The sequence below is a fragment of the Anopheles coluzzii genome, chromosome 2, assembly GCF_943734685.1.
Source record: "Anopheles coluzzii chromosome 2, AcolN3, whole genome shotgun sequence".
Taxonomy (NCBI): Eukaryota; Metazoa; Arthropoda; class Insecta; order Diptera; family Culicidae; genus Anopheles; species Anopheles coluzzii.
In genome coordinates this window covers 61,088,430-61,160,518 of record NC_064670.1, presented here as the reverse complement: position 1 = coordinate 61,160,518, position 72,089 = coordinate 61,088,430, and the positions used below count along the sequence as shown (strand labels likewise).

At 42.2% G+C, this 72,089-nt stretch overlaps 2 protein-coding genes and 1 long non-coding RNA gene across 3 annotated transcripts; all 3 read left to right on the top strand.

Moving 5' to 3' along the window:
• The first annotated feature begins 24,176 nt into the window (after nucleotides 1–24,176).
• LOC120956141 (uncharacterized) lies at nucleotides 24,177–33,010 on the top strand. Its single transcript, XM_049611009.1, has 2 exons — nucleotides 24,177–25,181; nucleotides 32,897–33,010. The coding sequence occupies exons 1-2, from the start codon at nucleotides 24,177–24,179 to the stop codon at nucleotides 33,008–33,010; spliced, it is 1,119 nt and encodes a 372-aa protein (XP_049466966.1).
• Nucleotides 33,011–45,766: 12,756 nt separating this feature from the next.
• LOC120956091 (uncharacterized) lies at nucleotides 45,767–46,774 on the top strand. Its single transcript, XM_040377471.2, has one exon. It carries the CDS (start codon nucleotides 45,767–45,769, stop codon nucleotides 46,772–46,774), a length of 1,008 nt encoding a protein of 335 aa, XP_040233405.2.
• A 12,898-nt stretch (nucleotides 46,775–59,672) lies between these two features.
• On the top strand, nucleotides 59,673–63,240 carry LOC120960103 (uncharacterized). Its single transcript, XR_007451935.1, has 4 exons — nucleotides 59,673–61,014; nucleotides 61,088–61,156; nucleotides 61,250–61,549; nucleotides 61,635–63,240. It is a non-coding gene; the product is annotated as an uncharacterized LOC120960103 (long non-coding RNA).
• Nucleotides 63,241–72,089: the final 8,849 nt, after the last annotated feature.

Here is a 72,089-nt window from a genome sequence, read left to right as displayed (position 1 = left end):
TGAATAATTGTATACTATAGTCAGTAAGCACTATTGCTGTAACCCAACGTGGCCGAGCAATTAATAAAATAAAAATAAATAAATAAATAAATAAACTCAGAACCTAGAACATATAATCAGTTCGTAGCCCTGAGAATCGGAGAAATTTTGGAGTTCAACTCTCCGAAGCAGTGGAACTGGGTAGCATCTGCAGAAAACCCTGCTGACGAAGCTACAAAAACTTGTAAGAAAAAGTCAATATGGTTAAATGGTCCCGACTTTCTCAAAAATGTAGAAATAAAAATACTAACACCAGACATTCCGGACACATTTGAAGACCGGAAAAGGGTAAACACTTCGAGAACAGTGGAAAGAATAGATTATGACGCCATTTCCGTCGAATGGTGTTCCAACTGGCACCGTCTAAAACTATCGGTAGCGTACGCACTAAAGTACTTGGATTGGTTAAAAAGTAAGGCTAAATCCCTGTCATTTTCGACAGCATTCGATAAAGCTACCCTTGACTTAGCTGAGCGCCACTTAATAAAAAAGGCTCAATGGGAAAGCTTTCAAACGGAGATGATACAACTCTCATTGAAGAACCCGATTAATGGCAGCAGTAAAATTAGGTGCCTGTGCCCTATGTTGGACCAAGATGGGATCATGCGTTCTAGAGGAAGACTTGAACACGTTAAATTTCTTCAATTTAACGCACGTAGCCCTATTGTCCTACCAAAAGGGCATCACATTACAAACCTTATCCTGCAACATTATCATGAGAGGTACTACCACCAGAAGAGCGAATCAGTGATGGCTGCAGTTCGTCAAAAATTCTGGGTGATAGATCTCAGAAGCAGTCTTAAGCACGTAATAAACAAATGTCAATACTGCAAAAACGCACGAGCTAAACCAATCCCACCAATAATGGCACCACTGCCAACATGTAGAACAGCAGTGTTTAAAAAACCATTTACGCATTGTGGAGTAGATTACTTCGGCCCCCTATTCGTTACGATAGGCAGATGGTCAGAAAAAGGTGGGGTGTTATATTTACGTGTTTAACCACAAGAGCAATCCATATAGAAATAGCCATTGATCTAACAGCAAGCACCTTTATTGTTTGCTTAAAAAATTTGCTATACGGAAGAGGAAAGGTATCTTTCCTATACAGCGATAATGGGACCAACTTTGTCGGAGCCGACAATAAGATGAAACAAATAAGATATCGATGTGCCTCAGAAGGCATAGAATGGATCTTTAACCCACCAGGCGCCCCTCATTTTATTTATTTATTTATTTATTTATTTATTTGAATCAAAGTTATCGAGCAGTATGCCTAAATAACTTAATGCTTACAGAGTACAATTTTAAAGTATGGCCCTAGAACTAACTTGAATATGCTGACGCAGCTGACTAACGGATTGATTGAAATCTGCTGATAACCCTAACCTATTATACACATCAATCATTTTGAGCAGTGGATCATTGGCACCAAAACCAGTCGATCTAAAAGGGCTTCTTAGTAGCTCTCTACTTCTAAGACCTCTAGAGGGAGTAGAAAAGCAAATAAAATTTAAAATGTCAGGTGCATCAAAATCTCCAATTAATAGTTTATGCATAAAAGTTATCTGAGCCGTAGTTCTCCGATGCTGTAAAGTCTCTAAGCCAAATAGTAAACACCGAACATTATACGAAGGACGTGGAATCTGGTTTGACCAGGGAAGACGATGAAACATGACACGTGTGATTTTTTTCTGATTTTTTTCATTTTTATCTATGTATGTGATTTGATGGGGACACCAAACTACACTGGCAAATTCCAGGATGGGACAGACTAAAGAACAGTATAATGTTTTTAAACTGAAAGGATCTTTAAAGTCGGCTGAGACACGTAAGACAAATCCTAACAGTTTAAGAGCTTTAGTGACGATAGTTTGATAATGGCTAGATAAACTAAGCTTACTGTCTAAAATAACTCCTAAGTCCCGAACCTGAGAAAAACGTGGAACGCTGTCTTCATTGATTTTGTAGTTATAAATAATAGGATTTTTTTTCTTTGAGAATGTTATACAACTACATTTGCTAACATTAAGTAACATTTCATTATTAAAACACCATGCAGAAAAATAGTTTAACGAGTCTTGTAACATTTCACAGTCGTCAGAATATTTAACAGGTAGGAACATTTTTAGATCGTCAGCATATAATAACAATTTAACAAGAGGAATAGCAAACACGACATCGTTAATAAATATAATAAAAAGTAAAGGTCCTAATATACTCCCTTGAGGAACACCAGATAAATTATGGAATGTGGCAGATAAACTAGTTCTTATCTTAACGTTAATGCAACGATCAGTTAAATAACTTCTTAACCACTCAACAACATTTGTGTGAACACCATACTTTGATAATTTAGATAGCAATAGAAAGTGGTTGACCTTGTCAAAAGCAGCGCAGAAGTCAGTATAAATGATGTCAACCTGTAAGCCCTTGTCAATATAGGAGTGGCAAAAGTTAAGTAAGTATATTAGATTGGTCTCAATCGATCGTTTCGGCATAAAGCCATGTTGAACATTAGAAATTAATGGTGAAAAGGCTTGGAGCATATGACGAGACATTATCTTTTCAAACAGTTTACTGCACGCACATAACATTGAAATTCCTCTATAATTGCACACATTACTTTTGTCAGATTTTTTATAAACAGGAAACATCCACGATGATTTCCAAAGACGCGGGAAGCATTTCGATTGCAAGGATTTGTTGAATAGTTTGGTCAGTATGGGAATGAGAGCAGCCTTGCAGTTAATGAGAATTGCGCTGGGAATATTGTCAGGCCCAGGAGCGTAGGAAAGCTTCAACAACGAAATAACAGATTCCACCTCATCATCGTTGATTAGTGGTGTGCATAAATTAACCTCATCATTAATGAAGGATAAAGCCGATGTTGAGTTAGACGGTACCGAGGAATTGTTGGTGTACACAGAAGAGAAATATGAGGCAAATGCATTGCAAAACTCTTCATCTCCGGTAATGGTGTTTCCCTCAAACTGCATCGAGGAAGGAAGTCGTCCGCAGGATTCCTTATCTTTAGCAAATTTCCAGAATGATGTGGGAGGTCTTTTGATACTGATTTCAATTTTCCTGACGTAGTTGGCGTAGGCGGTTCGGTTCAGCTGCTCATATATTTTTGAGGCGCGAGCAAAATTTATTTGATTAGTGCTGTTTTTTAGTCGATGCAGTTTTTAAGGGCCCGTGATCTTCGACGTTTAGCCAAGCGTAGTGCAGAATTGGTCCATGGTGGATGAGCACGAACATTAAACCGTGGGATGAATTGTTCAAACAGTTCATTCATTTGAGAAGGAAATTCAGCCACACTGTCGTTGATGTCGTCATAATCAGCGATAGAGTCCCAGTTGATTTGGTTAAGTGCAGAAACAAGATCAGTGAAATTAGTTCGTCTGAAATTGAAATCTGCTAGACGTGGGGGTTGAGATGACGGTACACTGCATTGCGGGAGCGTGAAGTATGTAAGTAAAGCTGGATGATGTCCATCAGGTTCAACAATACTTTCGATGCATAATTCGATTGGCCTCATGTAATCAGTAACTTTGTCGTTCGCAAACACTAGATCTAACATATTGTTGTTGTGGTTTAGAACAGTGTTTAGTTGGCGAAGACCTTCAAAGCTTAGTTCATCGAGTAGATCTTGACTGGTAGGGGATAGTCGGGTAAGCATAAGATTCAGTGTCGAAAATTTGCCGTTGATATCCCACTTAAGATTAGGTTGATTGAAGTCCCCGGACAGAATAAAAAAGTCATTCTTATATTTCTTTCTCGTTAAGTGCAATGAATTACAGAATGCATTTATGGTGTCCATGTTGGCTGATTGATCAGGAGACAAATAAAATGATCCGATGATTAACGAAACATTAAGAACTTTTACTCGAACCCAAAGGCATTCAATTGTAGATGTGTTTGTCGAGCACAGAGAGGAAGCATAATTTGCATTGATCGCAACGAGGACACCACCACCTCTACATTTGTTACTGTTTGCTGCAGAACGATCCGTACGGAATGTATTAAAGCGGTTGTTATCAAACAAAAGCTCAGATGGAAAGCTGTCATCTAGCCACGTTTCCGTAAGAACGATAACATCCCAGTCGGCGATTGCAGTATTAGCAAAACATTCAGAGGTTTTAGTACGTAAGCCTCTCACGTTTTGATAAAAGATATTGAATGTGTTTAGTGGAATGTGATTTTGGAGGTGCGTGGGAGCGAATGGTTGGAGAAATCAAGAGTCTGCTTCCCATCGCTGAGAGTTATAAAGAACACGTTCTCAGATCAATACTAACTGAGACAGAGTTCCTAACAAATAATCGACCATTGACTCACTTAACACTAGAACAAGAAGATGACGAGCCCCTAACTCCAGCTCATTTCTTGCTAGGTTGTTCCGGCGAGGCAGAGCCGAATATCTCAGATATCACCAAAACAGAATTGGTACGGTCCGATTGGAAAAGGGCCCAGGCAATCACACAACAATATTGGCGACGGTGGATAGCTGAGTATCTCCCAAAGCTTTCTAAACGAGAAAAGTGGACTCAACCGGCCAAACCATTACAAATAGGCGATATTGTCACGTTTCCCGATGAACAAAGGAAAGGAAAGTGGTTTAAAGGCCGAATCTGCGAGCTGGTAACTGGCGTAGACGGACAAACTCGTTCAGCACGAATCAGAGTAGGTAATAATGTAGTTAATAGGCCAACTGTAAAACTAGCAGTACTCGAGGTAAAACGAGATCAAACATTTCCAAATTGGGGAAAAAGGAAGGAAACAAATCTTAACGTTATAAAAGCTAAAGCAGAAGAACTAGCAAGTCAAATACCAAAAAAGAAAAAGCTCAAAATTAGGCCCGTATCATGGAGCTCGTCCTTAAAATAACAATATACATAGCCGCTCTGTTTAGAGTCGAATGCTTATCGATCGTACCTATCCCTGAACCAGGAATATATTTTGATCATATTGGGACACTCCTATTAAAAAAAGGAGCATGGGAAACGACAATCCATACGGGGACACGTCCGGAAAATGATACGGATACGTTACAAACGTTGAAAAAACACTTAACCATAGTATTGAACTCCGTTAATAGTACGGACTCTGAACTCTCAGATCTAAAGGTTACACTTCAGCGCGAATGCAACCATGCAATTCAACTAATTCAAGGAATAAGTCACAAAAGGACAAAACGCTCCCGAGGGATATTTGGTATATTAAAAGATTTCATGTTCGGGGGATACGACATAGACGAGCAATTAGCAGCCTTCAGAGCAGCAGAGGATACAAAAATTACACATGTTGACACGTCTGTATGTTGACATAAGAGCAATAACAAGTACGAGATAATTATAAAGGCAGGTGCGCTTATCGATTAAAACGATAAGCTGATCGACGGTGCCATAAAACACCGAACAGAGCTAGAGAGAGAGAGATAAAATAAATGTTCGGAGCGGTCAGGGTTCGCGCGCCAGGTCAACGATCGAAGATCGGGAATTGGGACAGCGCGCACTGATTCCTAACCAAATAAGGGCATGCAACGAGAAGCAGAAAATCCACCAAAGGGACAAGTCGAAGATTTGTAAAAAAGTGTGAATATTTTAAATTAGTCAAAAAATATGCTTTTTTAAATCCACGCTCAACAACCGACTTGGTAACGCTTCCTCAACACATGTGTCCGAACGTTTGACCCAAACAAATAAAAAACACAATGAGTTAACAGAAAATTTACGTCACCGAATAGACAAACTCTATGATGATATAGATGTTCTCAGCAAAGAATTTAAGCATAACAAAAATGAAGTTCTAACAAAGTATATACAAGAAACGATCATGCTTACAACCGCTCTAGTACAAGACATGATAAATAAGTATCACAAAATAGATTCAAACCAATTATATTTAGAGGATGAAGAGATGTTAAAACAAACTATACGAAGAAAGATGGCAAGTCATTATAACGTTTTAGAATACTCGGAAATAACCAATAGGAGGATAGAAAAGGGTGAAATAGTCTTTTCTATCAAAAACATAATTGTATCGATAGAAAATTACGAGATGTTTAAAGTCATAGCCATATTTCCCGGCTCTCTCCCGATACAACCAGTGACCAAATTGTACAAATGGTCAAACAAGCTTTATCCATTGACGATGCTACAGCATACTGTCTTATTCGCCAGGGTACAAATACGGCTACACTCTCATTCCTGTCGTTTAAAGTGTTAGTGCCTTTATCACTACGTGACAAGGCTCTTTCCCCTGACACCTGGCCTCTTGGCCTATCAGTACGTGAATTCATTGACTACCGAACTCAACAGCCGAGTGCAAATTTTCGTATACAACCGCCAATGGGTCTCTCCACCCCCACAACTTTGCCTACGGTGCTAAATATTCGCTCACCGCCACTGCTGGATCACACAATTTTATCGGCACACACTCCACGCACATCACCAACACCGCAAACCCACTAATATTCAACGGTATTCAGTCCACGCACATCGCGCACACTTACAACCACACAAATCATCCTGACACGTCTCAAGAAACGAAGAACACCGGCGCTGAAACAACGTTAGTAAATAATAACTGCACTTACCAGACGATTGTTTTTCCTACAACAAACAATATTTTTTCTACTGAGGCAGTACTTGACGAAAGGCGCACGCAACTTAATGATCGTGAAACCAAAACAAACCATCGCCAAAGAACGGACACTACACTCACACAATCGCACGGCTATCATGTCAATCCTACAGGGGTCGCCTGCCGTAATAATACTGACGAATTATTGTTCCTGTACCAAAACGTTAGAGGATTGAAATCTAAATGCAATCAAGTATTTGACTATGTTTCTACAACCCACTATGACGTTATTATCCTGACTGAAACATGGTTGGATTCAACGATTGATTCCTCGGAATTGTTCCCGGATAATTATACAGTGTATAGAACAGACCGCAGCAGCAAAAATAGTAAAAAATCAATCGGTGGCGGGGTTCTGATTGCCGTTGCTTCACACCTACGTACAATACTTTGTCCTGCACAGGATACCGTTGAGCAACTCTGGGTAAGAGTTTATGGTAATAAACGTACTTTTATCACGGGTGTAGTGTACATTCCTCCAGATTTAGTAAACAACACTACTACCATGCAAACTATCTGCTCCACCATAGATAATATTGCTTGTGCAACCACCGATACGTTTCTCCTATTCGGGGACTTTAACTTCCCCAATCTTTCCTGGAACACCGATGATTCTAACGTTCCTGCACTGCGAATCAATTATGAGAATTCACGAATTACGGACAACTGCCGCTCTTTGCTTGACTGCATCTATAGTAATGGGCTTTCTCAGATCAACTTTATACCTAATGCATCGAATAACATTCTCGATCTCATAATTGTCTCTGACGAGATCCTACATTATTGTGCCCCACCGGTGGTGTCACCTTTCCCTATGGTTGCCGTTGATGTTCATCATCCTCCTGTTGAACTACACTTAACTGGTGCTGGCAATACAGTTCGTTCCTGGCGTTCTACCTAACCAAACCGTGAATCCGGCACACGTAACTACAGGCGAACTAACTTTATCCGTCTAGCTGAACTGCTTCAATCTACTGACTGGTCTTTCCTGGAAGGTAATCCGGATGTTAACTCAGCATTGGAACTATTTAACACAACACTACTGGCGCTTATATCTGATTGCTGTCCTCTAATGCCACCGCGTCGCAGTCCACCATGGTCTTATGCACGTTTACGCCGTCTAAAGCAAAACAAAGCGTCATGCTTTCGCTTTTACAGTACAAATGGTACACAACACTCGAAATTAAGGTTCATTGCTGCCCATAATGTATATAGAAGCTATAACAGACAACTTCATACTCGTTACCTCATTCGAGTGAAATTCTCGCTCATCAGACACCCAACACGATTCTGGAGGTATGTTGAATCAAAACGCGGTAACAGCTCGCTCCCCGATGTTCTCACATATAACAACGTCTCCACAAGCAGTAAGGAAGGCATGTGCAACTTATTTGCTGATCGTTTCAAGGACTGCTTTACTACGGATGATGCAAGCTTATCATTAGAAGCAGCTTTAAATAATGTGCCCTGTGTTGTTGTTGACATTGATGTACGCGATATTATTATCTCGGTAGATACTGTACTACGTGCTCTGCAGCAGGTCAAAACCTCATACAACCCTGGACCCGATGGTATTCCTACGGCAATCCTTGCCAAATGCCGCGAATTTTTAGCAGAGCCTCTGTCTCAAATCTACCAACTCTCTTTTGCACAAAGTACTGTACCCACGGCCTGGAAATCCTCTGTGATGTTTCCGGTGTACAAAAAAGGGGATAAAAACTCTGCTGAGAACTACCGCGGTATAACCACCTTGCCTTCTTGTGCCAAAGTGTTTGAGATCGTCATACAAAACTCGCTAATGTATCACTGTCGTTCTTATATTTCTACACGCCAGCATGGTTTCTTTCCTCGACGCAATGTTACCACAAACCTGGTGGAATTCGTCTCCAACTGCCACGCAGCCTTTACTTCCGGAGCTCAGATGGATGCAGTATACACTGATCTTAAGGCTGCGTTTGATCGTGTGAACCATCGCTTGCTGTTGGCTAAGCTCGCCCGGATCGGTCTCTCTACTCCGCTGGTGAATTGGTTCAGGTCCTATATCTCTGAACGTAGCTACTACGTACAAATCGATGGTGTCTCCTCTAACGTTTTCGAGAGTTCATCTGGCGTCCCTCAGGGCAGCACCTTGGGACCACTGCTGTTCTCGCTTTTTATTAACGACGTCACACTGGCCATTACGGAGGCAGATTGTCTGCTTTATGCGGATTGTTGATGACAGCGCCGCATAATTAGGTCATCACGGCCTGGGAACTGACCGACCGAAGTTATTTGCCTGTTTGCCCCAACGAAGTTTGTACCATTGTCACTGTATATGTGACAAATCTTTCCACGCCTATGCTGCACATTTTTTAGGCACATTATGAAGGAATTTGTACTTAAGTCTTTAGCGATTTCTAAATGTATAGCGCGCGTTGTCATACACGTGAATATCGCTCCCCATCTTTTTTCTACCCTTCTTCCGATTGACACTGTCATGGGTCCAAAGTAATCTACACCTGTATGGGTGAAGGGTTTTTTGAACACAGCGGCTCGGCTTTCTGGAAGGGGGGCCATCATCGGGGCAATGGGACGTGCGCGTTCATTTTTGCAACGCTGGCATTTGCTGATCACGCTTCTTACCATCACGGCCCTAAGGTCGATTACCCAAAACCTTTGCCGGATTGCCGCAATAACTGCTTCCATTTTTTTATGCATGTAGCGTTCATGATAATGCTGTATGATCAATTCTGTCACGTGATGCCTCTTAGGTAATATTATGGGTTGTTTCACGTCATCGGAGAGGTAGCATATATTTGCTAATCGTCCCCTTGCTCGTAGTAGTCCTTCTATTACTTGTGGATTGAGATTCTTTATTGTGCTGTTTTTAGAGACTTGTCCATTGAGTGAAAGCTGAACTAAATCATCTTCGTATATCTCCCATTGTGCCTTTTGCAATAGGAGTTTTTCTGCTTTATCCAGGTTTTCCTTTTCTACTATCGGGGAAAATGCTAATCGCTTGACCTTGCTTTTCAAAAATTCTATATATTTTAAATTGATTGCCAGTGATCTCTTCAGTCTTAGCCAATTTGAACACCATTCGGTTTTTATAAAGTTGAATGTTCTCTTCTTTTAATCATAAGATTTGGACGGATTTCTTCATGAGTAATGGTTAGCTTGGGGTCCCTATATTCAATTTCCCTTTGTTTAAGAAATACTGGGCCATTCAGCCATATAGATTTTCTTGTAACTACCTTGGTTGCTTCGTCTGCAGGATTACTTTCGGAGGAGACCCACTTCCATTGACTAGCATTGGTAGTATCTAAAATCTCTCCAATTCTTACCGCCACAAATTGTTTGTACTTTTGTGGATCGGCATTGATCCATCCTAGGACGGTTTTGGAATCTGACCAATAATAGTCCCTACCAGTGGTAATTCTTAATTCCTCCTTAACAGTCTCGGCGAGTCTGACTCCGAGTACTGCTGCTTGAAGTTCCAGCTTAGGAATTGAGAGTGGTTTTATTGGTGCCACTCTCGTTTTTGCCGCCACTATGTTTACGTCAATCCCCTTTTCTGTTAATGTTCTTAAGTACACTACTGCTGCGAACGCTTTCTCCGAAGCGTCAACGAAAGTGTGTAACTCAGTTACTTCGATATTGCTAGCCACCGAGTAGCATCTAGGTATTTGTATGTGTTCTAGTTCCTTTATTCTTTCCTTCCATCTTTGCCATTGTTCCATTATGCGTTCTGGTACTGGGCTATCCCAATCCAGTTCTGTTTTCCAAATTTCTTGGATGATGACCTTCGCTTGCGTAGTATAGTTTGCCGCTAGCCCCAATGGATCATATATTTTCATCAAGTAGGCTAGCATTTCTCTTTTTGAAATTATGGAACACGGGGTATGCTTAAGCTTATACCTTAACACATCGTTTGTTTTGTCCCAGTATTGCCCCAAAATTTTCTCAAAATTCATATCTTTATTAGAGATGTGCAGCAGCTCTTGTTGTGAGGATCTATCATCTGGGATGCTTCTTATTACCTCCTGACAGTTAGAAACGAAATTTCTCATAAAGAAATGCGCTCTATCATGTATGAGGCAAACCTCGTTAATAGTCTTGATTGCATCATTGATAGTCCGAAAACTATCAAGATAATCATCAACATAGTGGTTTTTTACTATTGCTTCCACTGCAGTGGGGTATTTGTCTTTATATTTTAAGGCGTTTTCATTTTTAACGAACTGGGCACAAGCAGGAGAGCATGTGGCACCGAAGGTCATGACGTTCATAACGTATACTTGGGGTTCGTTGCGTGGATTATCCCTGAATAAAAATCGTTGAGCCACTTGATCTTCTTTGCGGATCCGTATCTGATGGAACATCTCCTTGATGTCCCCTGAACAGGCGATAGGGTATTCGCGAAAGCGGATTAATACTCCAAAAATTGACGTAGTGGCGTCTGGTCCGGACAAGAGAGTAGAGTTAAGTGAAATCCCTTCGTTCTTTGCAGCTGCATCGAAAACCAGTCTTGGTTTTGGAGTTGGCTTATTTGGATTGATGACCATAAAATGGGGAATGTAATTGATCTTTGGATCTCTATTCAGCAATTCAAATGGTGTTAGTTTACGAGCGTAACCTTTCTGAACATAATCAGTAATTTGATTTTTATACCAGGTTTTCATCTCGTCATTACCTTTCATTTTCCGTTCTTGACTTTCGAGCCTTCTTAGCGCCTGTGCGTAGCTGCTTGGTAAGGATACATTGAGATCTTTCCAAAGTAGGCCAATCTCATACTGATTATTTGTATATTTCAGTGTGTCATTCATTACACTTAGGGCTCTTTCATAGTCCTTTGATTTTGGGGTGAATTTGGTTTCCCTTACGCCAAATTCTTCTGTTGAAAAAAACCTTTTCATCAGGTCCCTCATTGACTTTTCTTCCTCCTCTTTCTTTTCCTGTATTGTGAAAAGATGTTGATTTTCTTTTGCATCACCATTTCTGCACTTTCCAAATACGACCCAACCAATGCGTGTTTTGTGTGCCACTGGTTCATTGGGCGCTCCTGATTTGGACTCCACAGCTTGCGTGTAATAAGCATGTGGAAGTCCTAACAGAATGGTGGGTTTAGCATTTTTGTAGCTTGAAATATTTACCGTCTTTAAGTGGGAAAATTTTCTCTTCAACACGTTTGCATTGATGCTTTGAGTGGGTAGGTCCAGTTCTTTTACTGTCCTAATGTCCTTGACATAAAGCAGCCTGCCGTTTGGACCTCTGAGTTTCAGAGATACCGACGTGCTTGTATCCTCTACCTGGTTGCATCCATTTGTCCACGAGAGTGTTAACGGCTTCCTTGGGCCATGCAGATTTAGTTTCTGTCTTAGGCTTTCTGTCATGAGGCTCGTTGAGGATCCTGGGTCTATCAATGCAAATGTTTCGATGGAGTTGTTTTCGTTATAGACAATTATTGGCAGAACTTGAAATAGGTATTGTTCCGAGTTTTGATGAAAATTTAAATGTGCTTTTGACGCCGCGCCCATTGAGTTGAATTTTTCTTCATGCAATATGGTGTTGTGTCGTCGTCCACAACCATCCACTGTACACTGCGGCCTTGAGCGACAGTTAATGGCCGCATGGTTAGAGAATTTGCAGCAGTTAGTGCAAACGTTTTTCTCCTTCAGCATTTTCCATCTTTCGTTTACTGAGGCATTCTTTAGCTTGTAACAAGATATGGTTTCATGAGGACGGCTGCAAATTAGACAGCCTTTATTTGAAATTTGATGGCTGGCTGAATAGTGAGTATTCAGCCTCACCGGTCTGTCTCTTTGACCACCTTCCATAGCAAGAAGTGTGATCGCCACGTCTTCTGTTGGTTTCAACCATTTGCTGAAATCTTTCAAGGTTTTGATTTTGTCACCTTCCTCGTTAAGTGAATCTCTGAGCCACCTGGTTTTAAGGTCCGGAGAGAGTTTTGCGACCAGATCTGTAAGGAGCCTTTGGTCCATCAAGTACTCCGTTTGGTTCAACATGGTCATATTTTCCACCATGTTATTCAGTGCGTTACAGAACTCAATAATCGAAGATGGATTTTCCAAAGATGCCCGTTTAACCACCATAAGCTCTTTTAGTAAGGCGTTAAAAATGCTAACTGGGTTGCCATATAACCTCCCCAATCTTTCCAAGATTGCATCCACGTTACTTGGGTTCAACATCAACCCGCTAACGGATCGCAATGCATCTCCCTTAAGGTGAATTTGGAGCCGTGTAAGGTTTTCCAAATTCGAAAATTTTTCTGTTCGAGTGGTTTCTTCGAACAGTAGTTTAAAACGAGGCCATGTTCTATAATTGCCATAGAAATCCGGAAGTTTTAAAACTGTCTTCTTGCGTGGAGCAAAACCCAAGTTTGCCATTTTTTTTACGTTTGTTGTAAGTGTCTGTAGGTCGTCTTGTAGGTGAGTTGTGTCGGATTGGTTATGTATTTCTTCATTTCTTAATATGTCTTCTAGTCTTTCGATTTCCTTCTCACACCTTTCGTTTTCTTCTCTAGTTCCTTTTTCCGCTTCATTTTTTTCTTTTAGTAGCCTCTCTGTTTGCATTAAGGCCTCCCTATTTCCCTTGCGTTCCTCAGCTATTGTGTAGCATTTTGGACACACATATTTTTTAACGGGACCTTCTAGCTTCAGACATTTGAGATGTAACCATCTGTCACACTCGATACAATTAACTTGTGTGTCCCACTCATCGGGGTTCTTGCATAGCTTGCAATTGCCTTTCGGGTTGCTTTTAAATATGATATCCATACTACTCACTTTGCGTAACCGGTGGATAAAGTAACTGGGCTGTCGCTGCCGATCTGGATGGGTGTCGTCGTGCCGTTGCTGCTCTTACAACGCCCCTGCTTGTCCTCCTCGAGGTCGTCTTCAGGTGATCCCCCGCGGTGTCGTCAGTACCCCTGTCTTCTGGTCGCCTTCAGATCCGCTGCTTGGGTAGTATTGCCGCCACGCTTTTTCGTTGGATAATCGGGTCTTCCGGGGCGATGACCATTGGCTACCGATCACCGTATCAACACACGTCAATAAGCTGGACACGTACTACTCCACTAGTTCGCACTCTTATCAACACCTTTATGTTTGTGGTTTCCCGGAAATGCTAAAGCCGGATACGGTTTAGCTAGAAGATTTCTTTTTTGTATGCACGTCCCGTATTGTTACACTCCCCAACTGTTGATCTTTTCTTAGTCCGCACATTTACTTGTGTTGTTGTAATTGGAGTACACTGCCGGTGCTTTACGGGAACGTCCGTAAACCGCGGTCGTTAGCGTCTTGTGGGTTTTATTACGTTCTCACTGCGAATGTGTGCCACACGCGTAATTGTTTACACTGCACTTTGTTACTAGTACGCTACGTAATGATTTTCGATCAGATGTTCTCAGGTCGTCCGTTTTTAAACGCCCTTTCTGAGGTTGCGTTTCACTGCACACACACACCCTTTTTGTTTTGTTTACAAACCTGTGGTACGACCGAAACGATATAGCGAACGTCGTTTTTTTTTTTTTTTTTTTTTTTTTACCACCGGTGTCTTTATTCAATCACAATATATCGGTGATCGTACGGCGCCTTACTGAATTCTGTCTCTGTGCCTTGGACTTCTTAAGCACTGTTTCAGGCGTTTTTTTTTTGCACTCGTTTGGTTTGTTGCACTTTACGTTTTTGGCTACTATTATACATTCGCGATGTTTTCCGCTTTTACGAACCTTCCTCCGTTGGAGCGCTGGTTGTTTTTCTCTATCGGTCAGGAATACGTTCGTCAAGATCGGAAGCTAACCTCCGACTTGTATGTTCCTGCCGACTCTGGGTTTCAAGATCGGAAGTTAACCTCCGACTTGTACGTTGCGAGGTCTCTACTAATCCTCTCTGGAGCCACCATATATTTTCCGCACCGAGTCTGAACTCGTTGGGAAGCACCAAGACAGGAGGATTTTACCGTCCGACTTGGCTTGGAACAGACAAACAACTTAGTCTTTGAGTTCTTGTGCTTGAAAGTCGCTTTATTCATGCTTATTCCTAACTTATATACTAATTTTCTGCTGGTCGATCGCAATCAGCAGTTTTTATTTGGTCGATATTGTTTACATTAGATTTGCTTACACTTGTTTTCGTTCGGTCGGTCAGTTCCCAGGCCGTGATGACCTAATTATGCGCCGCTGTCATCAACATCACTCACTTTGGAGGTGTATGGGAGAGAATGGTCCGAGAGGTCAAGAGCTTGCTGCCAAATAATGATAATATGCCAGAAGAAGTATTAAGATCGGCCTTTATCGAGATCGAATTTATTCTCAATAATAGACCTCTTACTCACATCCCCCTCGAAACTGAAGACGACGAACCTCTCACACCGTTTCACTTCTTGATAGGGTGTTCCGGAGAGGCCGAACCTACGCCAGCCGGGATTTCAGCAGCTGAAGCTAGCAGAAACAACTGGAAGAAGGCACAAGTTATCACCCAAAACTATTGGGAACGTTGGTTGAAGGAGTACCTCCCAACATTAGCCAAACGAGAAAAGTGGATAGAACGCTCAGACCCAATACAACCTGATGACATAGTCGTCTTCCCAGACGAACAACGCGTGGGTAGGTGGTTAAAGGGCCGGGTAGTAGAAGTTTATCCCGCTAAAGACGGGCAAGTTAGATCCGCAAAGATTAAAGTTGAAAACGGCGAATACAAACGCCCTGTTATCAACTTATCAGTACTAGAAGTAAAGGGCAAGAAAATTGCAGACGTACCTTCGTGGGGAGTTAAAAGACCGGTCAACATCGCCTACGTCAAGAAATTAGCTGAACAATTAAAAACTCCTCCTGCAAAAAGGAGGAAGCATCTCGTAAAACCTTATAATGGCCCGGTATCTATGCATTATAAGCCTGTTAGCCGCATGGAAACTAACAGACAATCTTTCAGTTAAACCAGTTGAAGAAGCTGGTATATTCTTCGACCACGAAGGAACGCTTCTCTTGAAAAGGGGTGTGTGGGAAACAACCTTCCACACGAAAATACACCCCGAAAATGACACAGAGACTTTACTGACAATGGAGAAAGAGGTGACCACAGTATTCAAGGCACTGAGCGACATGGACACTAATCTTCTAAATTTGAAATTGACATTACAACAAAACATTCGACACGCACTTCAACTCTCACAGACTGCAGTAAAAAGACGAACCAAACGATCTAGCGGCATATTTGGATTTTTGAAAGGTATTCTTTTTGGAGAAGACGATATTGACGAACAGTTAGCCCTCTTTAGAGCTTCTGAAGACCAGAAATTGAAACATATATCGGAAGACATGACTCATAAAATCAAGCAGGGTGACAGACTTAGAAACAAACTTAATATGAAAATAGACCACATGAACGAAGGTATTAAGAGTCTTAATAAAAGCTTCAATGAAAACAAAAAAAACGTACTTATAAAGCATGTCACAGAAACAATCATGCTAGCTGAATACATAGTACAATACATTACGACAAGGTATCTAGAGTTAGAAATCCAGCCCCTTAGCATATTCGACTCGACGAAAATTTCCGAGAAGATACAATCAAGGTTACCCGATGGGTATATAATTCTAGACCACCCCCGAATTTCTAGCAAAGAGTTATTTAGGGGAGAAATAATAGTACATATTGAAAACGTCATCGTTTCGCAAGAGAGATTCGAAATATTCCATATCACTGTAATACCAAACCTAAAAAACTTTACAACTCTGGACTTAGATGAAAATATAATAGCTATAAACGATATACACTATATATACCCTACAGATATTACGCGATACAATAGCACTCATCACGTGTCCTCTGATGTAGCCGTTAGAAGAGATTTGGATTGTATATCCTCATCTTTCAGACATATAAAAACAGAATGCTTGTGTGGTATAAAACCAATTAAAAACTCAATAACCAAATTTGTAAAGCTCTCCCAGCCGAACAAAATCCTATACTACTCTTCTCATCCTAACGAAATATACCTCAAATGTAACAAAACACTGACACATCCCGCGTATCAAGCTGGGGTAATAACACTTAGCCAAGACTGTAAAATACAGACCAAGAACATAGAAATCCAGCCAACCATGAAAATTGAAGCTGTAGAAACAAAAATGTATTTCAAGCCGCTGGCCAAAATACTGAATTTAAGCGCAGAGCAAAAAGAAGAAACAAATATGGATCAGCTCTACCTCATAATAATTACAAGTACAATAGCCTGCGTCGCCACTTTAATATTAGGAATAACCATAGCATTTATTATCAAACAAGTACGAGCTAAAATGTACACTTTACGCCCCCCGCCGTTTAAACCGTCACCAAATAGTAACCCCTCTACGAGGAATTACGGGGGTCAGGATGTTGATGACAGCGCCGCATAATTAGGTCATCACGGCCTGGGAACTGACCGACCGAACGAAAACAAGTGTAAGCTAATCTAATGTAAACAATATCGACCAAATAAAAACTGCTGATTGCGATCGATCAGCAGAAAATTAGTATATAAGTTAGGAATAAGCATGAATAAAGCGACTTTCAAGCACAAGAACTCAAAGACTAAGTTGTTTGTCTGTTCCAAGCCAAGTCGGACGGTAAAATCCTCCTGTCTTGGCGCTTCCCAACGAGTTCAGACTCGGTGCGGAAAATATACGGATGATGTTAGGCTGTTTCGTATCGTACGTAACACTTCCGACTCTCTTTCTCTGCAAAGATCGATTGATGTTTTCTCTGACTGGTGTATCAATAACGACCTGCTAATTTCTGTTGATAAGTGTACGTCAATGTCTTTCTTTAGAATAGCTAGTCCGATAAGGTATATCTATAGCATATCAGGGACACAACAACCGCGGTGCAATACGGTCAGGGATTTAGGAGTCACCCTGGATCGCAAACTAGATTTCTGACAACATTACTGTGATATTTTAGACAAAGCTAACAAAATGCTAGGATTTATTCGTCGACATTCGAGACAACTCAATGACCCACACTGCCTGTTAACTCTGTATCAGTCCTATGTTCGTTCCATCCTCGAGTTTAGTTCTACAGTTTGGTGTCCATTCTCTAGTGTTTGGTCCAATAGAATAGAAGCTGTCCAAAAGAGAGTTACTCGTATTGTCCTACACTTCACTCCGTGGCGTAATGTAACCCCTCGTCCATCGTATCATACTCGTTGTTTGTTGTTTGGTCTGGACACACTTGCTAGGAGACGTGATAATGCCCAATGTACGTTTTTGTCCAAACTTATTGTCGGTGAGATAGATTCGCCAGAACTACTGGCTAGAGTCAACATAAATGTCCCTCCTAGAGTGTTCCGTAACTACAGACTAATAAGAACTGACCTTACAAGACGTGCATATAGCGAGAACGACCCAATGACTGCGATGCCCCGTAAGTTTAATCAGCGTTACATTTTATTTGACTGGCACCTACCTACTAGATTCTGTTGATCCGTCTTGTCATTGTACACTGCGTTAGTTATTTAAGTTTTAGTTTTAATTCAGTGATAAGGCCGCTTGTTTGGCCAATCACTTAATACAATAAACAATACAACACTACAATGCAATTCCAAACTTTGCCAATCATACGATTTTAGACATACACGAAAATACAATAGCCATCAACGAAACTAGTTACTTATACCCAAAGGAAATTGTTAAACTGAACGAATTGCGCTACATATCTTCTGAGAAAATAATACAACGAGAACCAGACTGCATAGCATCAGCATTACTACACACAGAAAGTGGTACCAGATGTAGTTCAAAGGAAATAGAGTCAGAGGTCACTGAATTTATACAACTTACAAATCCAAACAGTATTCTGTTCTTCTCTACCAACTAGTTCGATACTACTAAAATGTAATAAAACACTCACTACCCCAAGCTGCTCAATTGGAATAATAACCTTGTCACTAGACTGTAGCATTTTGACGAGCAAGTTCGAAATACAACCGACGATGCAAATAAAATCTGAGCAAGTTAGAGCATATTTTAAACCCATGTTAAATTTAAGCATATCAAAAGAAGATAAGTCCAACGAAGTAGAATCGGTAACCAGTAACTATGTACTTTTCTCGATAACCATACTAAGTGTTTCTATTACGGTCATCTTGGTTTCCGCGATGTTAATCAAGAAATATCTAAAACAAAATATTGGTCCTCCTCCATGCAGGCCACCCACTTTAAACCTAGAATTGTAACTCCCCTACGAGGATTTACGGGGGGAGGGATGTCGCTGACGACAATTTAGGCTTAAAAAACAATGCGTTGCTAGGTCAATAAATGCTGACTAGCTATGTTATGCAACGCGCCAGCGATGCGCGCTGGTTTAACGATTAAATGGAAAAATAGGCTAAGAAGAATAGATTAAGAAGAATATGCTGATCGACGACGGTCAGCATTTTTAGAGTATAAAATCAATTGAATAAATTAATGAAGCCATTATTTGCCAAGAGCCAGTTGGTGCGTTTATTATTGTGCTTAAGTCGGCGTGTACTGTGCCTGTCTTAAGCTGCTGCTCGGAAAGACACTTTCGTGTGCGCGACAAATGGTTAATGTTTCATTATTGAGAAATAGCGAGTGTGTGTGAGACGTATAAATGCAGGTGACTCAAATGCAATCATTGGTCAGACTCAGACCAACTGGGGAGCAGTTTATTAGTTGACGGCGACAGTCTCGAGGTCGTAGAGGAGTTTTTTTTTATCTTGGTATGGTTGTTACTTCGAACAACAACATCAGCAGCAAATTCCGTGCAGGGGAATCGTGTATACTATGGGCTTCATCGACTGGTGAGATCCAGAAGACTCAGTCTGCATGAAATATTATTATTATTATTTATTAATCTTCAACGGGCCGTATGGCCTAATTAAGATGTAACAGTTCAATAAAAAAAAAATACATAGCTAAAACAAGATTTGCATGCAAGAAATATGAAATATAACGCACACTGATTCGCCCGGTGGTCCCCTATGGACCCGAGTCTTGGATCATCCGAGCGAAAGACACAAACGCTTTGAGCGTGTTTGAATGACGCATTTTCCGACCACCTTTGGTGGTGTGTTCGAGCATGAAGTTTGGAGGAGAAGGATGAACAACGAGTTTGCTGAGCTGTACGGCTGATAGAGCACCCTGAAGATGGTGAAGGCTGACAGGATACGATCGCTTGGGCATGTTTTGAGGATACCGAAGTCATGTCTCGCCAAGAAGGGGTCGGTAATCTGGATCAGATAAAGTAAGTTTTGTCGGAGAATGGGTATCTACATGGTTGAGATGGTGCAACTAGGGACCAAACATCATGGAGAATTGTTGTTCAGGCCATGTAAGGACGATGTGCTCGATCGTAAAAGAAAATATCGATAAAGATAGGGGAAACAGGACTGCATGTGAAGGTGTTTGAGTACAGTCTCGAGTGATACAAAAACACTCGTGATTCTGTTGCAAAATCCTGTAACCGGGCCATCTTAAGCTAGTCTCCCTATACAAAACGAAGTAAGAGGTGACACTCACGTTACGCTCACGTTACGCTCATAGTTGACGCTTGCTCATCATAGGATCTTCCTGCACGAAAAAGTTTCTCACTATAGAACGGTTTTGCTAACCAACTATGGGTGCTTGAATGATTTTTATTTATTTGCGGTGTTTCCATTCTCCGAGGCATCAAGCAATGGTAGAGTGATTGAATCATTGAGGCATTCAAATCAAAAGACATCATTGTTTTTTTCTACACACGTGTTGAAAGTGTATCAATAATTATCAAATTATTCCCAGTGATTCTAAATAATTCTGTGGTAGAGATTCTACCACGCTCCATCCATTTTATCATGCGTAGACTTGCTTCGAACTATCATGTACTTGCTACGAACCATCATCCAAGTGCAGTAAAATACTTGCTTGAAAGGATTGCAAAATCGTACGCTATGAACGTTGAACAATTACAATTTTTCATGGCACATCAACCCGAAAACGCGTGGTACAATGCAATATAGTGAAACAATCGGAGCTGTATAACTAGGACTAAGTGAACAACTTTAAAACATGCATATAGCGGATTTATATTTCCCATAAATCGGGCCTCTATACGCAGATGGGTGGATTAGGCTCAGTACGAGTTGCATTAAACATTAAAAAAATGATTTATTGAATTTTAGTATTTATTCATCCATTGAAAGTATATCTTGCGGGAAAAATAATCTTATGGTTCAGCAGTGACATTACAACTGAACTGTACTGTAAAACTGAAATGAACTACAGGCGGTCCCCGAGATACACGGGTAATGGGGACCGAAAACGGCCGCAAAATACCGCGTATCTCGAATTTCCGCGTAAGTCGAATCTCGTGATTTCCAGCCAAAATGTCACTAATTTTCGAGCAATTTTGCAAGTAGGGGATGGTTTTCGCCACCATATTAATTATTTGATATTGTTGGAGCAACTGCTGGAGTCGAGCAGTTCGGAGCGGATCGGAATAAATCCGTTCATTTTTTGAACTTGTTTACGCTGACATCACTAGCGGTTTAGATTTAATAAATAGATGGCGAAAAGGCTTTTTCGTCCTCTTCTTCTCTGGCAAATCGTCGTTATAAGATTGGTAATTATTGGTAGCATAGAAAACAGAAAGAAACGCGCAAGACTTTATCCGAAATTCTCCTCCGAGTTAACATTGGTGCCGTGACCAGGATAGTGTCGAAATCCTGATTAGTCGAGAGTTTTTCGATAAAGTAAATATTATCTGCGCGCGCTTACGCTAACCCTTCTGTACACGCACTCGCATCGTTTGGCTTTACATTACGCTAATACCAATAACTAATCTTGTAAAATGTCCGTGCAACCGACGATCTTGGCGTCGAGAAGAACGATTTTGCTAACTATCTTGGGACGATATGAACAATTTAACCAAGATTACCAATCTGAGCGGGACTCGATTGAGGTTGAAACTAGAATGAGCAAACTTGAGCAAATGTGTAAGGATTTGGAAAGCATTCAACAGCAGCTGGAAGATAATGCAACCACTGCTGAAGAAATCACTTATAACGCAACACTGCGCGAAGATTTTGAACCGCGACTCATACGACTGCAAGCTGCTTTGAAAGCAAAATATAGACAAATTCCTCGTAGCGAAGGGTCGCAGCATAGGGCCGGCAGCAACCCGCTGCAAGGCATAAAGCTGCCCACCATAGCATTGCCCGAGTTCGATGGCGACTATATGCAATGGCTAACTTTCCGCGACACCTTTGAATGTCTTATTCATGAAAATGATGAGCTTCCCGCCATACAGAAATTTCACTATTTGCGCGCAGCCGTAAAAGGCGAAGCCGCACAAGTAATTGAGTCGATAACGATAAGCTCAAATAACTATACACTGGCTTGGAAAATGCTCACTGAAAGATACTCAAACGAATACCTGCTTAAGAAACGTCACTTGCAGGCTATGTTTGGCATCACACCGGCTAGGAAAGAAAGCGCAACGGCATTGCATCAGTTGGTCGATGAATTCGAGCGGCATAAAAAAACGTTGAGCCATTTAGGAGAAAAAACAGATGAATGGAGCAGCATTCTGGAACATTTGTTGTGTACAAAATTGCCAACAACAACACTACGCGATTGGGAAGAGCATGCGTCAAACAATGAAAATCCCAGCTATGAAGCACTCATTACATTTTTACATCGCCGTATGAGAGTTCTAGAAACGCTGTTAGTAAACAAATCTGAGACGTTAAATGATGAAACACAATCCTATGCCAGACGTAATAATTTTACCCGCACCTCCAGCTTTGCCACAACTGATCGCGATAACAACAGATGCCACTTATGCAACATGCCGCACACTATCATAAAATGCCAGCGATTCCTTGCCATGAATCCTGCGCAACGTTACCGAACAGCGCTTGATGCGCGGTTATGTCTAAATTGCCTGCGGGACAATCATAGAGCTCGAGATTGCTCCTCGCAGTATAAATGTCGCCACTGTAATTTAGCACACCACACAATGTTACACTCACAAAGCACTCCCGGCACATCCACCACTACACCCATACAGCTAGCTGCGCGGGATGAACCGGTACACCAAACACACAACACTAACGATCCAACGGCTAACACACAACGTAGTTTTGTAGCTGCAGTTAGACAAGCACCTTCGCAGGTATTGCTCCAGACTGCACTATTGAATGTTGTTGATGCACATGGCATTGTGCATCCTGTTCGTGCACTTTTGGACAGTGCGTCGCAGCCTAATTTAATGAGCAGCAGGCTCGCTCAGAGGTTAGCATTGCGAAATGACACTGTAAATATAACCCTTAAGGGGGCAGGTCTCTCCACCAGAACGGTGAAAAAATCGGTGCGAGCTACGATCGCCTCGAGAACAGAAGATTTCAAGTTGGGTGTTGAATTTTTGATTGTTGACAAGGTGATAGCTGATTTGCCGGCGCATGATATTTGTACTCGCAGCTGGAATATACCGACTGAAATCGTTTTAGCGGATCCACAATTTTACAAATCATCCCCAATCGACATCATTCTTGGCGCTCGTCATTACGCTTCATTCTTTGTGAACGTAAATCAACACAAACTTGCTCCAAAGCTTCCGACAATGTTGAATAGCGTATTTGGTTGGGTTATGATTGGGCCCACCCCTCCTCAAGATCCTGCACCGCCGAGCGATTGCACCACTGCATCCACAATCATCTGCATGGCCTCTCTGGAGGATTCTATGGAACGCTTTTGGAAGCTAGAGGAGCTAAGTATGAAAGAAGCGTACTCTCCCGATGAGCGGCGATGCGAATCCTTTTATAAAGAAACCACCCAAAGAGACGATTCGGGTCGGTACATTGTGCGTCTACCCAGACAGCCTAATTTTAACGAAAAGCTTGGCCTGTCTAAAGCAACTGCACTTCGGCGTTTTGAGTTGCTGGAAAGGAGGTTGGAACGGAATCCACAGCTCAAATCCGACTACCACAAGTTCATGAAAGAGTATTTGGAGCTTGGCCACATGTCTCAGATAAGAAATGATGCTGACGACGAAAATGCTTACTTCCTGCCGCATCATCCCGTTTTTAAGGCATCCAGTTCCACCACAAAAGTGAGGGTAGTATTCGACGGATCGGCAAAGACAAGCTCAGGCTATTCCTTAAACGATATACTTTGTGTTGGCCCTATTGTCCAAGATGACCTACTGGACATAATTCTGCGATTCCGTACATACAAGGTCGCCTTGGTCGGTGACATAGCAAAAATGTACCGGCAAGTTGCGCTACACCCAGATGATCGCCGATTAGTTCGTCTACTGTTTCGCTTCACGCCACACACACCTGTACACATATACGAACTGAACACAGTTACGTACGGACTTTCTCCGTCCTCGTTCCTTGCTACTAGGACACTACTTCAGCTAGCAGAAGATGAAGGTACCAATTATCCTGTTGCTTCCAGGGCCCTACAGCACAATTTTTATGTAGATGATTTTATTGGTGGTGCCAACACCATGGAAGAGACTATTGCTCTGCGGCGAGAGTTGTCCGAGTTGCTTGCCAAGGGAGGATTTGAATTGCGCAAGTGGACGTCTAACTTGCTTGGTGTGCTTTCCGGTCTGAGTGCTGACCATATTGGCACGCAATCATCACTACATTTCGTACCCAATGAAACAATCAAGGCGCTTGGCATCTCGTGGAAGCCCGAAACCGATGAGCTATGCTTCGATTCGAATGTCGGCATCGATGACACCTCTTCAACTATGCGATCGATCTTATCCAACATTGCAAAAATGTACGACCCACTCGGACTGATCGCACCGATACTTGTTCGAGCAAAAATGTTGATGCAGGAGCTATGGTTGCTGAAATCCGGCTGGGACGAACCTGTACCGCAACAAATCTACAAAAAATGGAAAGCAATTCAAGGTGATTGGCAAGCTTTAGCTGAATATAAAACTACTCGCTATGTACTTTTACCACATTCAAAGGTAGAATTTCACACTTTCACCGATGCCTCCGAAGCTGCCTACGGAGCATGCACCTACGTACGCTGCGAGACCGCGAAGGGAGAAGTGCAAATCAGCCTGCTAGCGTCGAAGTCTCGCGTTGCACCTTTGAAGCGCGTCACACTGCCGAGACTGGAACTTAGTGCAGCTGTCCTGGGAGCGCACCTTCACCATCGCGTCAAGAATGCAATGCAGATTGCTTCTGCCGAATCCATCTTCTGGTCCGATTCAACTGTAACCCTGAAATGGATTGCTTCACCACCCAACACTTGGAAGACGTTTGTAGCGAATCGAGTTGCGGAAGTGCAACATTTTTCGCATCCACGGCAATGGCGGCACGTTCCGGGTACCTGCAACCCTGCTGATCTGGTCTCCCGAGGCATGTCCGCAACACACTTCAAGCAAAGCACGCTTTGGAAGTCCGGCCCAGACTGGCTAGCGCATCCTTCATCATCCTGGCCCAGCTCAAACCCGGAACCGGTAGACGATATGGACTTAGAAACACGTCAGGTGAGTGCTACTGTCGTATGTGCACAATCTCATCCATGGTTCGATATCTCATCCTCCTACACTAGAATGGTACGCATTATAGCCTACTGCATACGTTTTGTGTGCAACACGAAGCAGAAAGTACGAACGCAGCAACTAGTGTCGCATGCTAATGCACCAACAGCAATCACAGCCGAGTATGTGGAAGCAGCAAAAATAGCTCTATGTAAACTAGCACAGCAAGATGCCTTCTCTGTGGAAGTTAAGCAACTGATAAAAGGAGAAGCCTTGCCAAAGCAATCGGCCTTACGAAAATTGACTCCTTTCGTGGACAAGGAAGGCATAATTCGAGTGGGAGGTCGTTTTAACCTGTCCCAGCTACCATATCAAGCTAAGCATCCTGCGGTAATACCCAAACACCACACTTTTACTCGGCTATTAGCAGAGCACTTCCACGAGGAACGAAAACATGCCAGCGGAAGGCTGCTACTATCACAAATCAGGGAGCAGTATTGGCCCTTGGACGGACGTCGATTGGTGAAAGGCATCGTGCGGAACTGTTTCCGATGCATTCGTCAAGATCCTGTATTGGTGCAGCAGCCAATCGGGCAACTTCCGTCATCCCGCATCACACCTAGCCGGCCTTTTTCCATCACTGGGGTGGACTACGCCGGCCCGTTCTATTTGAAGCCTGCGCATCGCAAGGCCGCAGCCGCCAAGAGCTATCTTTGTGTATTCGTGTGCTTCTCCACGAAAGCGGTTCACCTGGAACTGGTAGGAGATTTGACAACCGCAGGATTTTTGGCAGCCCTAAGACGCTTCACGTCACGGCGTGGATTACCAGCGCACATCCATTCCGACAATGGAAAAAACTTTGAAGGAGCCGAACGTGAGCTAAGGGAACTTTTTGAGCTATTCGAGGATGAGCAACACCGCAACACTATTACTGCCGATTGTGCCGATAAGGGGATAAACTGGCATTTTTCCCCTCCAAAAGCTCCACACTTCGGCGGATTGTGGGAATCCGCAGTTAAGACCGCGAAGAAACACCTGTACCGACATCTAGGCAACACCCGTTTGTCGTATGAAGGATACTGTACCATATTTCATCAGATAGAAGCTGCAATGAATTCTCGGCCGTTATTACCATTATCCGACGATCCGAATGAGTTAGCCGCCCTCACGCCAGCACACTTCTTAATCGGAACATCGATGTATGCCGTTCCGGAACCGGACTACACACAGTTGAAATCATGCACATTAGACGATCTACAAAAATGGCAATTATTAGTGCAAAGGTTTTGGAAGCATTGGGCAACAGAATACCTTCAAGAGTTGCAAAAAAGTTACACGTGGTCTGGTAACAAAAACAACAACAACATACTCGTAGGCCGTATGGTAATTTTGATGGACGAATCTTTACCAACAACGCGTTGGCCTCTAGCGCGTATTACAGAAATCCATCCCGGAGACGACAACATCGTACGCGTAGTAACACTAAAAACAGCTAAGGGAACATTTACGCGTCCAATTACGAAGGTTTGCATCTTACCTCTTAGCACCGATAATGAGGGCAATGCGTAGAATTGTTTATTGACATCCGTCAAGGTGGGGGAGGATGTTGGAGCAACTGCTGGAGTCGAGCAGTTCGGAGCGGATCGGAATAAATCCGTTCATTTTTTGAACTTGTTTACGCTGACATCACTAGCGGTTTAGATTTAATAAATAGATGGCGAAAAGGCTTTTTCGTCCTCTTCTTCTCTGGCAAATCGTCGTTATAAGATTGGTAATTATTGGTAGCATAGAAAACAGAAAGAAACGCGCAAGACTTTATCCGAAATTCTCCTCCGAGTTAACAGATATGTTTCTACTGAATTGAACAATTTTAAACCTTTTTAAATAGTATTTAACATTCGTTCAATAGGTAAATTATTTAGTATTTCACAATAATTGAGTCAAATCAGTACAATTTGCTCAAAGAAGTGTCAAATTTGGAAAACCGCTTATCTCCGAATCCGCGTATAAGAGGTACTGTGTATCTCGGGGACCGCCTGTACAACTCCTATTGGGAAAAGTAATGGGACAATAATATACACGGAATAAGGACATTCCTGGGTCATGGGTTTTTTTATATGCGCACATGATGAAGCAACACAGTTGAATGAAGTTATTTTAATGTTTTGTATCAGCATTTAGCACTCCTGGATACCCATGGCTGCTTGGTACACAAATAGTCTTGCAGAAGATGGGGCACGGGTCAATAATAAGCCGTGACAGTGAGCCCTGTGGAAGGAAGATTTGGACCCATATGTCATGACATTTAATAGTATAATATAGTAGTCAAACATCTTCTTCTTTCCCAAATAGCCAGCTCGTACTTTATAGCTGATTTAGGGCTGTTTAACTAAAAATCGTTCCGATGTCGTACTTTGTGGCTGATTAAGAGATAGATCGGTACGAGATGGCTCTTGTCAAAGTGTCAAAGACGGACGCCGGCAATAATCTCATTGCTGCTGCACAAGTTAGATTCGTTAATTAAAGAATGAATATTGAGTGAAGTGATTGTGAATTATCAGTAAATTGTGTAAAAATTTGAGTAATTCATCAATACAAAAGATTAAAAAATATACATATGAGTTTAAACGAAACAAATCTTGTTGTTTATTTCATCGATGACGCTTGCTTGAAAATTAAACACAAAGAAAAATAATCCCTGGCATCGTGGCATAATTTGGGCCGGATATCTGGTTGGCAACTGAAAGGTTAACCCAAGTGACATTTGCTCGAAATTGTTTTTCCATATCTGCTCGATTAGTACTCGATACGCCTGAAATTGTGGAATTGTGTGTGATCAATTGTGTTGGAAGCGCTAAGATTTGGTGTGTTCGTAAATTAAGCTTTCTTCTATCGATGGATGATGCCGTCGAGCTCATTTTACATTCATAGCTTTGGTATTTGTTAAAAAACAAAAGCGAATTTTGTGTGACATTATTTTATAAAAAATCGATATTATTTAAGTATAAAATGGCTACATGACCAACTATAACGATAGGAAACATCATTTCCGATCGAATCTAGAAAAAAGCAACGAAAAAACCGCATCACAGTTGATTTTACAGGACTTTTTCTAAATTCCCTTAAACTGGTGCAGTTTAAGGGAAGTTTAATGCACGATGCGCAATCTCCGATTGCGCATATATTCGTTTTATCAAAACATGTGTCATTTCACGTAGCCAACCCTAAGCTATAAACGTCATTTCCATAAAAATTCAGATTGCGCCAAGATTGCGCGCAAATTTTCAAGATTATATGTCCGAGAGATATAATTTTTTTTGACAGATAAATATATCAAACCGACCATCTGAGATTGCGCATCGTCTATTGCTACGGTTAAACTGGAGCCTTCAATTTCCCTTAAACGGCAACGGATAAAGCGAATATAGAAAAAGTTTTTTTTTAATCAACTGTGATACGGCTTTTTCGTTATTTTCTTCTAGATTCACTCAGTAATGATGTTTCCTATCGATGTACCCATTTGATTCCTAAAAAATACCCATTTATTAGAATATCGTCACATAACATTATCTTTTGTTTTTCATCAAAAAACCGTAGCTTTGAATGAGAAACGTTCTCGACGGCATTGAACATCGATAGTGGAATGTCTTATTTACGAACACACTAAATCTTTGCGCTTTCAACATTCTGGATCACACACAAATCCACAATTTCTAGCCTATCGGGTACTAATCCAGCAGATATGGAAGAACAATTTCGAGCAAATGTTACTTGGGTTGGAATATGCGCAATCCGAGATTGCGCATTGTTTATCGATATGGTAATAATTGATCTCGTTTCTATACAGACCTTGTTTCAGTCTATCAATTCTCAATGATGGCACCCGGCAAACGTGTTAATAATTCACCTTCTTAATACATACATCTTGTGATTAGACGTTCATACATGTTCATTTTGTAACATGTGTTCTCAAGTGCGTTTTGTGCTGTGACCGATAATTCGGGTAAGTTTTGCATCTTTTTCCCAGAATAAATTAATGATCTCTGGAAAGATGTTTTCTTTGTCAAATATGAAAACTATTTATATATCTTTTCAATTCATTAAGTTTGTATATCCTTCACATGTACGAACGCCTACCCGGGCAGACCATACATTTTGTTAGGAAGAATGATGTTTCTCGTGGTTAAAAGCGTATATTTTTTGAACTACTTTTTACATTTGAATGAAAACTGTCTTATAGGTTCATAATAATGTTTTATTACATATCGTAGTTAAATTAGAATTTTAAAAATCATCAATGTTTTTTCACTCTATAAAGAGCTGTAACTCCAACACCCAACCGGCCTTGCCGCATGTTTTGAGTGGATGCTTATGTCTTTTTCTTATCTTTCAAACGTTGAATTGAAGTTAAATTTGATTGCTTGTTGTGTAAAAATAGGTTGAAAATAACTCTGAAATCATCTTGTTTAAAATGGTCTCAACCACTACAAGCAAATGAAATAGAATTCGCTGGCCGAAACACACACATTCAAAATTTAATTATAGTGTTACTGCCGAATAGTGATTGGCGTTTCGAGCGCACCAATGGCTCCGAAACCGGTTCCGCAAACACGGCTCCGGACCAACGGCTTAAAACTCATGTTCCAATAGAGGCAGCATTGTATGATAACGTAACAAACGAATTTATTTTCACTCAAGTGTAGAAGCTAACACCGGATGTGATTTTGTGATTGCTGAACAATGTTCAAAACTTATTGATTTCTAATTTTTTTGATAAATTCATTTTAAAGGCCGGGGACACTGTCCGTACTCGCTAGTGTAATTTTGATTTTCACTAGCGCATCTGGCGGCGGCTGACCGAAGCATTTTACCAAACAATTTGGAGTTGCTTCAGAAAATATGTTATTTTTCCATATTTTTTAATTATTTCGGACGAAATAAGTTTAGTAAAAAGTATATGCACATGTCCTGCACGCATTGCATCCATTTTCATGACAAAAAAGATGGAAAAACTACTTAATTTTGAGATCCAGCACGACCATTCCCTCGATGACCAAAAAAAGTTTCCACCAGCCGCCGCCAGATGCGTTAGTGAAAATCAAAATTACATTTCAATGTAATTGACAATGTCAATGACAATGACAATGCCCCCCGGCCTTAACATTATTTACTCAGCTATTAACGGATCTTTCCGATTGAAACTTTATTGAAAAGGATATTTTTGTGCAATCTGTTAAAACCGGCTCCGGAGCCGTGGGTGCGGAGTCGTTGGTGCGGAGCCGGCTCCGGAGCCGCTCGAGTGGGATCAGCTTTGGAGCCGTGGGTGCGGAGTAGGCTTAAAACATTATTATGAAGCTATAAGACAGTTTTCATTAAAATCTAACAAGTAATTCAAAATATATACGTTTTTAAGCCACCAAAAACCATTATTTTTCCATTCAGAATGTATGACCTACCCGGGTAGGCAGTAGAAGGCGGGCAGGCGGATGAAGAACACGATTTTCGTTTGTTAACTCTTCGTGATCTTAAATTATGCTATCTAAGTCATGTCATCATTACCATATCAGCTCGTTTTCCTATTGAACTCTGACATTTTTTTCAATGCAGGGTTTACCAGCATAATAAACAACTGTTCACTTGTTTATAACAATAGTCGTTTTGAATAGACACCGCTGTCTACCACTTGCTCACATGTCAGATGGTGTAAGCTACTCTGTTCGGCACAGTTTGTTTTGTTGGGACAAATTTTGTAAAAACCAAACATTTTCAAACACGTTTCTTTTATTCAAGCAATATGCAGTATAAACCATACATTTCAATAAATCAAAACATTAATTTTGTTAATTATAAAAGAACCACAAGAAACCGTGCCGAATCCGACCGTTGTGCAATGGAAGGCGAAAATTGTGTTATTGAATAGGACAGAGTAGCTTACACCATCTGACGTGTGAGCAAGTGGTAGACAGCGGTGTCTATTCAAAACGACTATTGTTATAAACAAGTGGACAGTTGTTTATTATGCTGGTAAACCCTGTAAGGGACTTGATTGTTTATTTGATCAAAACTTATATAACCTACATCATTTTGATTGTAAATATGATTTTTATACTGTTGTTTAGTATCATTATTATTGTGTGCATATGGAGAATGGACCACTTTGCTAGTGATGGGTCAAGTAGCACTTTTTACTGTGTGGTGCGGTGCTACCACACACAATTAAGTGTGCGGTATTTTGGTGGTACCACTTTTGTGCAACAGTACAATTTTGTGCAACCACACAATTTTGTGCAACCGCACAATTTTGTACAACCGCACAATTTTGTGCAACCGCACGATTTTGTGCAACCGCACAATTTTGTGGTACCGCACAATTTTGTGGCACCGCACAGTTTTGTGGTACCACACAGTTTTGTGCTATTTTGTGCTATAGCACAATTTTGTGCGCGCACTATTTTGTGCTAGAGCTACAATTTGTTTTGTTACGACAAATTTTGCAAAAACAAAATATTTTCAAACACGTTTCTTTCACTCAAGCAATATGCAGTATAAACCATACATTTCAGTAAATCGAAACATTAATTTTGTTAATACTGCAACAACCACAAGAAACTGTGCTGAATCCGATCGTTGTGCAATCGAAGGCAAAAATTGTGTTATTAAATTGGACAGAGTAGCTTATACCATCTGACGTGTGAGCAAGTGTTAGACAGCGGTGTCTATTCAAAACTACTATTGTTATAAACAAGTGGACAGTTGTTTATTGGACTGATAAACCCTGTAATGCTCAGGTTGAAGAACCTGCCACGAATCCTCTGGCCATCCGCCCGCTCAATTTAGCCATATAACCCATCTTCCCAAGGGGTTGGGTTTCCCCGTGTGCCCAAGCTCATATTATTGGAGAGATATGTTACCGTTCTGTTCGCCATGGACCGGCCATACCCGTATTAGGCACTAAGACGTATGAGGAGATCAGCCAATTATGTTTTCAAATCAGGCATTGTTTGAAGCATCCTGACGATTGTTTATTGGACTGTAAAACCTTGCATATATACAGTGATGGTTTTGTGTTTGGTGGATCGAGGACTTGCATATGAACTTTAGAAATTAAGAACACATTAAAAATTGTAAATATAAACGATAAAAATACGCCTGTCAAGATGTCCTTTTTAGACGGCACCAGAAATAGAGGAGAGCGATCTCCTTCTCTTTGCTGCCGTGCGAAGTACTGCTCGAAAGCTATCGGTTACATCGGATGATGTCGGTTCCCAGAAAACACCCAACGGTCACCAGCACTCAGAGATTCGCTGTGTTAGAAGCTGATTTGGAAGCTGAGTGGGATAAATAATTCGGCACCCGAAGTAATCCGAAGCCGAAGCGAATCCGAGCGAAGGTCTTCACGAACCTTCGTTTTTTCTTCAGTGCTTTACGTCGAGTCTCAATGACAATGGCAACTGTTTTATTCCACCAGGAAACGGACTTTCTGCTAACTGTACCCTTTATAAGAGGGATCCTAGTAAAGGCTGCTGTGGTAGGTTCGGAGACTGTCACGGTCGCCATGTGGTAGGTTCGGCCGCGCTTCTCAAACCGTTTCGGTGAGTCAATGCGCGGAGCGCAGTGAAAGGGGTGTGGGACGAGGAAGGGGATCGTACGGAACGCGACACCAAAGTGTATACACATTCGTCGCGTATCGGTTACGTCAACCCGTTCACACTTACGCTAAGTTCGAAAAGAAGCACTTGCTTACGTCGGCGGAATCGCGGACTGGATCGACCTTGCGCGTCGAGTTGATGACCGAGGCGGAATCGGACACCGTGGTAGAAGTTGGGTGGAACTAGTGCAAACGTGCACTTTACTTCGATGAGGGTAATGCTGATCGGTCAACTGACTGAACAGCTGATAACCAAAAATGATTATCAAATTGGGCAGAGCCTTCGGCGGAATCTGCAAATTGGTGAGATGCACCAGAACACGAGTGATCTACGTGTCTAAGGAAGGTGAACTGACTTCGCCATCAATTCGAGCTTTATTTATAAGAGAGATGGTGTGAAAGTTGTGACACATTTGGCAACCAGATGTTTGTCAAATGTGAGATTTCATTTGGTTTTCCGGGTTTGGGTTTTTACAGGTGTTTCTTAAATTATACCTAGCGTGTCTGTGTTTTATCAACTATCCGTGCATTGTGGATGTAGCGAACGTTTTCCTGTTTATGCCTGAGTTTTACGGAAGTTTAATTGCTTATCTGTGGCGCGTTTTCCTTATTTATGTTCTGGGGTAAAACACGAGAACGTTTACGCTTCTGGTGTTTAACGTTTCTTTACCTGGCTGCTGGCTATGCGCTTGCGCTTCTGGTGGTTAACGTCTTTTTACCTGGCTTTTGGCAATGCTAAGTTAGATGTGACCTACTGTTAGCAGTAAATCTGCTACACCTCCACCCTTCGGAAGAATAACGTAATGAAATGAAGTTATTCTGTCATATTTTAATTGCTCTATTTTTGTGAATATTCTGTGTGACACCATCAGTGTTTTCAATTATCATGTTAGGTCCGTTAATCTCTTTTACTTTATACGATCCTTTATATACCGGATCTAGTTTTGTTCTGTTCTCATTTGTCAATGCTATTTGATCTCCTATTTGAAAATTAACTTGGTTTATGTTTTGTTGCTCTTTCAGTAGTTTCATTTTTTCTTGTTCTATATGTTTTCGAGTCCTATCGTGAGCTAGTTTTAATCTGTATTTAAATTCTTTTGAGTAATCATCGTAATTATATAATGGTGTAGATTTTTCCGTTATATTTGTCGAAATTTTCTCGTTTCTTCCGAAAACCAGTTCAAATGGTGTGTAACCGTGGTCTAAATTAGGCGTTGTATTATATGCAAATGAATAATAATTTATCCAATCGTCCCAATCATCTTTGTGTTCGTTTGTAAAAATTCTAAGGTATTCGTTTAGACATCTGTGATTACGTTCTAAAGCTCCTATCGTTTGTGGATGATATGGCGTTGAAAATTTGTGTTCTATTCGAAGGATTTCTGATATATTTTTAAATATTTCATTTTTGTACTCTGTACCCATATCGGTTCTGAATTCTTTAATATTTGTGCCATATATTAACATAAATTTTTCTATTACTGCTCTAGCTACCGTATTTGCTTCTTTGTTAGGAATTGCTATAACTGTAACGTGTTTCGTTAAATTACATTGAAGTGTTACCGCATATCTATTATTGTTATTTGTTTTTTGAAATGGTCCTACTGTATCGATTGATACTACTTCGAATGGAATGTTGGGTGTATCTGTTTTAACAAAAGGTTCTATAGTCTTGATATGATGTTTATTTAGTTTACAGGTTATACATTTGTCTAGAAAATCTTTGATTGATTTCTTCATTTTGTTCCATACATATTCCTTTCTGATTTTCTTATACATTCTGTACTGTCCAATGTGTCCTCCTGTCGGTGTGTTGTGCACTTTGTCGAGTATGTCATTTATCGTCTTTTCGTCATTAATCGTTTGTGGTTTAGTATATATTAGTATCTGAATATTTTTCAGGTGATTGTTAGTGATTTGCTTGAATTCATTCGGATTTACCTCCTTGAATATTTCGTCTGTTTCAGAGACTGCTAGCTGGGTAATGCTTTTCATTACGAGCTTCTTTTCTATATTTTTGATAAATTGAGCTATGGCAGATTTTTCCTTCCTTTTCTGGAAATCCTTTACTAATAAAGGCTCCTGTAGTCCTATATCTGTATTCAGATGGATGTCTCTTACTGATAAGAGCTCTTTGGACTTTCTTTTGTTTAGGATTTTTCCTATCAACTCGATAGTGTTTTCATTTCTCTTTACTGATGTTTCTAGTTTTGGTAAGTCTTTTACTTCGTCGTATGCTAAGGCATGGAACATTTTGAGTTCAGACTCTGACGTGTTTCCTAAAACATTATCGGAAGTAACAGGTTTGTTCATGCTTCTCGTAATCACATTGATGGATTTAATTTCATCTGAGGTGATCTTGATGCGCGATAAAGCGTCTGCTACAACGTTCTGTTTCCCTTTTACAAATTCAACTGTAAAATCGAACTCTTCCAAATCTAATCTCATTCTCGTCAACTTTGATGACGGATTCTTCATTCCGAACAGATAGACTAGTGGTCTATGGTCCGTTTTGACTGTAAACTTAGTACCGTATAGGTAATGCTTGTAATGCATTATAGCCCAATGTATTGCGGCTAGTTCCTTTTCGATGATTGCTTTATTCGCTTCCCCTTTCGTGAAGGTTCTACTTGCGAAGCAAATCGGCATATCTATACCATCATGTTCCTGTGCTAAAACTGCTCCGCATGCTATAGTTGAAGCATCTGTGGTTAGTATAAATTGCTTGCTGAAGTCAGGATATTGTAATATCTGTGGACTAATCAGTGTGTTTTTTAAATATTCGAATGCTTCTTGACACTCTTGTGTCCATTCAAATTTTGTATTTTTCTTTAATAAGCTGTTAAGCGGTTTTGCTTTCAAAGCAAAGTTTGGGATGAACTTTCTGTAATAATTGCAGAATGCTACGTATCTTCTCGCATCGTCTGCGTTTTGTGGTATCGGGTAATTTTTTATGCTGTCGTATTTGGAATCATCTGGAAGGATGCCTTTGTCGGTTATCTTATGTCCAAGATAAGTAACTTCTTTTTTGAAAAAGCAACTTTTTTCTGGGTTTAGTTTAAGATTGTAGTGTCTTAGTCTTTCAAAAACCTTTTCTAAATTCTTTAGATGGTGATTTTCTGAAGCTCCTACTACTACAATATCATCGACATATACAAAAGCGCATTCCGGCGTGAGGCCTGTCATGGCTATGGTCATCATTCGCTGAAAACTATTTGGAGAAATGTTCAATCCAAAAGGTAATCGTTTAAATTGATAGTGACCATCCGTGCTTGAAAAAGCTGTATACTTTTTAGACGATTCTTCCAGTGGTATTTGATGGAATCCTGACATGAGATCTAATGTGCTAAAAAATTTTGCTCGCCCTAGCTGATCTAATATGGAGTCTATTCTAGGTAGTGGAAATTTATCGGGGAGCAGCTTTTTGTTAAGCTGTCTAAAATCGACTACTGATCTCCATTTTTTCTCATCTGAGGACTTTTTCGGAACCAGTAAGATGGGTGAATTGTAATGTGACACCGAGTGTTCTATTACATCTTCTTGAAGCATTTTTTCAATTTGCTTTTTGATTTCTGGTCCTTGGGAATGGTTTTGTTTGTAATTTGGTATGTACACGGGTCTTTTATCTTCTAATTTTATATCTTGTTCATAAAAATTATTTGTAGTTAAATGATCGTTAGGTAGATGAAAAATATCATTGTAGCTTAACAGTAATTGTTCAAAAGATTTATCTGTATCTTCGGAAATATTTTCCTTTCGGATTAAATCCTTTATGATTGCTAACCTATTTTCATCCTTATGATTGCAAGTTTTTACTATTTCAAATTCATTTAAAGGTATTGTTTTGATATGGCTTATGTTTACTAATTTAGCTTTATTGGAAGTATTGATTATTTTAATAAATGGGTAGTTTTTATTTACAATGCAGTTTCCTACAAGAACGTCTTCTTGCAGTTGCTCTGCGCATACTACCGCATCTGTATCTAATTCTTTTAACTTATCAAGTTTTCTAATTACTTCACATCTGGGAGGTATGCAGCGGCGGATCTAACGGTAGGCGGACTAGGCGGCCGCCTGGGGCCCCGCCGATTTAGGGGCCCCGTAGATCGCCATTCTATAGTATGCCGTATGCAGCGGCGGATCTAACGTTAGGCAAACTAGGCGGTCGCCTGAGGCCCCGCCGATTCAGGGGTCCCGTAGAACGGTAGTGTATATTATGCAGTGTGTATAAAAGTGAACAGAGTACAAGTTCCTAGGGTCTCCGCGATTATGAACGTCGCCGAGACTGGCGACTCATTTGAATCATTTGAACAACCCCCCCCCCCGCCAACAATTAAAGTAGCCTGTGTGTGTCACAAGAAGTTCTGCGATTATGGCAAATAGTTTTGCGATTGTCGCAAAAAGTTCTGCAATTGTCGCAAAAAGTCCTGCGATTATCGCAAGAAGTTCTGCGATTATCCCAGAACTTTTGATGATAATCGCTAAACTTCTTAAGATTTGCGCAGAACATATTGCGATTGTCGCTAAAAATTCTGCAATTATCCCAAAAAGTTCTGCGATTGTCGCAAAAAGTTTTTGTTGAGAAAGCAACATGTGTGCACTGAACACATCATAGTCTTCTTCTTCTTCTTCTTCTTTGGCTCAACAACCGATGTCGGTCAAGGCCTGCCTGCCTGTACCCACTTGTGGGCTTGACTTTCAGTGACTAATTGATTCCCCCCCCCCCCCCCCCCATAGCAGGATAGTCCGTCCTACGTATGGCGGCGCGGTCTATTTGGGGATTCAACCCATGACGGGCATGTTGTTAAGTCGTACGAGTTGACGACTGTACCACGAGACCGACTTTACCGACTTTGCCGAAGTCTGACCGAGACCGAACACATCATAGTAGTCTTTAGAAAATGCTTAATATTGTCAGTCTTGTTTAAAATACATTACATTCAAGTTCATTGTTTACTTTCTGCTCCTTTATTCCACTGTGTTATAACTCCGCTCAACAGGTTATGGGTCCAGAAGTACTGTCGAACAAGTGTTAAGTTCGTAAGTTCGTTGTGTAATATTGAAGTTTGTGTATCTTCTTCTTCTTCTTTTGGCTCAACAACCGTTGTCGGTCAAGGCCTGCCTGTACACTTGTGGGGTTGGCTTTCAGTGACTTTTTTTGGATTACCCCCCACAGCAGGATAGTCAGTTCTACGTATGGCGGCACGGTCTATTTAGTGCCATGACGGGCATGTGCGAGTTTACGACTGTACCATGAGACCGGCTGAGACCGGTTGTGTATCATCTATCGAAAATTTTAATCTTGAAGAAATACTGATAACTTCTTGAAATGCTTTAATCTTGAAGAAACACTGAAAACTTAAATCTAGAAACATGTCTGAATCACACGTCACCATTTAAAAGTTGAACGATCAAAATTACGCAATATGGAAATTCACGTTGGAACTTTTGTTAGCAAGGGAAAAGGTGCTGACTGTCGTGAAAGATTCGAAACCAACAAATCCCGACGCTTCATGGATTGCGAATGATGAGCGTGCTAGGGCACTGATCGGTCTGTCGTTGGACGGCAGCCAACTCATCCATGTCGTGCAAACGAGTTCATTGTAAGACATGTGGGATGCCATAAAAAGCTATCATGAGCGTTTATCTTTGTCCAGCAAAATACACGTCATGCAAAAAATGTTTGCCACAAAATCGACTGAAGGTGGAGACATTTCTAACCATCTCAAAGAACTATGTTCTCTTCGACTTCGTTTAATTGCACTGGGAGAAGAAATGAAAGATCCATTCTTTGTCGCGTTAATGTTGTCCAGTTTGCAAAAATTTGATGGTTTGATTGTGGCTTCGGAAAGTAGGCCTGATGAAGATCTTACGGTGGATTATGTAAAAGGCAAATTGTTGGTTGGCAGACGTCGAGCTGATGGTGCAGATGAAAATAAAGCGTTACTGTTGTGGGCAGCCGTGCGTGTCGACCCCTGGACTTGCCGTGGCAGTTGCGCTGCCACCGGTCAACGTCCAGGGGGACGACAGTGTGTACACGCACACTGTCGCACACTGCCGAGTGCCGAGCAGAATGTGCACGAAGGCCGATCGAGCAGGAGCTCTCGGCAGGGGCGCTCGGTGCGGCTGGCGCGCGGCCTACGTTGTAAAGTGTCGTACGTTTTAACATATGTATGTTTCGTGTGTATTTATTATAATGTAAAGTTTTAAGTGTTTAAATAAAGATCATTATTAAGCAAACATAACAGTTACTATCTGGAGGAAAGAACAACACGAAATTTTGGAAGGACAGGAAACTAACAACCAACAAGAAAAACAGTGCCATTATTGCAAGAAGAATTGGCACATAAGAAAAGACTGTAGAAAATGGGCTGCAGACAAAATAAGTAAGCTAGATGGTGAAAACGTCAACGTCGCTAATGAAGACAATCGAGAGAAAGTATGTTTGTTCATTGGAGAAGGGAACGAAACTGCACCATGGTGTTTCGATTCTGGTGCAACTTCTCATGTGACGAATGATACGTCTATTTTGAAGTTAATAGATAAATTGAAGCAATCCTCAATTTCATTAGCGAACGGAGACTCCATAAAGTCAGCTGGTGTCGGAAACTGCAATTGTTTTCCATGGATGGAAACGGAAAACGCAAGAAAATTTCCTTGGACAGGGTGTATCATGTACCATCTTTGACGACAAACCTATTATCGGTAAGTAAAATTACCGATAATGGATTCGAAGTGTTTTTCGATAGGTTTAGGTGTCGTGTCCTGAAAGGAAAACAAGTATTGCTGATTGGTGAACGTAAAGGTGGTCTGTCTTATCTAAAACAGACTGAACAAGCCATGTTGGTAGATTAAAACCATGAAGCTTCCTGTAAACTTCTATGACATCGTCGATTTGGCCATCGTGACATCGAAGCAATAATGAAGATTGCGCGGAAGAATTTGGGAAGCAGCTTGAACATCAACCGATGTCACGTGAAATCTATTTGATTCATCATTCCCAAGTTCTTCATCTTCAAGGGCATCTGGTGTTGGCGAACTGGTACATACGGACTTGGGAGGACCGTTTGAAGCATCAACAGACCGAGCAAGCCGATATTTTTATGACTATGATTGATGATTTTAGTCGGTATACAATTATCTACCTGTTGCAAAACAAGTGTGAGACAGAAAACCGGATCAGAGAATATTGCGCCATGATTAATACACAGTTTTGACACTATCCGAAAGTTATTAGATCGGATGGTGTTTGTGAGTACAGGAGCAATTCTTAAAAAAAATCTTTGTAGATCACGACATCGTGCGTCAACAAACTGCCCCATATTCTGCACAACAAAATGGCGTGGCTGTAGAACCGGTACCTAGTAGAGATGATGAGATGCATGTTGGCAGAATCGAACATGGACAAGGTGTTCTGGGGTGAAGCGATCACTACTGCCAATTATTTACAAAAACGCTTGCCATCCTCCTTACTGGAATCGACACCTTACAAAATGTGGCACGGAAAGTATCCTTCGTATGAACATCTTGCAGTATTTGGATCAGAAACTTTCGTACACATTCCTTAAACGGCGTAAGTTGGATAAAAAGGCTGCAAAGTTGGTGTTAGTCGGATACGCGGAAAATCAGAAGGCGTTTCGATTCGTAAACCTGGAGACACGAAAACAATCATCATTAGTCGTGACTAGAGTTGTGCCTCAAGTACCAGAACTGTACGATTCAAAATAAACGCCGCCAAAATAATGAACGTTATAGTACGCCAGGTCGTTCATTTTCCCCATACAAATATGAACCGTATGACCAGGACGTTCACGAAAAGAACGACCTATTCGTCGAAATAAAGAACGTCCTAGTACGCTAGGTCGTTCATTCCCGTCATACAAATATGAACGTGAACCGTAATACCAGGACCATGTAATGAACGTCGAAATGAAGAACGTCCTAGTACACCAGGTCGTTCATTTTCCCCATACAAATATGAACGTGAACCGTATGACCAGGACATTCACGAAAAGAACGACCTATCCGTCGAAATAAAGAACGTCCTAGTACACTAGGTCGTTCATTCCCGCAATACAAATATGAATGTGAACCGTAATACCAGTACGTTCATGAAAAGAACGTCCTACCAATCGTAATAAGGATCTTCCTGGTCTGCCTAATAATTTTCAAGATGCAAAACAATTTACAATTTGCAATACAATAAAACAATTTACCATATTTTATTCAACTGAAATGAACGAATGAATCGCGATTCACGTTCAGTTCATCTGAATGAAAGAACTAGTACGTTTACGTTCATAGAAATGAACCGAATTGCCCAAGCCTAATATAGACGTGACGACGGCGTACCTCCATGGCGAACTAGAGGAAACCATTTTCATGAAGCAGCCGATAGGTTTTCATAACGGAGTTAATAACCGAGTTTGCACACTCCCAGATATGTGCGAATTGTTTGCTACACGTTTTGAGGACACTTTTGTTTCTGAAAACATGCACCTGAGGCTCTTCATGCTGCACTTACTAACACACCCGCAGATGCACTTCGTCCCATGCTTCCGGTCATTAATACCTCGTCAGTCACCCGCGCCATAGACCGCCTAAAGATGTCCTACACCGCCGGCCCTGATGGCATCCCGGCAGTGATCCTGAAAAAGTGCACTGCGTCGATTGCTCCGATACTAGTAAAAATCTTCGAGGAATCACTACGTTCATGCACCTTTCCTGGCTCCTGGCAGGTCTCATGGTTAACACCAATCCATAAGAAAGGCTGCAAGAATGAGGCTTCTAACTATCGCGGCATTACATCGCTAGGGGCCATTGCAAAAGTGCTTGAGCTTCTTGTTTATGAACCGTTACTGGCCTCTGCCCGCAATTACATCAGCCCGAATCAGCACGGATTTGTCCCTAACAGATCAACAACCACAAACCTTATCCAATTCGTCAGTAGCTGCCATAAATCCATTGATGCTCGCCTTCAAGTAGATGTCATTTACATCGATTTAAAAGCCGCCTTCGATAGGATATCTCACGTCATATTACTAGCAAAACTCGACAGACTTGGCCTCCCAGATCCTCTAGTTGCTTGGCTGAGATCATACCTAATGGGCCGCACTTATTATTATTATTATTATTTATTTATTAATCTTCAACGGGCCCTATGGCCTAATTAAGATGTAACAGTTCATTTAAAAAAAAAAAACATTACAAAACATGATTTGCAGCGCAATTCACTGCGGCCATGGCAAAAGCCGGAGACATTCCTTGAAGCACTGAGTTGAGATGTCGAAGTCGAAGCAATCCGAGACAGTGTTGAAGACAGCCGACATGCGGAACATAGGGTCAGACCGACCAGCGCTGGAACGGGGTTGAGCGAGCCGTAGAGTTTCTCTAGACTTAAGTGTTCGGGATGGTGCATAGATATCGACTCGATGCAACAAAGGCGATGAGTCGATAGAGCCATTTAGCAATCCAGCGATGAAAGAACACTGTGCATTGCGTCTTCTAACCGAAAGAGGTTCAAGGCCTAGAAGACGGCACCGCGCAGCATACGGAGGAAGATTATTGCGATCCTGCCAGGGAAGTAGGCGTAGGGCATATCGCGTGAGTTTACGTTGAATCGCCTCAAGTCGAGCAATTGAAGAAGCGGTAGTTGGGCTCCAGACTACGCACGAATATTCCAGAACCGAACGAACGATACAGTTGTAGACAGCTTTGATGCACATGGGGTTGCGGAATTCATTAGTTGTCCGGATAACCACGCCAAGTAATTGATTTCCTCTAGTTACAACGTCATCAATATGCTGTTTAAAGTTCAAACTAGAGTCAAGCAGAACGCCCAGGTCTTTGGCATGATTTTGTCGATTAATTGCAGTGCCGTCTATGAAGTAGGTACCAGTGACTGGGCTCCTGCATCGACTAAAAGACACACAGTAGCATTTCTCGATGCAGATAGTCAGTCCATTACGCTTGCACCACGAACAGAAAATTTCGATGCAGTCTTGCAGGAATGTACAATCACCTGTGTTGTTAACAGGCGCAAAAATTTTTGCGTCGTCGGCAAACAGACTGATACTGTCGGGAGGTAGAGCGAGGGTAACATCGTTCATGAACAATATGAAGAGAAGCGGGCCAATATTGCTTCCTTGTGGCACACCCGAGCTGCTGACTATTTCTTTGGACATGTGCTTATCAATTTTCACGATGTATGTGCGATTAATTAGGTAAGACTTAAGCCACTGTACGAGCGAGCTGGGAAGTCCTAGCTTATCGAGTTTAGCGAGAAGAATTGCGTGCGGAAGAGAGTCGAATGCTGCTTTCAGATTTGTATAAAATGCATCGACTTGAGCTCCGGCATCAATTTGACTAGTGCAATAGGTTACAAATTCAACCAGGTTCGTGGTAGTCGACTTTTTTGGCACGAACCCATGTTGATACGGGCTTAGGTAGCTGCGGCATGCATGTAGCAGATTTTTGTATATCACTAGTTCGAACACCTTGGCAATGGCACACAAGGATGTAATACCCCGGTAGTTGATGGCATCTGTCCTGTCGCCCTTTTTGTAAATAGGAACCATCCAAGATTTCCTCCATGTTTTGGGAAAGTAGCCATTGGCTAGCAATGCATTGAACAATTTTGCAAGGATAGGTGCTACTGTCGTTTGACAGCGTTCCGTTAGGATGGGGCCCCATTTATCTAGATCCCTCCGTGCTTCTTCTGGCGTCCCTCAAGGCAGCAATCTGGGACCTTTACTATTTGTCCTTTATATAAATTATGTCTCCACGATCCTTCCTGCGGATAATCACCTGCTCTATGCGGACGACACCAAAATCTTTCGGCAAATCCAGGGACCAGACGGCTATCGTATACTCCAGGCTTCACTAGAAGAATTCGATAACTGGTGCACGCGAAACTCCTTAACCATTTGTGTTGATAAGTGTGTTACCATCACCATCAGCCGTTCGCGCTCTCCAGTGCATTTCGACTACACGCTAAACGGGCAAACTTTGCAGAGAGTCGATTGTGTCAAGGACTTGGGTGTTTTCGTCGACGCGAGACTCACGTTTGAGCAACACCTAGATCACGTTGTGACAAGATGCAGTCAATTGTTAGGTTTAGTCGTTAACATGACTCGCGAGCTCTCTGACCCAATCTGCACCAACATTCTTTATTGTGCTCTTATTCGATCAGTGCTGGATTATGGCAGCGTTGTGTGGTGGCCCTTATCTGCTCGGGGGGTTGCGCGCTTGGAGTTCATCCAGCGTAGGGCTACCCGTTTCGCGCTCCGTTCGCGGGGCAGCAACAACGACTACACAACAAGGTGTTTGTTGCTCGGGTTACCCCAACTCGACGACCGAATACGAAATGCTAGGCTGGCTTTTATCGTTGGGCTTCTCAATGGTAGCATCGATTGTCCGGTTTTGCTCTCGTCGATACAGCTGTACGTGCCTGCAAGAACTCTCCGCCCTCGGGCGATGCTGGCCATCCCAGAGACAAGGACCGCCTTCGCCTCCCGAGACCCGTTTTTGCGTATATGTCTTGCTCTGAATGCGAAATCTGATGCGTATGAGCCCGGCATGACGATGGCCAATGTGTTGAGTCGCATTAATTTACTTCGCGCCTCTCGTCAGAATCTTTAGCGTCCTTGTAATTGTTATTGTTGTTATTATTGTGTTATTGTAAAGCGTGTGACTATTTATGTTATATTCCTATTGTACCCTTACATATGTCGAGAGGGCTTATGAGGTCCGTCGATCATTTAATAAATATACAAATAAAGCAAATAAAGTAAAAGTTAAAGATGACGTATTGAAAATCAGAAAAAGTCTTTACAGTCTAAAGCAAGCTGGACGGGTGTGGTATACGAAAATTACTGAAGTCTTGAATCTACTGGGTTACATACCATCGGTAGCAGACCCATGCTTGTTTGTTAAAACTTCAAGAAAACAGAAGAAATCGTTCATATTACTCTATGTGGATGATATATTCATAATGAGCAACACGGAAGCAGAATATGAAGCTGTTCGTATGCACCTTGAAAATCATTACGTGTGTTGGTGACATACGGTACTATTTGGGAATACGAGTGAGACGATCAGGTGGATAATTTTTCCTGAACCAGCAAAACTACATAAATAAAATAGCTCAACGGTTTGGACAATCGATTTCGAAACGATCTTTGATACCGATGGATCTTGGGTAGCCATGCCTAGAAACGACGAGTTCCAGAGCCTAGTGGGTGCTCTTCTGTACATCGCAGTGAATACCAGACCGGACATCGCCATCAGCGCTTCGATCCTAGGACGCAAGGTGAGTCTTCCAACGGAAGTAGACTGGACCGAAGCAAAACTAACGCTACGTTATCTTCAGTCAACTGCGGAGTGGAATTTGCGAATAGGTTCACCAGCACCACTAGTAGTGTTCGTTGATGCTGATTGGGTTGGTGATAAGACGGACCGAAAGTCGAATACCGGTTTCGTGTTTCATCTCGGAGGACCAATCAGTTGGGCAGCTCGAAGACAACCATGCGTCACACTTTCGTCAACCGAAGCGGAGTACGTGGCACTCTCTGAAGCCAGCTGCGAGTTGATGTGGTTAATGAAACTATTGAAGGACATTGTTATGAGTTTAAAGTAATTCGTTATTGTTAGAATAGTAACCATCGAATTGGAGTAGCCTTTGGTTATGTGTTAATAAATGTTCATTCTGTGTTACACCTCCAAACCTTACAGACGTAATATTCAATAGGTTATGGGCCCAGGCTACGAATCTGTTTTTTGAAGAAATCCTCAAGATACGGTTTTATTAATAAAAAAAAAATTGTCGAAAGCATTTTTGTGAAGCATGACGAATCCGAGACAAGCAGGAGCATCATTTTCTCTGCCTTTGCGGGAAATACTTCGAGGATGGGAAAACTACAGCTCTTGATCTTTCGCCACCAAGATGGTCCTGATTAAGGAGAAGACCTGGTACGCAGTGAAGGAGGTAGCTGAAGGTGAACCGGCAGTGAGCGAAGAAATTTCCCTGCAAGCATTGGCTACAATATGTCTCAGCATTGATTCAAGCATATACGGACTGTTGCGGGATGCTAAAAATGCGTGGGACAATCTTTGGAACACGTACGAGCATAGTGGATCAACCAGGAAGATTGGTCTACTGCAACGGCTCACAGGTATTCGTATGGTTGGAGCTGAACGTGATGAAGACATCATTTGTCAGACGACTCAGCAGTATGTGAATGAGTTGTTCACGACGAGTCATCAGATGGCAGAAGTTGGATTTAAGGTCGATGACGCTTGGTTGGCCAGTTTGCTCATGAAAGGCTTGCCAAAGCAATATGATCCTATGATCCTTGACCTGGAGTCATCCGGAATCAAGCTGACTGCGGATATAGTGAAAGCGAAAATCTTGCAAGATGTTAAAGTTTCGAGCGAAAAGCAGGCTGTGGAAGCATTCCTGAGCAACTCGAAATCGACGATGAAGAAGCGTAGCGATAAATCTAAATCTAGTATTCAGTGCTACCGATGCAAGAAAATGGGCCACTATGCATCTCAGTGTTCGAGTCAATCATCTGACAAGAAGAAAGAAGAGAAGCACAGCAGCAGTGGTAATGCTGCATTTTTCGCAGCTTTTAATGCATGTCAGTCGCCTGCAGCAGCGGAGGAAGAATGGATTTTTGATTCTGGCGCAACGTCTCATTTGTACCGAAATAGCAACTTGTTGGTTGATGCAGAGAATGTTTCGTCAAGCATCAACGTAGCCAACAACACTGCTGTTCCAGTGGTTGCAAAAGGTTTGGTGAAAGTATCGGCAGATGTTGGAAGGTCAACGTGTGAAATTTCGATGAACGATGTCCTGTTTATACCGGAATTGGCAGTGAATCTTTTATCCGTTAGCAAGATGTGTCAGAAGTACTACGTTCCGAATGACGTTCCGAAAACAGACGTGTAAGGTGGTCAGTCCAACTAACGAAGTGGTTGCGATCGGTCAAGAATCTGGCGTTTTGTACAGATTGAAAAGAGCAACCGGATCATCGGTGAACATGGTCAGCCGGATGGATGACAGCTTTCAACTTTGGCATCGTAGGCTGTGTCACATGTCTATTGGATGCATGAAACGGCTTGGTAATATGGCAAGCGGTGTTGAATTCAACATGACGGTTGGAATACAGTGAATACCATGTATACAAGGTAAGAACTATCGTCAACCGTTTCATTCCAAGGGACAACGTGTGAACCGTGTGTTGAAGCTGATTCATTCCGACTTGACCCATGGAGATAGTATCGATAGGAGGAAGTCGATATTTTCTCACTTTTATTGACGACTCGAGCAGAAAGGCGTTTGTTTACTTTCTAAAAACCAAAACTGAAGTTTTAGAAGCATTTCAACATTTTAAGAGCTTTGCCGAGAATCAAAAGGGTGAGAAAATTAAGCGTCTCAGATCAGACAATGGGAAGAAATATATGAATCGTGAAATGAAGCAATTCCTTTGTCGGTCCGGTATTCATCACGAGACATCCGCTCCATACACTCCGTAGCAGAATGGATTAGCGGAACGTATGAATAGGACAATTGTAGAAAAGGCGAGGAGTATGCTGTGTGAACCAATCTGCCGAAGCGTTTTTGGGATGAAGCAGTTGCGACGGCATCATATGTGATCAACCGATCACCAACTATCGGACTGCAAATGACACCTGAAGAAGCCTTTACTGGAAAAAGACCGAATTTGGCGCATCTTCGTATATTTAGAGCAAAGGTGATGTGTCATGTTCCGAAAGAGAAGAGACAGAAATGGGATGCCAAATCCGAGTATGGCATTTTCATGGGATACAGCAGCAGTTTCAAGGCGTATCGAGTTTACAACTCGAAGACGAAGAAAATCATCGTCAGTCGGGATGTCATATTCCTGGACGAGTGTGCAGTGTCCAAGATCGTCTGAAGTTGATCTTGGAGAATTGTATGTACAGCCTGTCATACAGCATCAAGAAGATGAACGTTTGGAGTCAAGTGAAGACCGAAATGATATTGAAGACGATGACGGCGATTCAGAGTACGATGATCCTAATGGCGATGAAGCAGCAGCTGTTCAACATCATCAACTGATCGAGCAGCTTGCCGCGCTCCCTCCACAATTAGAGGACCCACGTATGTTGGTAAGGCGCAGTGTGAGGAAGCGCATTACCCCAGGCAAGTACCGGGTTTTCGTAATGAATTGCAGTGCCGCGGTTAAAAGTTCTTCACAGTTTTCAGATACGAGATTTTGGTGAATCCTGTACCGTAGTTTCGGTGATCGCTGATGAACCTAGTACGTATCGAGAAGCTGTTTCCAATGAAGATAGCAACCGTTGGAAGAATGCTATGAAATCAGAATTTGATGCCTTGCAAGAAAATCGAACATGGGACCTGACAAGTTTGCCTGCTGGTCGTAAAGCCTTACGATCGAAGTGGGCGTATACGGTGAAAACCAATGCTGTCGCTCAGGCTTATCAGATGCGAGCACAAGCGAGCGAACGCGCTGTGTATGTGATGGTGGTAGTAGCGCGTACGATAGGCAGATAAGTGAATTAGAATAGAGCATCCTCTATGGTTCTAAGCGCCTAGTATCCGAGCGTACTAGGTAGTGCATGCGGCAGGAATGCGGTACACTATTAAAAAGGATCGCGTTCGATCCTCGAATAAATATTTTTCTCTTCGTCCTCATCAGGACATTTTTCGACTAAGGGCAGGAATTTCCTAATAAAAACCTAGTATGCACTACACAGAATTAGAAACATAATTTAGCGTTAGAGATAGGTGTCCAGGGCGCGGTAGTAGAGGATCGCGTTCGATCCTAATATATTTTTCGCCTCACCTAAGGAAGAATATTTTTCCTAGAAAAGGATGTTATCCATCGCTAGAAAGACACGCTGTAAAATCCTTTCCTAACTGAAAATAAACAAAATGAGCTAAGCAAGAGAAACGAAACGCAATATATTATTTCACTCCCGAAACGATATAATCTTCGAAAGCTTATTGATCCGCTATTGGACCCCTCCAGTGGTAATCCAGTAGGCAAAAAGGCGAAGTCGAATCCGATCTCTGCTCGCTCACTCTCTACTCCTTGAGCTTCTCCTCTTGAGAGTTTCTGCGGTAAAGGTTCCCCTTCCATCTGCATAGCCCCCAGAAAGCCTGGGGAAACTAGCTGGAAGGCAGTCGCTGTGAGGCGCGAACTTTTGCCAAAGGGATCTAGAAGGCGGAGTTCCTGGCGGTGTTAGTGAAGCGGGGCTTAGTTCGAATTGCTGCTCGTCTCCACGGCGGACCCAGACACCAGCTACCTTCGCGGCTGCTCGGTGCGGCGGAGAGGTCGGGCAACAAATGCAGATGGCTCGGTGGAGAGATTCAAAGCCAGGTTAGTTATAAAGGGCTTCTCTCAAGTCAAAGGTGTCGATTACAACGAGACATATGCACCTGTTGTTCGATTGGCTACCGTGTGATATTTAATGTCCTTGGTTGTCAAAATGGACCTGAAGATACTGCAGATGGACGCAGTGACAGCGTTCCTCCAAGGAGATCTGGAGGAAGAGGAAATATACAGAGCAGCCAGAGGGGTTCGTGAGTTAAGAAGCACCACACAAGGTCTGTAAACTGAACAAAGCGATGGACTGAAGCAAGCTAGTAGAGTATGAAATTAGATGCTGAGCTGAAACGCATTGGGTTGAAGCAGTCCATTTACGATACTTGCGTGTACTATAACATTAATGATAGAAGCATTCTTATAGTATCAGTTTACGTAGATGATTTATTGATCTTCTCGAACAGTAATAGCTGGGAGAAGAATTAAAAGAAACAGCTGACGAAGCTGTTAAAATGAAGGACTTGGGTCTCGCTAACAAAGTTCTTGGAATACGAGTGACCAGAGTAGATGGCGTAGTACTGTTGGACTAAGAACAGTACATATATTCACTTTTGAATTGTTATGGTGTAGCAGATTGCAACACTGTGCGTATGCCAGCGGATCCAGGACAGAAACTGTCCAAGCAGATGAGTCCATAGACAGAAGAAGAGCTCAAGCAGATGGAAAATGTACCATACCGGGAACTAATAGGTGGCTTGCAGTACTTGGCTCAAGGAACTAGACCAAATATAAGTTTTGCTGTGAATGCAGTGAGTCATTACTGCAATGATCCTGGAAAACCCCATTGGATTGCAGCGAAATGAATTCTTCGTTATTTAAAAGGAACGAAAACCACGAAGTTTATGTACAACAGTACAAGCGGTGGAAATTTGTAAGGTTTTTGTGAAGCAGATTGGGGCAATGAAACAGATAACCGTCATTCTATCACTGGTTATGTGATGAAACAGTCTGGAGGTCCAGTTGCCTGGAATTGCCGTACACAATCAACAGTAGCACTTTCAACGACGGAAGCCGAATACATGGCAGTTTCAGCAGTTACTCAGGAAGCTGTTTGGTGGAAGGGATTTCGACAAGAACTGTTAGGATGTGTAGAGCCAGTGACGATTTATTGTGATAATCGGAGTGCTATCTATCTGGCAGAAAAGCAAATTGGTTACTCATCCAGAAGTAAACATATCGATATACACCTGTTTCCAGCTACGTTCGAATCGCAAACCGCCTGCTTCGAACCGCATGCTACTACGATCGAATGTGTGCATCCACGGTTGAACCGCGTGCCAGTACGGTTGAATCGCGTTCCACTACGGTCGAATCATATGCCACTACGATCGAATCGTGTGCCGCTACCATTGGATTTCTGAAAGCAAGAGCATAGTAAACTGTTTGTTTACGTTTGAAAGCTTTTTCTTTCTTCACCGACGGCATTTTGCTAGTAAAATACTAATAAAAAGGAATTCTCTGATTATAGGTAAACCCCTTGAATATTGGTTAAAACCATGAATTATACCATCAACAACGAACACAGAATATTAGTTGAAAACAAGGATTTTACCATTAACAAGGGACCACGATATTCGTTGATATCAAGGATTTTACGTGAAATCTGTGAATAATTACCTTTTATTAGAATTTTACAAACGAATTGCCATTGGCGAAGAAAGAAGCAGCTTTCAAACGTGAACAAACAGTTTACTATGCTCTACCATTCAGAAATCCAATGGTAGCGGCATACGATTCGATCGTACTGGCACATGATTCGACCGTAGTGGAACGCGATTCAGCTATGGTTGCACGCATTCGATCGTAGTGGCATGCGATTCGAAGCAGGCGGTTTGCGATTCGATGCAAATGGCACGAGATTCGAACGTAGATGGAAACAGGTGTAAGACACCATTTTGTCAGGCAGAGCATTGCAAGAAATTTAATTCAGCTGAAACATGTTTGCTCTAAAAATCAAGAAGCTGACTTGCTAACTAAGGTGCTTCCTGTAAGCAAGTTTGAAACTGGTCGAGAGGCGCTTGGAATTAAGCCAATTCTCGATTAAGGGGGGATGTTAGAATAGTAATTATCGAATTGGAGTAGCCTTTGGTTATGTGTTAATAAATGTTCATTCTGTGTTACACCTCCAAACCTTACAGACGTAATATTCAATAGTTATACAAAATATCGGCATACTATAATAATTCACTGTGGTTATAAGTTTGTATCTAAAATAAATTCATTCTGTTCCTAACCATACAATACGCTGGTTGTTTGCACTACTGCAGTGGCGGATCAAACGGTAGGCGGACTAGGCGGTCGCCTGGGGCCCCGCCGATTTAGGGGCCTCGTAGATCGCCATTTAATAGTATGCCGTATGGACAGAGTAGCGACAAGGGCCCTCGGAAGGATGGACGTTGAGGCCTCGAGGCTGGCGAATCATTTGCACCCCGCCCCCCCCCCCCCCCCCCACGGTCAGCAAAAAATTTAGAGTTTGCGAATGATGATCGAAGGGGGCCCCGACGGCATTTCAAGTTTACTGTTCAATCTCCCAACAACAAGCTTAGTGCCGCAACCACCCCCCCCCCCCACCCAACAACATTTACCATTTACAGAGGGCCTCAACTCGTCGTTCTGCCTTGGGCCCCCAATACCCTTGATCCGCCACTGGAGGTATGACCCTACTACCCAACGGGACAAAAGTAGAAAGTTTGGAGCAAAATAATCGTTTGTCTCCCTCTATCCTCTATACCGCGCTTGCTTGCACTCATGCGCGAGCGCTCGAGTATATTCTCTCAGAACTGAGCATTCGCAGTTCAAGCCGTGCAGTGAGAATGTATGTGTTAATGTGCAGCGAAATTTGTCTCTGTATCTCAATCCCCCACCCCCAAAAAACCACATTCACTCTCCGCGCACTCTTACAATTTTGGCGCGCACGCTACGTACAACACAATACAAAAGGTCGTTTTAACCGCGCGCACTGATCAAAGTCGCGATGGTTCAATCGGTACGCCAACGCTCCATGTCAGAGATTTGATGTGAAGAAAAAGTTTTTCTGACCAAATCGACAACACACACGCGACGACACACATCGTCACATCGACCGCCGTCGATGGAAGTGTGATGATCTAAAAATAGATCTGTGGGGCGAGTGAGAAGGGGGAGGGGCGTAGAACAAGAACGTAAGTGTGAGTCGTCGCGTGTGCGTGTGTGTACACTCAAGAACTCATTTTTTGCTCTTTCCTAGAACCCACATGTTTCTACATTCTTCTGATTTTAAGCAACAAAAGTAGAAGGGAAGTAGAAGGCTACTTCATTTCTACTTTCCTTGCTACTTTCGAGCGTGTTGACTCGCTTGGGTAGCAATGAGAATGTAAAAGTGTGCGTCTTTCTGGCGAGGGGCATGTAGAAGCAGGGGGAGACGGTTGGAAATACGCGGAATTACGCGGCGGCGAGAGCGTGTTTTGCTTTCTACACAGTTTTTGCACTCACACAATCACACATGTGTGAATGTGTGCGTTCACTTTCAGCCAGCGCGCTCAGTTTGGTTTTCTCGCAGCGGCTTGCTGGTGTCGGTGTCTCGCTCGCACTAGTGCAGCGAGTGTTCCTCGTGCGTTCCCTTTCTTGCTACCACACAAAATCGTCAGTACAGTTCAAGCCTTCGCAGTGTGAGGCCGCGCGCATTTTAGCCTAAGTCCCGGGCGCTTGATGTTATTTGAAGTGAAGTGTTGAAGTGTTGTTTATTTCAATTCACATTATTACGGCCTCGGCCGTATTTTCAATTGATGAAGTGTTGTGCGCATTGAAATAAAGCAGCGTTAATCTTTCATAATTCAACATGAATATGTAAATTATGCTGCTTTATTTCAATGCTTTTTTACAGTATTCAACATGAACAACATACAGGCAGTAAAGCGGGTGCTTGAAGTGACGATTTTTTTTTATTATTTATAATAAAAAATATGTGTGGTTTTGTGGCAAGATTGTGGTTAGCGATGTGTGGAACTGTGCCTTAAGTTTCAATAAAGTGTTAAAATATCAAACGAGTTTGATGTAATTAAATTTATTTCGATGGATGCGATTTTATTACGCAGCAAATCAAAGTGAACGAAAGCGCACAGCGCACAACGCGCAACGAAAGAAACGAGGGGGAGGGGGTGTTCAGCGCAGCGCGCAAGTGCGGCAACAGCGCAGCGCAAACCGAAAGAAACGCGAGAGAGCAAGAACAGCTGATCCGCGCATCCAGCGCAGCGCGAGAGGAAAAAAACGGGAGGGAGGGGGTATCAGCTGATCAGCTGTTTTGTATCGCGAGAGCGCCCCGTGTAATTTGAAGGCATGCGAGAGAGCGCTGCGCGCGCTCACTCTCAATTCGGAAAAAAATCGCTTCCGCTCGACTATGGCGGACAATACAACTTCGACCGAACCCCTTCCCCCTGTTTCTACATGCCCCTCGCCTGTAAATTTCGCTCTCTTTGTCTGTCGGGTATTGTTCCTTCTCCTACGCTTATGATATCCACTATATCTTTTGGTTTATAAATTTGTGTAGGTCTTACTTTGTTGCCTTTGATGATAGAAATGTCGGAACCTGAATCTACAAATAGGTTGCATATTGAATCTGCTAGACCTAATCTTGTCCTAATAAAATTTGATTTTTGCACATTTATTGTGTATGTTGCCCGTAATGGCTTGTGGAGGGCTGGTCCACCTGTGGGTTCTGGGTCTCCATTTGCGTGTAAAGGATTGCCCTTTGCGGTTCGCGTTGCCCTAAAAAATTTGGGCCGGCGGGTTGCCTGTTTCGGGTGTTGTACCCGGCTCCCTGTCTACCGTTTTGTGTTTGTGGTGACCTCCAATTGTTATTATTTTGCTGTGGTTGGGATCTCCAACTGTTATTGTTTTGCTGGGGTGGGGATCTCCAGTTGTTATTGTTTTGACGTTGGTCTATACCACGAGTGTTTGTCTGACGCTGATTCGAGCTGTATCTATTCTCCTGCCCATTCTGTCTATTGTCTGACTTTTTGTCCTGCGTGCTTTGATTCGTCTTATCGATGCTAATAATTGCTCTAATAGCTGCATCAAAGGTGGGAATGGTACCGGACAATACTATCGCCTGATGGATTTCTTTTTTGAGCCCTTTTCCAAAAGCTGCCATTGCTATCTTGTTGGTTTTTGCCGTTGCCAGTGCTGGTGCAACGTCCTCCCCAAGATATGCTTGTTCTAGCTCTTCTGCCAGAGCTTGTATTTCTTCACCAAAATCCTTTGGTGTTGTTTTTTGTTTTAATGCATGAATTGCGGTGGCAATATCTTCTGGCGACTCTGTTTTCTTAACATATGCACCGATTTTTGCCAGAGCGTCTTCTATGTTGGTCACCGTTTTTCCGATGATTTTTCTGCCCTTCCCCTTTAGTTTTGATTGTACCACCCGCATTATTAGTCTGTGGTGCTGTTCATCCACTGCTTCTTTCATTGTTTCTAAAGCAGCTAACATGGCTTCAGCTTCGTCATATCTACCGCTAAATGTAGGTATGAGGCTGGTGGCCGTTTTTAGGATCTCTAAAGCATCCATGTTTGGTTTGTAACTTGAGTCTACGCTCGTATTTGTTTTAATAGCTGTGTGGTCAATGTTCGCTGTCGGAACGATTTGTTTTTGTCTTTTATATATAGATAAAATTGATATTATAACTGTGGTTTTTAACGTTAGTTTTTTGTGTGATTTTAATGTCTCATTCAAGTCGCTAGTGTTGTTGTCGGTGTTAATTGTCTCGTTGTTAACTTTTTCTACTATGTTGGGATTAAATTTTGGATAATGTTGTTGTAGAACTTGATTTCTGAGTCGCTGTATTTGTCGTAGTTGGTCTCTATTTCTTTCCTGAACACGGAATATATTTCGTCTACTTGTAATCTGTATGTGGCCAATGCGCACTGTCTAATGTTCCCTTTGTTTTGCTGTAGGGATCTGTAAATAAGTTCTTGTCTCCTAACAATTTCTTTTAGTTTAGTCGTATGGTCGAAATTTGGATTGGATTGGATGGCTTGCTGGTGGGCGCTTGGTCTTCCTGGTAGGCTGCTTGCTGGTGGGCGGCTTGGTCTTCCTGGTAGGCGGCTACGACTTCCTTGTAGGCGGCTACGACTTCCTTGTAGGTGGGCGGCTACGGCGGCTTGCAGGTGGGCAGTGTGCGTCTTCCTGGTTTGCGGCTTGTAGTTGTCGTCTGATGAACACTTGATCGGCACTTTGTCTTTTATATCCGAATTATTACTTCACTAATGTTTTTTTTTTCTTTTTTTTTTCTTCACTATTTCTTTAGGTAAAGACAACATCTTTACAGCTTGTTCTTTCGCCTGATTTTTCACTATTTTGTACACTATTTTGAGCGCTTTTGCAATAACAATCAACGCGAGCCAAAATCAGGTTAAGTTTGAACTCGTGTGCCTCGTGTTGTTCAGTGTGTATGTTTTGGGTCTGAACGATGGTGAGGTCGTTATTGCCCTTAACGTTTGTTTCCGGTTTTGAGTTGTCGTGACCCATAGCTTATATGTGTTATGCCAGAATAAATATACACACTCTCTACTTTTTTCAGTTTACTGACACTGCGATTTCACTTCCTGCACTGCTTTTCGGGTACTTGATACTTGTGCGCAACGATGTGTTTTTGCTAACTTTTAAACTTGTGCCACTTTTAGATTGCACTTGGAACGTTTTTATTTATTTCCCGCGTTTGGTGTTACCTTATGCCTCAAACTGCACCACTCGCACTTTGTTAAAAATCGATTAAAGATCACTTTATTGCTTATTAGATTATTGGGGCACTGTATTGAGTTCTCACGATAATGGTTATGTGGTAAAAACTGACACCGTTCATTCTTTAACCTTTTTCTTTCTACTGTATTTTTTTTTCCACGCACCGCACTTTGCGTATATCTTTTTCTCCACAGCACTGCACTTTTTATTTTTTTATTTTTTCCACTGCACTTTAACGTTCTTGTAGCTTTGTTTTTGCTACGCTGTCACGGTCGCCATGTGGTAGGTTCGGAGACTGTCACGGTCGCCATGTGGTAGGTTCGGCCGCGCTTCTCAAACCGTTTCGGCGAGTCAATGCGCGGAGCGCAGTGAAAGGGGTGTGGGACGAGGAAGGGGATCGTACGGAACGCGACACCAAAATGTATACACATTCGTCGCGTATCGGTTACGTCAACCCGTTCACACTTACGCTAAGTTCGAAAAGAAGCACTTTCTTACGTCGGCGGAATCGCGGACTGGATCGACCTTGCGCGTCGAGTTGATGACCGAGGCGGAATCGGACACCGTGGGAGAAGTTGGGTGGAACTAGTGCAAACGTGCACTTTACTTCGATGAGGGTAATGCTGATCGGTCAACTGACTGAACAGCTGATAACCAAAAATGATTATCAAATTGGGCAGAGCCTTCGGCGGAATCAGCAAATTGGTGAGATGCACCAGAACACGAGTGATCTACGTGTCTAAGGAAGGTGAACTGACTTCGCCATCAATTCGACCTTTATTTATAAGAGAGATGGTGTGAAAGTTGTGACACATTTGGCAACCAGATTTTTGTCAAATGTGAGATTTCATTTGGTTTTCCGGGTTTGGGTTTTTACAGGTGTTTCTTAAATTATACCTAGCGTGCCTGTGTTTTATCAACTATCCGTGCATTGTGGATGTAGCGAACGTTTTCCTGTTTATGCCTGAGTTTTACGGAAGTTTAATTGCTTATCTGTGGCGCGTTTTCCTTATTTATGTTCTGGGGTAAAACACGAGAACGTTTACGCTTCTGGTGTTTAACGTTTCTTTACCTGGCTGCTGGCTATGCGCTTGCGCTTCTGGTGGTTAACGTCTTTTTACCTGGCTTTTGGCAATGCTAAGTTAGATGTGACCTACTGTTAGCAGTAAATCTGCTACACTGCGTTTGTTATTGTCGCTGTAAATCGGGTAAGGGAAGGGGGATCATCTAAAGGTAATGTGAATTGTCATATTTTGTATTTTACCCAGTCAGCCTCCTCATGTTGTCACCTGGGACGTAGGACAGGTACGTGTGGTGTTATGAATAACCTCTATGCTACAACCTTGGGCCACGTAGTGCTTTTAGAAAAGCGAACAACGTTAAATGTGTTGGAATAGTTCTTAACATCACCGACATGCCCGTCATGGGTTCAAGCCCCATATGGACCGTGCCCCCATACGCAGGACTGACTATCTTGCTATGTGTAATCATTGGATGTAATGTGTCATTGGAAGCAATGGTGCAAACATTAGTTTCTATTTGCCTCATACAGTCGCGGCTACCTAAACTTCTTTGATGTTATTAATTTGACCGACTTGGACCGTTGAGCTTTGGACCTAGGTTATGTAATGCGTTCAAGACCATCGAACCAAATCGACTGATCCCTAATAATTGAGATTCTACGATTCAACAAGTGCAGAGTTCCAGAAAGAAGCTTAGCGCCTTTTGCTTGCTTTTATCTCTCTCTTTAGTCCTGACCTGGAATGCAATCTGAGAGATTCCTTCATTGCTGGAGATGTCCAGTTCGTTGTAGTTTTTTTCGCGCCTTAGTGCATACATCCCGAAGCTTTGCAATCGTAGCGTTTTAGCAGTATACTGGACGCCGTACATGGCAAGGGGGTTTCCTCCTAGGCATTGTAATGTCACATGGCTTAGAAAGTTCAGCTACAAACTCTGGCTCTATTAACCAGCCTCAGATGCTCGTAACAGGTAGTACTATTAAATCATTTATTTTGTGTATTGAGTAGCGAACTACCATGTGGTTGCTGAGGGTAAACACTTTACACACTCACCAGTTTAGATTCCAGGCTAGGACTGGACTGCAGAACATGATATCTACGATCGAGGAACCGACATTTCCCAACACTACGTTCAATCGGGCTAAATTCTCAAGCACTGCATCGCCTATTTTGTTCGTCCTCTTGCTTCCCCATTGAACTGTGCCCATCCGTTGAGGGAGAAAGAAATTTACTTGGCCGTTTCGAGATCTACGGGAAAATATGTATAAGCCGTTTCACGCCTCGGGGTCACCTTTCAATATTACTTCATGCGAGGGGCGGTGCTGTGGCACCCGGACCTTTTTCAAGAGGTTCACGATAATCACTACACAATTAGCACATACACGTTAGGCCCCTCACGGTTTATCACGAAGGGCACACATCTGGCATTCGCAGGAACGAGAAAACGCACTTAGGCAAGACCAAGCCGCTGATTGATTTACCCTCGATTGGTTTATTAGCTTTTGCACCATTGCCCGCATGGTCTCAAATTCAGCACTATATGTTTCGGGGATCTCGGAAAATAAAGCAGGACGTGTTCAGCTGTCTCTTCTGCAACCGTACATAGAGGGCATCTGGGACAGGAGGCATGGTGGAAGCGATGCAGATAGATCCTGAAGCACCCATGCACAGGAATTCAACCAGGGTCAGACATTCAGGCATCATGCTTGCGATCCCACAGACACTTGTAACCATATATCGTTGTAAGAAATTGTCTTACAGGCTCTGGTAACACGTATAGTCAATCGTCTGTGGACTCTATTAACAGAACTCTGGTGTTGCTTTTGCCTCAAGATATGCGCGCATACTGGCGCTCCGTATCTCAGTGCAGAAATTGCTATATCGGCGTGGAGTCGTCTTGTGCAGCTAGCTGGACCACCCATGTAGGGCATGAATGAGACGAGCGAGATGACGATCTTCACTGCCTTGTTGCAAGCGTGGCCCAACATGCTTATGGAAGTTCAACCGATCATCAATTATGCCTTCCAAATATTTCAGATACCAGACCGAATGCGGACTGCCCCTACAACAATGTCTGCTTTTTTAATGTGTTTCTGACTGTTTATCAGTATAAATATATAATATCAGTTTTCACATGTGCTATTTTGAGGTGTACTTCTTGCATCCACATGTCATTTTTTCTACCGTTTCCGTGGCTATTAGGGGGTCGTGGACTGGAAACAGTTGCTGTATTATACCCCGAAGCTTTAAGGGACATTGTTCGACAAGCTTGTGGAAGGGCTTCGTTTTGTGTATTATTTCCTTGAATGCAGGACCCACAGGGATTGTGGGCGATTGCTGTGCACATATCTAGGAAGCAGCGATTCTTGCTATTCTTAATTTCCCTCTTGAGATCAGATCTGGCTTTCACAAATGTTTTCTGCGTGCAGCACAGCGTGCATCTCTGGTGCTCTTTATAGACTGGTTCCACCAATATACCGAACGACGGATTTGGTTTGAATGTTTTTTTCCTTGGAATTGAGGCATCGGATGCCCTGGCCAGACCTATTTGCCAGGTCAGATGCACTTCCGACATCTGCGAAATCACCAAATGTAAGCGCTGCTTCAAACAGTGCTTTGTTGAAAAACTGAGTTCTCCATCCACACGTAGTATTATGTGATGCTAAAGCTTTGTCATCAATTTTTCCTACAGTATAGCGAGCCATACGGTGGTCACTGAGAATCTAAGCTTCGCTGACTCGTGAGTTCAGGTTGTGAGTTAGTAGTGCGCTACAAAAGGTGATATCTATAATAGATGACCTGCCGTGTCTATTGTATGTCAGAGTTGTGCTAGTATTGCATAGTACTACATCTAGCCGAGCTAGACTAAACAGCGTTGCATCACCCCTGCTATTAGTGTGCTTGCTACTCCATTCTACTGCTCAGGCGTTAAAGTCCTCTGCAACAACAACTGGACTCCCACTAACTCAGCAGTAAGATTATCCAGCATGATGACAAATCAGTCATGCTCCCAGCTAAGGGGAGCATAGCAACCACAAAAGTCGACTCCGTAAATTAAAGCGATGACAAGACTCAAATTTACTGGAGACCAAGCTTTGTACAGGGATTCTTTCCATGACCGAAATTGCTGGTGGTTTTGTGTGCGATCCAATTCATGGTGCGTGTGAGCGCCTGGTAAGGCACATAATTAACCGCTACATCTCCTTTTTCTTCTGCTGCCACCACTTGCCACAAAATATGCTGTTCTGCTTTGCAATGGTTAAGGTTGACTTGGATTACTTCCATGCTTTCCTTGTTAATGTACACCCGTCCGTCCTATCCCGTCCTATCTGGTGAAAATTTCTGCCTTCAGGGCAAGTGAGGAGCTTGGCTGGTTTAGTACAGCTGCGGGCTTTATGTACTTCTTCTCTACATTGAAGATTTAGCTTGGATCTATTCCGGCCTTTGCAGTTTCACGACATGTGGTCATAATCCCAACGGTTGTAGCACCGTTTTGTGACTGGGAATATCTGTACAGGATAGATCGACCAGCCAAGCTTTATTTTATTAGCTGCTTTCATTTTATTCGTATCTTAATGTGTGCGGTTTGGGTTCCATTAAATGCTGTGTTTAACCCCTATGAAAACATCCCGGCAAACAATGCGAGGGTTGGTGAGGTACCTCTCGCTCTAATTTATCTAGTCTAGTCTAGTTGCCTCGCTTCCTCCTATAGCGATTCTGTCGAGCTGAGCTTTCACGTCCCTCACCACCGATCTCCTTCCTACCCCTAACTAAGATCGTCTGACGTCTCGCCTGACTGCTTTCGTTGTGTTGGTGCTATGCGGCTGCTGTCACTGTAGAAGTCAAGTTGTGTGTGTAAAAAAACGTAAACAGTGTTGTTGGCTGATCAATTTTGGTAAGTTTTTTTAATAATTAAGGTCTTAATTTTACGTAAGTAAGTGCCATTTTAGCAAAAGTTAGTGGTAGAAGTCCTGCCCAATGCGTGCTGGCTCCGTCGGAAGCGTTACGTGCATGTACCGGCGTAGGAAAGTGATGTGGTGAACAACACAGCACAAGACAGCGGGTAAGTGTTATCCAGCGATTATCATGATAAAGAAAAATTATTTTAATAGAATATGGCCTCTTTTAACTTGCAGATATAATGCAGAAATGATATGGGCCTGCGGCAGGTGTTTGCGACTGTACGTTGCGTTGTATATGATTCGGTAAGTTGTAAGTGGGCCACGAAAGAAGAAGAAGATTGTTTGGCGAAGCTACCGACTAGGATGCTAATCATGGTGTTTATTCCTTTTTTGCAGCCAATTTTCCTCTATCCTGGAACGTGGGCTTACGAGGAACCATTTAAGAACATCCTCCGGAAGCTGTACGGCGACGAGTCGGGCTCTACCAGCACAACACGCTAGAGGCCCAGCCGGCACCGGGTGCCCCGATTGCGCCGTGAGACAATGTCGAGCGCGCTCGTTAACAACGTTCGGGGCAGGAATGCAACCCTTTGGATCATTATCCTCTGCCTCACAATAGCTGCAGCAGCAACAGGACCGAACCGACCGCACTACTGATTGCGGTCAAATTTCCTGGCAGGAGAAAAAATCTCACAAGTGAGTTCCTTTTAGATGCACTATCGCTACATCTTGATCTGTTGTTTTATCTTCCCTCTAAAACAAATGTTTTATGTTCCCTCAGGTGTATCGATTTCATCGACGGCCGCTCGCTGGCAGCACCAACATGCCACCGAATAACTCCGGAAAGGCGACTAACACTCATCTCCAGCGGCAAATTGGTAACATTAACCCACTTTCACACATCTATACGACGTCACGTTAATAGTGTTATTGTGATGATGTTAACGAGTTAAGATTAGACTTAAGTACGCTTTAAGGCATACATCGATATACATAATTTTAAGTTAAGTGTTTTGACACGCGCGTGTGTGTCAAGGGGCGGCATCCACTCGTATGTGCGGGTTTTACACTACATTTTAGATAAATAAATCTAGTTTATATTCTCATAAAACACTACGCATTTTTAAAGGGGGAATAAAGATGATGACATATGTTTAGTTTGTTAGAAGGTTTGTATGCACGTTCACTAGTTTATTTTATCTGGATGTTTTGCGGACTGCTTTTTGATTACGCATGTCACTTTGCCTCGTCTCTTGTTTTACAAACCCCAACAGCAAGGATGCGGCTAGTCTATCATTGGATTAACTAGGTGGATCTGGTAGCTTGTAGCGCACCATACTCGCCTGTCCGCGATGGGTTGGCCATGTCATGGTAGTGAACGATCCAGCCCATAGTCGTTCGCAAGGACAGACAAAAGGAAGCTGTTTGGCGTGTCAAAGAATGTGTAACAGATGGTAGAAGATGGGTACCTGCGGATGAGAGATTCCGTTTCTAACGTTTTATTATCAGTTGGTTACACGTTCAAACTGATGTGCACGGATCACGGCCCGATCCTGAGGGCTCACCGTTGAAAAAGGCGCTGTCAGCGTGTGATGTGCTCAATGAGGATCTTGACACGGAACCGAGAGTGGTCAGAGTGGTCAGGATACATACAGTGGCGGATTAAGGGTATCGGGGGCCCTTGGCGGTAAGACGAGTTGAGGCCCCCTGTAAATGGTAAATGGTGGTCCGTGGGGGGGGGGGGGGGGGGGGGGGTGAGGTGGTAGCGGCACTAAAATGGCTGTTGGGAGTTTGAACGCCGTCGGGGGGCCCTACGATCATCAGTCACAGGCTCTAAAATTGATTCGCCAGCCTCGGGGCCCCAACGTCCATCCTTCCGGGGGCCCTTGTCGCTGGTACTCTGTCCATACGGCATACTATAGAATGGCGATCTACGGGGCCCCTTAATCGGCGGGGCCCCAGGCGACCGCCTAGTTCGCCTACCGTTAGATCCGACACTGGATACATAAAGGATGATAATATCATGCCCGTCATAGGTTTAAGCCTCATATAGACGGTCCCCTCGTAGTAAGGACTGGCCAGCCGGGTGTGTGGTACTAAAAAAAGACGCTAAAGCTTGCATTGGCTGGCATGACCGGGTAGATGGATACGGCAAATAGAAGAAGAAGAAACAGGAAAATGGAAAGCAGCAGTCTGTAGAAGCTTCGGTTGAGACCTTTGCTGTTAAAGAAGAGGGAAATGTCGTTGCATGTGGATGGAATGATGAGATTGTGGGTGGTTCGGGTGATGAATGGTTGGGAGCGGAGATGAATGAATTGGCGAAGCCAGTTTACCTCTTTCCATGCGTTGTATGAGGAATCAATGAAAATAGTCAAATCGTATTTGAATTATGGGTCAATTTTCGGGAATATCAGGAAAGAAAAAAAGCGACATTTTTTAACACATGAGTACATTATCTCATATGGCCGTTAAAACCAGCTTACATCGGGTTGAGATCAACATTGGAGTATCACACTTGATAAAAAATCAAATTTCCGGTACAGAATTATTCCTTCACTTTCGCTCGTTTGAAATTGGCTTCATAACCGTTGATCCTCATGGCGATCAAATGGCCACATCAGAAACGGCACGGAACGGCAACCACCAGCATAGCACAAATATTGCTTCAACACCAGAATTGACCGGCTTTCGCATCGTCAAGGTCACAGGTAAAACCAAATACACTACATATATATGTACCAATCGCCAATTCAAGATACAACTACAACCCTACCATATACCAGTACCAGCTGATGAGCTATCGCACACAAGCGAGCGGCGCGCGCAAATAAGAGGAAGGGGCCTGAAGGAAGAGAGGACAGGGGAAGGCATCGGGAGAGAGAGTGTGTGTGGTCAAAATTTTTGGCCATTTAAATTTTGTCCACCAACACCGTTGCATTTTGGAGCTTTTTTCTTGCCAGAAAGAGATAGCCATACACTTGACATACAGCTGTCTCGCTCATATGACACTTCCAAGGCTCGCCAGCTCTTTAATGCGAGGGCTCTGGAGCAGTGAACTTGTATGGCGTGCGAGCCCTCGCGCGCCCTCGCAAATCGCTGTCACTTGCACTGCGGGATTACCAAGGTCGAACTGTTTCCTAAATAAGTACAGGCGGTCCCCGAGATACACGGTACCTCTTATACGCGGATTCGGAGATACGCGGTTTTCAAAATTTGACAGTTCTTGGAGCAAATTGTACTGATTTGACACATCCATTGTGAAATACCAAATAATTTCCGTGTTGATCGAATGTAAAATGCCATTTAAAAAGGTTTAAAACTGTTCAATTATTTAGAAACATATCAAATAATTAATTTGGTGGCTAAACCCACCCCCTACTTGCAAAATTCCACGGAAATTAGTGATATTTTGGCTGGAAATCACGAGATTCGACTTACGCGGAAATTCGAGATACGCGGTATTTTGCGGCCGTTTTCGGTCCCCAATAACCGTGTATCTCGGGGACCGCCTGTAATCTACTTTCGTCACCTCCCAAATGTGACGACGTTTGACAGTTGCTTCATTCTGAGAATTTATACTTGTCTCGTATCTCCCATAACTTCTTGTGGCAGATCTTTGAATTCAATATATATTTTATTTTGAAAAAAAAAAATGAATTTTAACATTTTATTTTGAAAAAATCTACAAAAATTGAAAGACTGATCTTTTTGATAAATAACACTGCAGGAAAAATAATTACTGAAGAAAAAACAAAGATTATTGAAAATACCATAAGATTTCGAGCAGATGATACTCCTTGCAACCCTCGCAATGTTTGACGGGAGGCTTCTGCTTTGGGTCGCCTAGGAATTGGCTTAGAGGGAGGTTGGGTGTATTTTTGTGTGTGTGTGTGCTCAAAATTATTCATCATTTCGTTCTATTACAGATGAACGTTCGCCAACAAAACCCAAAACCCGCCATCTCACGCATCAATCGTAAGTATTATTATAGCCCCAACCATCCGGGGTTTTGAATATTGGAATAAGTCAACAGTTTAGGGTATTGTTGCAAACCGATAGTGATACCGTATACCGTATACACCGTAACCGATGATGAGCTTAGTTGATCCTCCTACAAACATAGAGCGGGATATTTTTAACATGGTGTGCGTAAAAACCTACCCTACAAACAAAGAGAAAGAGAGAACGATTTACAGGCGCGGGAACGTAGAAACAAGAAGAAAATGTGTGAAACACAGGGAGGAGAGTGCGCGTTTTGGTTTCTACACAGTGTTGGCACTAACACAGTTACAAATGTGTAAATGTGTGCGTTTACTTTCGGCCAGCGTGCTAAGATTTATCTGTTTGCAGCGTCGTGCTGGTATCGATGTTTCCTTTGCACTGCAGCCCTGAAAGATTCTCTGTTTGCTCTCGTTCTTGCTACTACCCGAAATCGTCAGTACAGCTCAAGGATCCGCAGCGAGTAGACGCGCGTCGTAAGTCGTGAGCGTTTGGTGTAATAATTTTGTGAAGTGTTCAAGTGTAGCCGGTCTCGTTGTACAGTCGTACTCGTATGACTTAACGACAGGCTCATCAAGAGTTCAAGCCCCAAATGGACCGTGCCGCCATACGTAGGACTGACTATCCTGCTATGGGAGAAAATCAATAAGTCACTAAAAGCCAAGCCCACAAGTGGTACAGGCAGGCAGGCCTTGACCGACGAAGGTTGTTGAGCCAAAAGAAGTTTAAGTGTTGTGCGCATTGAAATGAAGCTGCGGGATTGAATCGCAATGTATGTTATATACATCACGCAGCTTTATTTCGTACCTTTTTTACAGTAATCAACGTGGGCCACTTCAACGTTTGCACCGATGGAGCGATCTATTTTAAAAGTAAAATATTGTGTGTTACCGTACGTAAATGTGTGAAATCAGGTATTGTTAACGTGTTGGCACGATATCGACCGCGTGTGATCGGACAGGGAACAGTAATGTTTACAAACAATTAAGCTGACTTGACAACTTGATCTAATACCTAAAATATCCGGTAGATGGAGTACAAGATTCACAAAGAGAGATAACACGATTAGATTGTGCGACAACCAGATCTCCGTAATTAGGGCCAATTAGGGAGCAGGTCAAATAGGGTCAAGTAGCACAGCTGATCGAGGAACAGGGCGCCATCGCGAAACGCGGTTAGTAGCAAAAGTTAACCCAGAAAGAACAGACGAATTTTTAAACTGCGCAATAAATAGAAACATACATAGCCAGTTCTAAAAACGTCTACCAAGCTACTAATAATAAATAGATAGCTACATCCGTAGCAACATTTAAAAAATCGTGCGAAATTTTCTAACGCAAGTTATTTTTATAAAAGTGTTCGCGATGACCAAGCGCGGATTTGATTGTGGTAGCTGCGAGCGGCATAACACCGTGGAAGATATGGTGCCTTGCGAAAAGTGCAGAAAGTGGTACCATTACGGGTGTGTCGGCGTCACTGTGATGTCAAAATCTTGGTGCAATTTGTGTGTGATGAAGGTGGCAAAGTGCGAAGCTAAGGAGATGGGCCGTCTAAAGTCCTCTAAATAAGCCATTGCGATGACTGGGGTGCCTGCTGAAAGCTGCGAAGGCGACAAAAGAGCCAAAAGAGCAGCTCATAGCGAGGGCGAAGCCTCGGCGAATAAGCTGGCTACAGAGGAAAAAGAGCCCACTACATTCCATGCTGCAAAAAGGCCTCCTACCACAAATTCACCGACAACAGCGCAACATAAAAGGTCTAGGCAAGCGGCACTCGAAAAGCTTATGGAAGTGCATCAGCGAGAACGGGAGATGGCCATAAAAGAGTACGAGCTCAAAATGGCTAACCTAAAGCTCGAACATTTAAAGATTCGGCTTCAGCTCGAGGAAAAAAGGGCATCAATTCGATCTGTGACCGATGCACAGATCAAGCATCAGCAGCAGCATCAGCAGCAGCAACAGCAGCAGCATCAGCAGCAGCAGCATCAGCAGCCGCAGCATCAGCACCAGCAGCATCAGCGTAGCGAGACAACAAGTGCTGTTCGAGTTAGTGAATCCGCGTACACCGAGAAGCCACTTGCAAATCCTACGACAGTGGCAGTCGTGGATGCAGCAATTTGTATCAAAAATTCTGTGATGACGCGGCGACCCTCCGAACCGCATCACGATCCGCACGTCAACATACACTCGCGACCGGAAAAATGCGTGAGTTATAAAGAGTGTCAAATGCAGAACAAAAGAGAACATACAGAAGTCTGTAATACACTACGACACATTAATTTGCAAAAACAGTTGCAAGTTGTGACAAAAAAGGTTTCATGCAAGCCTTGTTTGAATGCACACGGTTCCAAGTCATGCTTGTTGAGATCCCGTTGCGTTGTCACAAATAGCGAGGTGCAGCACAAAACGCTCCTGTTGCTACGGATGTAGCTATCTATTTATTATTAGTAGCTTGGTAGACGTTTTTAGAACTGGCTATGTATGTTTCTATTTATTGCGCAGTTTAAAAATTCGTTTGTTCTTTCTGGGTTAACTTTTGCTACTAACCGCGTTTCGCGATGGCGCCCTGTTCCTCGATCAGCTGTGCTACTTGACCCTATTTGACCTGCTCCCTAATTGGCCCTAATTACGGAGATCTGGTTGTCGCACAATCTAATCGTGTTATCTCTCTTTGTGAATCTTGTACTCCATCTACCGGGTATTTTAGGTATTAGATCAAGTTGTCAAGTCAGCTTAATTGTTTGTAAACATTACTGTTCCCTGTCCGATCACACGCGGTCGATATCGTGCCAACATAAGGTATAAAAGTTTAATTAAAGTGATGAAAAAAAGACCTAAGAGTGTGTTTGTGTTTTTGTTTAGCTTTAGATAACCAAAAAATACGCAGCGAGTGTGAACGATCGCTGACCGAAAGAAACGCACACAGCGCAACATGAAAGAAACTAACACAAGCACACGAAAGGATGCTCGCGCATGGTCGCGAACATTGAGAGAGCGCGTCTTGTAGTTTGTATAGAAGCGGGAGAGTATCGTTGTACCGACCCCCACCCTAGGGCCAACCCCAAGCCTAGGAAATCTTGCATCGATTTAACTTAAGGTTATTACGCACACCATGTTAAAAATGTCCCGCTCTTACATGATAAATGATACATAGCTGTCTCGGCTAAATTATGACGCACCCGGGTTGGTGATTCTGAAATTCAGAGATACAAATTTGAGCTTCATAAATTGAATTACGAATGAAAAATGTATAATTCTCATTTATTGAATACCAGTGAGCATATAGAGATCGACATATTAACACAAAATTGGAAGTCCATTCGGCAATAATAGCCAAAGATACGCGTTGATTTCAGTGGCGGATCTAACGGTAGGCGGACTAGGCGGTCGCCTGGGGCCCGCCGATTTAGGGGCCTCGTAGATCGCCATTTTATAGTATGCCGTATGGACAGAGTACCGAGTAGCGACAAGGGCCCCCAAGGATGGAACGTTGGGGCCCCGAGGCTGGCGAATCAATTGGTCAGCACTCCCCCCCCCCCCCCCTTCCCCCCGTCACAAAAAAATTTACAGAAGGCCTCAACTCGTCTTACGGCCTAGGGCCCCCGATACCTATAATCCGCCACTGAGTGCGTGGCGTATTAATGAGATCCGAAAAGCATATTTCCTCCTCCGGTCACTACACATGCGTCTCAACATATCGAAATGCTCTGTTATATCCTACACTAGAAAAAGAACCCCCATTGTTTACGATTATAAAATTGATGATAGATCAGTGCCGCGTAAAAATGTGATTCGCGATTTAGGCGTTCATTTAGATAGTAGACTAACGTTACAGAACCACTATGAAGTAATACTTTCGATACAATAATTTCGATACAATTGTAAATACTATGAGTAAATCCTTCCGTTTGTTAGGATTCATTTTGCGTGTTGCGAAAGACTTCAAAGATCCATTCAGTATAAAAGCTCTGTATTGTGCAATTGTCCGTCCTACCTTACAATTCGCTAGTATTATTTGGACTCCGACACAGCAATATTTAATAGATAGGCTAGAATCGGTTCAACGCAAGCTCACTCGTTCATTGTTTTACCGTCTTCCGTGGTCTCGTAATTCTGTTTGTCCCTCTTACCGTACAAGGTGCCTGTTATTTGGACTAGAACCTCTGCAACATAGAAGAAAGACGGCACAGTGCTTATTTATACACAAACTTGTTAGCTTGTTATTCTGAGTAAATTGAACTTTCAGGCCCCCAGTAGAAAGTTAAGAACCAGGAAATTATTATTTTAAAAACTCCAAACGATGTTTTTAAAAAAACATCATCGGTATTAATTCGTAGCTTTTTACACCGGCACCCACAGTCTGATGACAGCTCCACAGTACGCTTGCAACATTCCCCTAATCGATTGCACAACTCCCCTAAGTGATTGCAAACATCCACAGCTTGCATGCAATATTCCCCTACCGATTTGCAACATTCCCCTAAGTGATTGAACTATTCCCTTATATGATTCGAAACCCTGTAACTATAGAAATAAGTATGTTATGTAAGCTTATGCCAGCTGGATAACTTTCGGAATAAATAATAATAATAATAATAAATCTGACTTTCATTTAGTTCGCTCGATGCAAAACGCCCTCACCGCAATTTTTGGAATAGAATTCATAAATTGGGATGGAATTCACAAAAAGTAGCTCAATTTTGCAAACAGAGCTATTCGTCTCGCGCGACATTTTTGCTTCATCCGAAATAATCGAATTATCTTGTTTGTTTATAAGCCATATTAATGCCACACAAAAAATTAGATTTGAACACATTTCAACCTATTTTTGTGTGTTTTCAAACACACAGAGTGAAATTTTGAGCTATTTTTCGTCGCGCACGACGTTGTCGCTCTATGCCTATTTGAATGGTCAGGAAGCGATACTCGGGGCGACTATGGGCTTCAAACGACGATATCCGTTCGCCGCGGTTGTCAGAAGGCGCTCTCTTGGCTTAAAATAACGTACCATTGAGAGACCGTAAGAAGCGCGTGAAAGAATGAGTTCTACTTGCCGGGGTCGAACGTTCCCGTTTGTATGGGGAGAAATCCGCGAGGTTTTGCACTGCGGATTTGGAACGAATGTTGTTTTCTATGAAACGTTTTGCTTTAAATTTAGCTTTAAATGATAGAAATGAATTGAACTTAGAGGTATGTAACATTTTGAAAATGTTTTGTGATCTAATTCCAATAAAAAAAAGTGTTGATCAGTTTTGAAAATTTATATAAAAATATAAAATCATAAAATATATCGGAATATGTATAATATTAAAGTTATTTAAATATATATATATATATATATATATATATATATATATATATATATATATATATATATATATATATATATATATATATATATATATATATATATATATATGTATATATATATATATATATATTTATGTATATATATATATATAAATATATACATATATATAGAGAGAGAGAGAGAGAGAAAGAGAGAGAGAGAGAGAGAGAGAGAGAGAGAGAGAGAGAGAGAGAGAGAGAGAGAGAGAGAGAGAGAGAGAGAGCGAGAGAGAGAGAGAGAGCGAGAGAGAGAGAGAGAGCGCGCGAGAGAGAGAGAGCGCGAGAGAGAGAGAGAGATATTTGAATATTCATGTAAAGGTCAAATTTGATGTTTTTCATATATATTTCTTACATTGCTGAAAACTTTATAGAAAAATATCGCTTAACATTTTCACCATGTAAATAACGTTTATAACTCTTTTAAATAAAATCAATCAGCATTTTTATACATTTTTATAAAGTAAATCCAATCCTGTCGTTTAATTCGTTAAATTCAAATTTCAAGAAAGTGAGTAAAGCTGCCTTATAATTGATAAAAAATCATCCAATAATGATGTAACGAATGAAATCCAATACCAACGGCAAAAAAATCTAAATTCAAAACTTAACCATCCTTGAATGGTAGATATAAACGTGTTTAAATGCTTGACAGTTGTATCTCATGATTCTCATTCTCTCATGAGCGTCGAACGGATTTCGTCTTTCGAAACCGGTACTCGCCCCGACCCAAGCGGAAATTTTCGGACGATAACTCATACACTCTCATAATTTGACAAGCAATATATGATTGTATGTGTGGTTCTTCCATTCGTAACATTTCGCTCTCCAAGCCAAGCGTTGAAGCAGGTTATGTGTATTTCTTTTTGTGTATTACGTTTAGCTTGCATCAGTTGTGTTCTTTCGTATCGTATCATTCATATAAATACCAACAATTTAAAAACTATTTAACCTCAAAATGTGTAACGCTAGACGTGCAATGAAGATAGCAAATACAGCAATTATCCGCAGTACGCGATGCTCGATATACGCGAATTCGCAGTACGCGATTCCTCTAAATTTGACAGCTCCATTTGTTTTTTGCAAATATTTTAATTATTTGAAATATTTTATGCTCTTTTTGAATTTCCTTAGTGTTCTTAATGCATTTTGCATTAAATTTGTGCAAAAGATACCTGTTTTATAACAAAAAAACTTCAATGCAAAACTCTGTGACGCTATATTTCAACCCTTGAACCGGTAATGTAAACTATTTTTCCATAGGAATCCGCTATACGCGAAAACTCGAGATACGCTATTGCGCTCGGTCCCGTGCGATAGCGTATATCGGATAATGACTGTATGCCATTGCACGCTGTTGTGGTTATGTGCCGAAAAAAATCTGAATCTCGTACACTGTTTCGTTTGTCAAATCGTGCACAAAATATCAATCGAAAAAACAGCCGAAAAGTGAAAATTATACATTTTCCCTCGTTTGGGGACTGTCTCGTCGACGGTCGATACAGGAGAGAGCGTTTCTCCGTGAGCTCTCCAGCATCCCGGTGTACATGTCATCAAGGTGACCAGCAACTGTCACCTACGAGTGGCATATAAGCGCGGTAGACACAAGGTGTATGGATATTAGGAGGTGAAGTGCTTCAGAGCAAATTGACATTTCACGACTTGACATAACAATACTGGGGGCTCCGGTATTAAAATCAGGGAGGGTTGGAGGGGGGTATAGAAAATTGTATGCGATTTTACATAACAATACTCAATGATGGCGCCCGGAAAACGCGCTAACAATTCACCTCCTTAATAAAGACACCTTGCGGTAGACACAGGCTCCCAACAGCTACCATGTTTCTAAAATCATAATTTACTTATTCACTTCGCCATAGTCCTGGGCCCATAAC

Coding starts and splice junctions, on each gene's coding strand:
- LOC120956141 (XM_049611009.1), top strand. CDS start 24,177: ATGGAAGAGACTATTGCTCTGCGGCGAGAGTTGTCCGAGTTGCTTGCC. Junction 25,182..32,896: donor TGGACTTAGAAACACGTCAG/GTGAGTGCTACT, acceptor ACTTACGCTAAG/TTCGAAAAGAAGCACTTGCT.
- LOC120956091 (XM_040377471.2), top strand. CDS start 45,767: ATGGTCCTGATTAAGGAGAAGACCTGGTACGCAGTGAAGGAGGTAGCT.